At 43.2% G+C, this 72,089-nt stretch overlaps 1 protein-coding gene and 1 long non-coding RNA gene across 2 annotated transcripts; one reads left to right on the top strand and one right to left on the bottom strand.

Annotated features, from left to right (window-relative positions):
- Positions 1-15,676: 15,676 nt before the first annotated feature.
- On the bottom strand, positions 15,677-21,289 carry LOC115156898 (Krueppel-like factor 6). Its single transcript, XM_029704695.1, has 4 exons — positions 20,953-21,289; positions 18,864-19,437; positions 17,733-17,856; positions 15,677-17,515 (listed from the first exon to the last, which is right to left on the bottom strand). Exons 1-4 carry the CDS (start codon positions 21,052-21,054, stop codon positions 17,464-17,466), a joined length of 852 nt encoding a protein of 283 aa, XP_029560555.1. The 5' UTR covers positions 21,055-21,289; the 3' UTR covers positions 15,677-17,463.
- Positions 21,290-21,329: 40 nt separating this feature from the next.
- LOC115156899 (uncharacterized) lies at positions 21,330-57,498 on the top strand. The gene is made up of 2 exons (XR_003868344.1): positions 21,330-21,436; positions 56,997-57,498. It is a non-coding gene; the product is annotated as an uncharacterized LOC115156899 (long non-coding RNA).
- Positions 57,499-72,089: the final 14,591 nt, after the last annotated feature.

Below are 72,089 nucleotides of genomic sequence, written 5' to 3'. Positions count from 1 at the left end.
GTATACAGAATGGTGTCGTCTGCGTAGAAGTGGATCAGAGAATCACCAGCAGGAAGAGTGACATCATTGATATATACAGAGAAAAGAGTCGGCCCGAGAATTGAACCCTGTGGCACCCCCATAGAGACTGCCAGAGGTCTGGACAACAGGCCCTCCAATTTAACACACTGAACTCTATCTGAGAAGTAGTTGGTGAACCAGGCGAGGCAGTCATTTGAGAAGCCAAGGCTATTGAGTCTGCCGATAAGAATGCGGTGATTGACAGAGTCGAATGTCTTGGCCAGGTCGATGAAGACGGCTGCACAGTACTGTCTTTTATCAATGGAGGTTATGATATATTTTAGGACCTTGAGCGTGGCTGAGGTGCACCCATGACCAGCTCGGAAACCAGATTGCATAGTGGAGAAGGTACGTGGGATTCGAAATGGTCGGTGATCTGTTTATTAACTTGGCTTTCAAAGATTTTAGAAAGGCAGGGCAGGATGGATATAGGTCGCTTTTGAAGAGCAACCAGGCATCCTCTACTGACGGAATGAGGTAAATATCCTTCCAGGATACCCGGGCCAGGTCGATTAGAAAGGCCTGCTTGCTGAAGTGTTTTAGGGACTGTTTGACAGTGATCAGGGGTGGTTGTTTGACCGCGGACCCAGTACGCATGCAGGCAATGAGGCAGTGATCACTGAGATCCTGGTTGAAGACAGCAGAGGTGTATTTAGAGGGCAGGTTGGTCAGGATGATATCTAAGAGGGTGCCCAAGGTTACGGATTTAGGGTTGTACCTGATAGGTTCCTTAATGATTTGTGGAGATTGAGGGCATCTAGCTTAGATTGTAGGAGGGCCGGGGTGTTAAGCATGTCCCAGTTCAGGTCACCTAACAGTACGAACTCTAAAGATAGATGGGGGGCGATCAGTTCACATATGGTGTCCAAGGCACAACTGGGGGCCGAGGGGGGTCTATAACAAGCGGCAACGGTGAGCGACTTGTTTTTGGAAAGGTGGATTTTTAAAAGCTCGAATTGTTTGGGCACCGAACTGGATAGTATGACAGAACTCTGCAGGCTATCTCTGCAGTAGATTGCAACTCCGCCCCCTTTGGCAGTTCTATCTTGTTGGAAAATGTTATAGTTAGGTATGTAAATTTCAGGATTTTTGGTTGCCTTCCTAAGCCAGGATTCAGACACGACTAGGACATCCGGGTTGGCGTGGTTAGAGAAGTCAACAAATGAGAGCGCCTGGGGAATGGGAGTGATGCTGGGGGCTGCAGGGCCTGGGTTAACCTCTACATCACCAGAGGATCAAAGGAGGAGTAGGACAAGAGTACGGGAACATGCTAAAAGAACTGCAGGTGGTTGATTTGTGGAACTAGATTGATCCACACATACACACATTAGCATGAGGATTATACAATCATCCAAGTTTTGAATGTAGGCGATATGTAACTTTTCAGGGAAGTCAGGAACCAATATACTCAGTCAGTTAGGAAAGCTTAGGCTAGCTTTTTCAAACAGAAATTTGCTTCCTGTAGCACTAATCCCAAAAGGTTTTGGGACACTGTCAGGTCAATGGAGAATAAGAGTACCTCCTCCCAGCTGCACTGAGGATAGGGAAAACAATCATGTCGTAGTGCTAAAAATAATAACAGGAAAGGGTTATGCTAATGCAGAAGAGGAGCAAGAAATGGTCAAATATGGCCAGGCCACTTATAAACTACAATCCCAACGCAGGGCAATGTTCCGATAGGAAATGAAGGTGTTTATAAAGATCATTGGAATCTATTAATACTCAGTATGCTACATAAGTCACCTATTGAAATTAAATGAAAGAATAAAACATTGATGTATGGGTTGTTTAAACATTTATAAACACATTGACTCATTGAATAAAGAAATTAAACAGTGTGTGTGTGTGTGTGTGTGTGTGTGTGTGTGTGTGTGTGTGTGTGTGTGTGTGTGTGTGTGTGTGTGTGTGTGTGTGTGTGTGTGTGTGTGTGTGTGTGTGTGTGTGTGTGTAGACAGAACTATTCTGAGCTTGCCTGGCATACAGCACTGCATGCTGCCCTTTCTGTGGGTGGTGTCAGTTCCTAAAAGGGTTTTCAGAACCACCACAAAGGAAATGCACTATTAGATCTACCACAAGATTTGTTCACTCCATTTCCCTTCCATTACACAAATGGAGGAACTGTGTGTTCGTTTTCAACTTTCACAAACTGTTCTCTATCTTAACAAGATATAGAAAAACATATATATTTTTTGTTAATGTGAGGGGAACGGCGTCAAAAGGCCATGCGAGTGAACCTCTTTAGGTTGTTAGTCAGCTATGGAGCAATGTAGCGATATTAGAAAAACACATTTCTAAATGTGATGAAACTAGCCTGAAAGTCTACATTCAAAACTTGGATGATTGTATAATCCTCATGCTAATGTGTGTTTGTGTGGATCAACCTAGTACAACAAATCAACCACCTACAGTACATATCAACTAATCCTTCAAAGCCTTGGATCCATTGTCAGGTATAGCCATCAACAAGATATCATTGTCTAGCTCTGTTTTGCCTTGGCCACCAGGCTGAAGCTGAGGCCTCCACATTGCAGTATGGTAAACACTAGCTAAGCTGGGCCATTGTTGACATTGAATAAACCAGTTTGTAGCCACGTGACCTCTAGAGCCCTGAGAAAAGTTCAATGGCTTTGTAAAAACAATCTAGTAAAAACAATCCATTTAATCAGGATCACATTTTAGAAAGAGGAAACATGTTTTCTATGTATCGGCAGGACAGAACATCAGCATTGGGTAAGCTCAAGGGGGGAGGAGTGTGTCTCTTTGTTAACAACAGCTGGTGCGTGATCTCTAATATTAAGGAAGTCTCAAGGTTCTGCTCGCCTCAGTTAGAATACCTCATGATAAGCAGTAGACCATACTATTTACCAAGAGAGTTTTCATTTATCTTTTTTCGGAGCTGTCTATTTACCACCACGAACCGATGCTGGCACAAAGACCGCACTCGACGAGCTGTACAGGGCCATAAGCAAACAAGAAAATGCTCACCCAGAGGTGGCGCTCCAAGTGGCTGGTGATTTTAATGCAGGAAAACTGTAATCCGTTTTACCTCATTTCTACCAGCATGTCACCTGTACAACTAGAGGTGAAAAAAGCTTTACTCCACGCATAGAAACTAATACAAAACTCTACCTCACCCTGCATTTGGCAAATCTGACCATAAATCTGTCCTCAAGATTCCTGCTTACAAGCAAAAACTCAAACAGGAAGTACCAGGGACTCGCTCAATACGGAAGTGGTCTGATAAAGCTACAGCAGATATAGCTACAGGACTGTTTTGCTAGCACAGACTGGAATATGTTCCAGGATTCATCTGATGTCATTGAGAAGTATGTAATACCTACATGTTTCAAGCAGACCACTATAGTCCATGTGCCCAAGAATGCCAAGGTAACTTGTCTAAATGACTATCGCCCCGTAGCACTCATATCTGCAGCCATGAAATGCTTTGAAAGGCTGGTCATGGCTCACATCACCATCATCACAGACACCCTGGACCCACTCCAATTTGCATACTGTTCCAACAGATCCACAGGTGATGCAATCTTTATTGCACTCCACACTATCCTTTCCCACCTGGACAAAAGGAACACATGTGAGAATGCTGTTTGTTGACTAGTGCCCTCCAAGCTCATCACTCAGCTAAGGACCCTGGGATTGAACACCTCTCTCTGCAACTGGATCCTGGACTTCCTGACGGGCTGCCCCCCAGGTGGTGAGGGTAGGCGACCCTCAACATGGGAGCCCCTCAGGGGTGTGTACTTAGTCCCCTCCTGTGCTCCCTGTTCACCCACGACTGAGTGGCCATGCACAACTCCAACACCATCATTAAGTTTGCTGAAGACATGATGATGGTAGGCCTGATCATCGATGACGATGAGACAGCCTATAGGGATGAGGTCAGAGACCCTCAACATCAGCAAGACAAAGGAGCTGATCGTGGACTACAGGAAGCACGCTCCCATTCACATCATTGGGGCCATAGCTGAGCGGGTCAAGAGCTTCAAGAGGCTGAAAAGATCTGGCATGGGCTCTCAGATCCTGAAAAAGTTCTACATCTGCACCAGTGAGAGCATCTTGACTGGCTGTATCACCGCTTGGTAAGGCAACTACCTTGGCATCTGACCGCAAGGCACTACAGAGGATAATTCATATGGCCTAGCTCATCACTGGGGCCAAGCTCCCTGCCATCCAGGACCTTTATACCAGGTGTCAGAGGAATGCCCTAAAAATTGTCCAGCCACTGAAGTCATAGACAGTTTTCTCTGCTACCGCATGGCAAGTTGTACTGATGCACCAAGTAAGGAACCAACAGGACCCTGAACAGCTTCTACCCACAAATAGTTAATTAAATAGTTAACCAAATAGCTACTCAGACTATCTGCATTGACCATTCTTGCACTAACCTTTTTGACTCATCACATACACTGCTGCATCTGTTTATTACCTGTCCTGTTGACTATTCACTTTATTCCTAGGTATATGTCGACTCGGCTACACATCAATTCGGTACTGGTACCCTGTGTGTATAGCCAAGTTATCATTACTCATTGTGAATTTATTATTACGTGTTATTACTTTTCTATTTTTTCTCTATTTTCTTTCTCTCAGCGTTGTTGGGAAGGGCCAGTAAGTAAGCATTTCACTGTTAGTCTACATCTGTACATCCTCTCTAGGTTTCTTCCTAGGTTTTTGGCCTTTCTAGGGAGTTTTTCCTAGGGAGTTTTTCCTAGCCACCGTGCATGCATTGCTTGCTGTTTGGGGTTTTAGGCTGGGTTTCTGTACAGCACTTTGAGATATCAGCTGATGTACGAAGGGCTATATAAATACATTTGATTTGATTTGTTTACAAAGCATGTGACAAATAACATTTGATTTTAACAGATTTGATGTGAATATCTAATCAACTGAATAAAAATAATAATAACAATACGTTTTTCATTGAAAAACTATTGCAATGTGCTACAGTGAGTGCATGAGATAAAAATGAGGGACATAGACAACAAGGAACACAACCTTACAAGGGCTGACACATCTTTGCTAGGTAAAGCTCCACCTTATCTCAGCTCACTGGTCACGATAACAACACCCACCCGTAGCACGCGCTCCAGCAGGTATATCTCACTGGTCATCCCCAAAGCCAACACCTCCTTTGGCTGCCTTTCCTTCCAGTTCTCTGCTGCCAATGACTGGAACGAATTGCAAAAATCGCTGAAGCTGGAGACTTATATTTCCCTCACTAACTTTAAACATCAGCTATCCAAGCAGCTAACCGATTGCTGCAGCTGTACATAGCCCATCTGTAAATAGCCCATCCTACCTACCTCATCCCCATATTGTTTTTATTGTCACGTCCTGACCAGCAGAGGGAGCAATTGTATTAGTTTTGGTCAGGACGTGGCAGGTTTTTGTGTGTTAAGTATTGTGTTGGTGATTAGGACTCCCAATTGAAGGCAGGTGTTTTGAGTTGCCTTTGATTGGGAGTCCTATATAGTAGTGTGTGTTTTTCTTTGGGCTTGTGGGTAGTTGTTTTTGCATTGCGTTTTGTGTGCCTGCAAGACTGTTCCTGTTGTCGTGTTTATTGTTTTTCCGGTGGATGCTTTACTCTTTTGAATTAAAATATGAGTATCCACATACCCGCTGCCCGGAGCTGCCAGAGTGGCCCAACTGCCCGGAGCTGCCAGAGTGGCCCGACTGCCCGGAGCTGCCAGAGTGGCCCGACTGCCCGGAGCTGCCAGAGTGGCCCGACTGCCCGGAGCTGCCAGAGTGGCCCGACTGCCCGGAGCTGCCAGAGTGGCCCAACTGCCCGGAGCTGCCAGAGTGGCTCGACTGCCCGGATCAGTTAGAGTGGCCCGTCTGCCTGGAGCTGCCAGAGTGGCCCGCCTGCCCGGATCTGCCAGGGTGTCCCGCCTGTCCTCCAGTCCAGTCCGAGTGGCCCGCCTGCCCGGATCTGCCAGAGTGGCCCACCTGCCCGGATCTGCCAGGGTGCCCGGCCTGTCCTCCGGCCTAGCCCGAGTGGCCCTCCTGTCCTCCGGCCCAGCCCGAGTGGCCCGCCTGTCCTCCGGCCCAGCCCGAGTGGCCCGCCTGTCCTCCGGCCCAGCCCGAGTGGCCCGCCTGTCCTCCGGCCCAGCCCGAGTGGCCCGCCTGTCCTCCGGTCCAGCCAGAGTGGTCCGTCTGCCAGGGTCAGCCCGAGTGGCCCGTCTGTCCGGCGCAGCTATCGGCGCCACCGAAGTGGGCGACGCCGAAGGTGGAGCGAGGTCCACGTCCCGCACCTGAGCCACCTCCAGGATAGGTGGGTTGGGGAGGGAGGGTGTAGCACAGTGTTGTCGTTGACGGCAGCCACCCTCCCTTCCCTCCCTTATTGTTTAGGGGTTATTGTTTATGGGTTTTGTTGGGGTATTGGGGATTTTTTTTGTGTTTTTTTTGTAAGGTGCATTCCGGGGTCTGCACCTTGGGGGGGGGGGGGGTACTGTCACGTCCTGACCAGCAGAGGGAGCAATTGTATTAGTTTTGGTCAGGACGTGGCAGGTTTTTGTGTGTTAAGTGTTGTGTTGGTGATTAGGACTTCCAATTGAAGGCAGGTGTGTTGAGTTGCCTTTGATTGGGAGTCCTATATAGTAGTGTGTGTTTTTCTTTGGGGTTGTGGGTAGTTGTTCTTGCATTGCGTTTTGTGTGCCTGGAAGACTGTTCCTGTTGTCGTGTTTATTGTTTTTCCGGTGGATGCTTTACTCTTTTGAATTAAAATATGAGTATCCACATACCCGCTGCGCCTTGGTCCATTCTTGAAGACAGCTGTTACATTTATTTACTTCTCTGCTCTTTTGCACACCAGTATTTCTACTTGCACATCATCATCTGCACATCTATCACTCCAGTGTTAATTTGCTAAATTGTAATTACTTGCTAATATGGCCTATTTATTGCCTTACAGTGAGGGAAAAAAGTATTTGATCCCCTGTTGATTTTGTACGTTTGCCCACTGACAAAGAAATTATCAGGCTATAATTTTAATGGTAAGTTTATTTCAACAGTGAGAGACAGAATAACAATAAAAAAAACGCATGTCAAAAATGTTATAAATTGATTTGCATTTTAATGAGGGAAATAAGTATTTGGCCCCTCTGCAAAACATGACTTAGTACTTGGTGGCAAAACCCTTGTTGGCAATCACAGAGGTCAGACGTTTCTTGTAGTTTTCCACCAGGTTTGCACACATCTCAGGAGGGATTTTGTCCCAGTCCTCTTTGCAGATCTTCTCCAAGTCATTAAGGTTTTGAGGCTGACGTTTGGCAACTCGAACCTTCAGCTCCCTCCACAGATTTTCTATGGGATTAAGGTCTGGAGACTGGCTAGGCCACTCCAGGACCTTAATGTGCTTCTTCTTGAGCCACTCCCTTTGTTGCCTTGGCCGTGTGTTTTGGGTCATTGTCATGCTGGAATACCCATCCACGTCCCATTTTCAATGCCCTGGCTGAGGGAAGGAGGTTCTCACCCAAGATTTGATGGTACATGGCCCCGTCTATTGTCCCTTTGATGCGGTGAAGTTGTCCTGTCCCCTTAGCAGAAAAACACCCCCAAAGCATAATGTTTCCACCTCCATGTTTGACGGTGGGGATGGTGTTCTTGGGGTCATATGCAGCATTCCTCCTCCTCCAAACACGGTGAGTTGAGTTGATGCCAAAGAGCTTCATTTTGGTCTCATCTGACCACAACACTTCCACCCAGTTGTCCTCTGAATCATTCAGATGTTCATTGGCAAACTTCAGACGGGCATGTATATGTGCTGTCTTGAGCAGGGGGACCTTGCGGGCGCTGCAGGATTTCAGTCCTTCATGGCGTAGTGTGTTACCAATTGTTTTCTTGGTGACTATGGTCCCAGCTGCCTTGAGATCATTGACAAGATCCTCCCGTGTAGTTCTTCGCTGATTCCTCCTCACGCCATTGGCACACACTGTATATAGACTTTCTTTTTTTTCTATTGTGTTATTGACTGTATCCTTGTTTATTCCATGTGTAACTATGTGTTGCTGTTTGTGTCGCACTGCTTTGCTTTATCTTGGCCAGGTCGCAGTTGTAAATGAGAACTTGTTCTCAACTAGCCTACCTGGTTAAATAAAGGTGAAATAAAACGTTTTTTGTTTTTGTTTTTTTTAAACAGCAAGAACAGATATCTCTGATAATGTACTGAATAATCCTGCTGCGATTATTTTAATTCCTGGTGGCACTTAGTGCATTCTGAGCTGCATTATAGTACTTTATATTTTGGTATCTAATACCACCTTCCATACATATGTATATACTATATATGGATATGTCTATGTGATTGCTAACCAATAGTGTTAATTTTCAATTAAACATTTTTGAATCACTGGCACTGCAATCAGACTTTATATAATGTGACTTTTTGGTCCAGCCAGTTTGGACAGCTTGGTAGAGGTGAAGAGAGTAGCCACAGCAGACCAGAGCCCAGAGACATGCAAATGTCTGCATGAATAATGAATCTCTTTCATGTGTCATCTCTGACCTGGAGCTTTCTGGAAAAACCAGTCCCTAACCTCTAACTTATCACCAGACCATAGACAGTCGAGTAGAGCTGCAGGCATCTGGGGTGACATCACATGCCCAATAACATTGGCCGCTTTTGAACTACTTGGTGGCATTTTGGGCCAACTGACAAACTGACATATCCTGGCTCTGTGTTACCAAGTCAAGTGTTACCACTTAAGACCTTTTTGCCCTTTAAAAGGAGCAAGGGAAGTGGTACTAGGCTACTTCCTAGTCCTCTCCCTTTTTGTTTAGAGGTAGAGTTAAAAAAGATCTCAGCTCATCCTTCCAGATAATTGGATTTTGAGCCTTTTACTCAGGCTTTGTGTGTGTTTGTGTGTGTGTGTGTGTGTGTGTGTGTGTGCGTGCGTGTGCGTGTGTGTGTGTGTGTGTGTGTGTGTGTGTGTGTGTGTGTGTGTGTGTGTGTGTGTGTGTGTGTGTGTGTGTGTGTGTGTGTGTGTGTGTGTGTGTGTGTAAGAGAAACAGAGGGGGGGGATGTGGACATTTTGAGCTTGTATATTTATCAACATTTTCTGGACATATAAAATGAGAATGGATGGGATTCTAATTACTGAACGGAGAAATTCACATACTGTGAAATTAGAAAAAGCTGTGTGAAACCTCCCACAGGCATGACAAGTCAAAAGCAAGTAGTTGTCATGGTGACAGATGCATTCAAATTGAGTCAAATAGAGTTTGCTAGCCTACCAGAAAAAAGGTGGCGATGGATTTTCTATTATAAATAGAAAATTACTTTACAGCCGTTCGATAATCTATGCCCCCACAAGTTAAGTTAAAACTGCCTTTTTATGTAACACAGTGAAGTTCTTAACTTGGCACAAGTTGTCAAATAATGGAGAAATTTCATTCAATCTCATTATGACAGAATCCATCTTATTCTCTCTCTTTCCATCACTGTACGTATCAAACCCATATGTTCAACAAACATAATGCAGTGGCACCTCAACACATCTGCTATTCCTTTACATCTATACTGAACAAAAATATAAACATGCAAAGTGTTGCTCCCATGTTTCATGAGCTGAAATAAAACATCCCAGAAATGTTCCATAGGCACAAAAATCTTAATTCTCTCACAGTTTTGTCAAACAACACTATGCCACAGATGTCTCAAGTTTTGAGGGAGCGTACATTTTGGCATGCTGACTGCAGGCATGTCCACCAGAGCTGTTACCAGAGAATTGAATGTTCATTTCTCTACTAAAAGCCGCCTCCAAAGTCATTTTAGAGAATTTGGCCATACCAGCCTCACAATCGCAGATCACGTGTAACCACTCCAGCCCAGGACCTTCACATCCGGCTTCTTCATCTGTGGGATCGTCTGAGACCAGCCACCCGGACAGCTCATGAAACTGGGGGTTTGCACAACCAAAGACTTTCTGCACAAACTGTCAGAAACCGTCTCAGGGAAACTCATCTGCATGCTTGTCGACCTCACTAGGGTCCTGACATGACTGCAGTTTGGCGTCGTAACTTTCTTCAGTGGGCAAATTCTCACCTTCGATGGCCACTGGCACACTGGAGAAGTGTGCTCTTCATGGAAAAATCCTGTTTTCAACTGTACCGGGCAGATGGCAGACAGCGTATATGGCATCGTGTGGGCTAGCGGTTTGCTGATGTCACCGTTGTGAACAGAGTGCCCCGTGGTGGCGGTGGGGTTATGGTATGGGCAGGCATAAGCTACGGACGACGAACACAAAGAGATACCGTGACGGGATAATCAAATCAAAATCAAATAAATTATTTTGGTCACATACACATATTTAGCTGAAAGATTTTGGCTTAATGCATTCATTTCAATTGACTGATTTCCTTATATATACTGTAAATTGTTGCATGTTGCGTTTATATTTTTGTACAGTGTCTCTGTATAATAAGTCCGTAATGGCTGTTGAAATATTTTCATGTGGATGTTTAATCCACAAAAACTCTGCAGTGATCTGTTTTCATCCAACATCGCAGCCTACACTATAAATCACCAGGCTTGCTGACTACACCACCATTTATTCTTCCCTGCATCCCTAACATTCAACCACACTAATCAAACCTGTGTGGCATCATTGAGCGATCCAGTGCAGTCTATCACACTGTGCAAAACTGGTAGAGACAAATACTGCCTGCTTGTTCTCCGATGCTGCTGCTATGGGTTCAGTTATGTAAGACAGTAGGTTGCATCTCAAATGGCACCCTATTCCCTATTTAGTTCATTACTTTTGACCAGTGCCCATAATGCTCTGTTCAAAAGTAGTGCACTATACAGAGATGTAGGGAGATTCCTCTGGAGTTCAAAGTGCGATGTGTGTGTGAATGGATAATGGGCCCTTTTATCAGGCCGTTGTAATGAGCTGCTGTACATCAGAGGAGAGGAGGACAGGGGGAACCAGAGGGCCCAGCCACAGCTGAGAAATGTCCATACATCAGACCAATCACAGGCCCTGAACCAGACCTGGGTTCAAATACTGTATTTGTGCTTGGTTGATTGTGCAATGGAATCAATAGAAAATTGTCAAAAGTGTAAACACCGCCTACCTGGCACTCCAGGAAGACAAGAGCAAACTTTCCAAAGCATTTGAAAGATTTCAAATTGTATTTGAACCCGGGTCTGGCCTGAACCCAACCTCAACCCCCATTGGCCCACTGCCTGTAGCCTGTACACAGAGTGGTGAATTAACCCATGACGTTCAGCCCTCAGGGAAAGAGCGAAGAGCCACAAGACTGTGTTGTGAAGTGCAGAGAGGTACCAATTTAATGGATGACTTTAATGATGTTTGCAATAAATGTGATGTAAACATGTAATTTGCTCCATGTGCTTTCTAAACATGTAACGTCTCAGTCCAAACAAACAATTCAAGGTAAATATACAGTTGAAGTCGGAAGTTTACATTCACTTAGGTTGGAGTCATTAAAACTCGTTTTTCAACCACTCCACAAATTTCTTGTTAACAAATTATAGTTTTGGCAAGTCGGTTAGGATATCTACTTTGTGCATGACACAAGTAATTTTTCCAACAATTGTTTACAGACAGATTATTTCACTTACACTTCACTGTATCACAATTCCAGTGGGTCAGAAGTTTACATATACTAAGTTGACAGTGCCTTTTTAAGCAGCTTGGAGAATTCCAGAAAATGATGTCATGACTTTAGAAGCTTCTGTTAGGCTAATTGACATAATTTGAGTCAATTGGAGGTCTACCTGTGGATGTATTTCAAGGCCTACCTTCAGACTCAGTGCCTCTTCGCTTGACATCATCGGAAAATCAAAAGAAATCAGCCAAGACCTCAGAAAGAAAATTGTAGACCTCCACAAGTCTGGTTCATCCTTGTGAGCAATTTCCAAATGTCTGAAGGTGTAATGCGATGTGTACTGGCAGCAGAGAAGTCAGGCGCAGGACAGCGAAAACTGATTTACAACGGTTGTGTTTAATAAACATAAACCACCGTCAACAGAACAATACAATAAATGGGTCAAACAAAACCCGGTAAATACCAGCATACCGTGCACAAGCACTACAACAAACAATTACGGACAAGGACATGGGGGGGAACAGAGGGTTAAATACACAACATGTAATTGATGGAATTGGAACCAGGTGTGATGGAAGACAAGACAAAACCAATGGAAAATGAAAAGTGTTTCGGCGATGGCTAGAAGGTCGGTGACATCGACCGCCGAACGCTGCCCGAACAAGGAGAGGGACCAACTTCGGCGGAAGTCGTGACAGAAGGTACCACGTTCATCTGTACGAACAATAGTAAGCAAGTATAAACACCATGGGACCACGCAGCTGTCATACCGCTCAGGAAGGAGACGCATTCTGTCTCCTAGAGATGAACGTACTTTGGTGCGAAAAGTGCAAATCAATCCCAGAACAACAGCAAAAGACCTTGTGAAGATGCTGGTGGAAACAGGTACAAAAGTATCTATATCCACAGTAAAACGAGTCCTATTTCGACATAACCTGAAAGGACACTCAGCAAGGAAGAAGCCACTGCTCCAAAACCGCCATAAAAAAGCCAGACTACAGTTTGCAACTGAAATGTCCTCTGGTCTGATGAAACAAAAATAGAACTGTTTGGCCATAATAACCATTGTTATGTTTGGAGGAAAAAGGGGGATGCTTGCAAGACGATGAACACCATCCCAACCGTTAAGCACGGGGGTGGCAGCATCATGTTGTGGGGGTGCTTTGTTGCAGGAGGGACTGGTGCACTTCACAAAATAGATGTCATCATTACATTTTACATTTTACATTTTAGTCATTTAGCAGACGCTCTTATCCAGAGCGACTTACAGTAGTGAATGCATACATTTCATACATTTTTTTTCTGTGCTGGAAGGAGGAAAATTATGTGGATATATTGTAGCAACATTTCAAGACATCAGTCAGGAAGTTAAAGCTTGGTTGCAAATGGGTCTACCAAATGTACAACGACCCCAAGCATACTTCCAAAGTTGTGACATAATGGCTCAAGGACAACAAAGTCAAGGTATTGGAGTGGCCACCACAAAGCCCTGACCTCAATCCTATAGAACATTTCTGGGCAGAACTGAAAAAACGTGTGCGAGCAAGGAGGCCTACAAACGTGACTCAGTTACACCAGCTCTGTGAGGAGGAATGGGCAAAATTCACCCATCTTATTGTGGGAAGCTTGTGGAAGGCTACCCGAAACATTTGACCCAAGTTAAACAATTTAAAGGCAATGCTACCAAATACTAATTGAGTGTATATAAACTTTTGACCCACTGGGAATTTGATGAAAGAAATAAAAGCTGAAATAAGTAATTCTCTCTACTATTATTCTGACTTTTCACATTCTTAAAATAAAGTGGTGATCTTAACTGACCTATGACAGGGAAGGTGTATGTAAACTGCCGTTTTCAACTGTAGGGTGCGTCCTAAATGGCACCCTATCCCCTATATAGTACTTTTGACCCGAGCCCATAGGTCAAAAGTAGTGCACTTTGTTGGGAAAAGGGTGTCATTTGAGACGCAGGCAACCATTTGGAGGTAAATGTAGATTTCCATATAATCAGCTGGAGCAGCAGGTCTCGATGCCCATTCCCCCTGTTCCCCCCATTCCGCTTTGTCTGTGTGTTTGAATGGGAACCTTCTGGAGGTCTCTACGATACCACTGAGTTGATGGTCTGCCATCCCCATGCTGGGTCAATGACCTTTCAGTTTACTCTGGTTTTAAAAGGCGCCCTCTAACCCCCTGGTCATATGAGATGAGCTGTGATGTGGTGGGTGGGGGAGGGGTATCTGTATGTCTGTTGAAACCAGGCAGGGGCCTGTGGTGGATGTTCTCGTTCTACTAGTAGACCTTGACTGGGAAGATCTAGTTTGATGTGCATAAGAATGTGCTGTTTTGCTAGTGTTAGAGCACAATGACGTGTTGAAATGCTATGACATAGAAATATAATGAGTAGAAAGGGCTTGGAACCTCTGACCATTCTAATTCCATGTGCTAGAAACGGCATGATAATGAAATGAGAACATACTGAACCATCGCTATCCACAATGCTGTATGGCATACTGGTGTTTCGTATAACCTGCTACTGTATGTGTTCACATGAAGAGGATAACATTGATCATATTTATGATGGGCTGCAGGTGGCCTAGCGGTTAAGAGGTTGGGCCAGTAACCGAGCTGACAAGGTGAAAAATCTGTCAACGTGCCCTTGAGCAAGGCACTTAACACTAATTGCTCCTGTAAATCACTCTGGATAAGAGCATCTGCTGAATGACAAAAATATCAAATGTAAATGTTACTGTATACAGCTGAGTCTCATCTAAGGCCTGAATTCAATCCGAATGCTCCTTTTCAGCTATGCACCTCTTAAAGGCAATGTTCCCATGTTTCCGGAGACGTCTATGTTAATACGGCTATAATTAGGCTAGCTAACGAACAATTGTAACAATGTATTTGAGGGACAACAAGTGCTTATTGCGCAAATTTGTTTATGTTTCAATTGACATTTAAACAACCCACCCGTCTGTCAAGTGAGGTGGATCCGATGAAAACGACAGGAATCTGAAGGAGTATGATCATGTCTCTGTCCTATGTTAGATCCCAGTATGAGGATGCAAGAAGCAAAAACACTAAAAGGTTTGATCACATTTTTTTAATCATTATTCCAATAAAAATACATTCATACAGAGATAAATATTTTACAAACCAGTAAAAAAAAAATATAACATTGTTATGCCATAAATCAAAACTGCTGTTTTGATTTTGATTACAAAAAGCTGTTCAGTGTGTAATCCATTCAACAATCAGAGTTTTTCATTTCTCTCTGCCGAATCATTCCCAATTCAAGCAAAAAAAATGCAATCCTTCTCAGACACTGTAGAAGTGAACAATATGTCATTTGTTTTCAGTTTATTGGGCCATTAATACTCACCCAAGTTAAATCGGTAGTCTTGTCTTTATTGTTTTTCTTAGAAATGTACACTGGGGTCCTGTACCCTGAAAAATATAAGCTTCTTTGCAAAAACTCTATTTTTAAACAACACATATATCTTTTGCATGGTTTCGATATCCACAATGTATATTTTAAAAGGGGACCTTTCGACAGCACTGTTGACCAGATCACCGGTCCTGTACAATGGTATAGGGTTAAAACAAGGCAGTCCATACAGGTCAGTAAGAAATAAGCATCCACATCCACTGTTAGTTTGAGAGCACTCATGTCAGGTAAGCATTTAACAGTTCCACAAACATGCCATGGCCTGACAAGAATGGGTTATTTGTAATAACTCTTAATTTATCAAGGCCTTGGTGGCCAAGCAGATCACATGTCACGAGAACTCAACCCCATAACCAACCAAGAGAATCTGTACTTTCGAAAGTAATTCACCGTCACACATTCCATTTCACGTGCATAACGTACCACATTATACTACTACACAGTAGTAAACCTTTTAAAATTGAATTGTTTGAAGTGCTTCTACAATTCTGTCTCAGATCGAGGATCATTTTCAAAACAGGATTTTTGTCTGAATAGATAGATACAGTATGTATGTTGACAAATGAAACACAGAAATGTCAATAAGTATAAAGCTTAACTTTTATTCAAGAGTCTTCAGACCAACCATCATTTCTAGACAAAGGGTAAAAGGTGCAACCATATGAATCGGAGCCTTAATAAAGCTATTCAATCACACACTACCGCATTTAACCCCCCCGTGAGTGATCTATTTATCTGGACAAGGCCACTTACATAAGGCATCATTAAGGTCACAGTGTATTTACAGATATAGAAAAAGAGAAGAGCAAGAGGACCAAAATAAAGAAATGCGTTATTAAACTGAATATAAATAAAACTATCCCATGATCAACACAGTTGCCAAGCAATAGTGGTATCTCCAAACATAGAAAAGAAAAGAAGGAAACAAATACATCACTGCTTTATGTTTCTGTACAATACTGTGGTATCTACGGAGTAAAATGGATGCATAGCTGCTCATTATTGGGATTTGCCTGGTGTTATAAGTAGGCCTAATCGAGTGACAAACAAACCCAAGATCATGCAACTTCTGGTATAATGATATATCAATGTTGTGTACAGCCTTTAGATACTGAGCTTACACAATGGACAACAAATTAGCTTTGTAGCATGTACTTTGAGACAAGCTACTTAATACATTGCACATTTAATAGCTGCACCAAACATCAACCCCCCTCCCCTCCCCAAACCTCGTTTAGGAGCATGTACCACCTCAGTTCGGATGGTGGTGCTCTCTCTCAAACCTCAATAGTGACGGCTGGGACGCACACACACTGCCAAACCCAGCCTAGACTCAACCAACGCTCCACACAAGAGCACAACAACTCCTTTGCTTGCATTCATTCATGACAACGAGACAATAAAACCTCAGTCAAAAACTCATCATCCCCTCAATGCCATTCAGGTCACAACACAAGCCATCCACTCAGGAGTCGTACATCCACAGGCAGGCACCCAGTCACAGGCATTCTTAGACAGGCACCCAGTCACAGGCATTCTGAGACAGGCACCCAGTCACAGGCATTCTGAGAGGCACCCAGTCACAGGCATTCTGAGAGGCACCCAGTCACAGGCATTCTGAGACAGGCACCCAGTCACAGGCATTCTTAGACAGGCACCCAGTCACAGGCATTCTGAGACAGTCACCCAGTCACAGGCATTCTTGGACAGGCACCCAGTCACAGGCATTCTTAGACAGGCACCCAGTCACAGGCATTCTGAGACAGGCACCCAGTCACAGGCATTCTGAGACAGGCACCCAGTCACAGGCATTCTGAGACAGGCACCCAGTCACAGGCATTCTGAGACAGGCACCCAGTCACAGGCATTCTTAGACAGGCACCCAGTCACAGGCATTCTGAGACAGGCACCCAGTCACAGGCAGTCTGACAGCAGGCTCACAGTCAGTCAGTCCACATGCTCACAGAAAACAACACACGTTTATTGGAGTAGTACCACTGCATATTTTCAAACCAGGAACTAACTCCGCAAAGCATCAGACACCATACAGAGAAAAAAACGTTCTTTCTTGTCCTCTCAGACATTTTCTTTCTTCTCTCTCTAGTGAATTTCTTAATTCTCCTTCATCCATGGTGGTTTTCGTGATATTTTTCAGAATGTGTCGACCTTTCAGAGCTCTTTCCTCTGAGAGGTCTTGGAGGCACTAAGTATGGTGCAAAAATGGCCTGCATGCTTTTCACTAGAGCACGCTCCCCTCGCTCGCCTTCCTCCCCTCTCAGGGCACTGCAGCCTCCCCACAGACAGGTTAGGAGACAGTCAGGACCATCGCTCAACACCGCTCTGCTCTCCTCTGCCCTGGGGCCCACCGCTTAGATGTGTCTCTTCATGTGAAGCGCCAAATGGTCCGAACGAGAGAAACACCTGCGAGGAGAAAGAGAGCATATCAGGCACAGCGTTTTAAGAATAGATAAAAGACTAATATAACAGCATTGATTTGTCCCCTACGTCAGTATTTCAGGTGCATGGATTTACCTTTAGTTGCCCAAACATTCAAAAGTGTTCATGACCTTTACAATCTTCCTCAATAAAATAATGAAAACAAACAATAGATACATCCATCCCTAAACACTTCTCTTACCTGTCACAGTGACTGCATTTAAATGGCTTTGCCCCAGTGTGCTTCCTGAAGTGTCTGGTTAGCTCATCACTCCGTGCAAAACGCCACTCACAGCCTTCCCATGAGCACCTGTAAGGCTTCTCACCTGCAAACAGAAAACAAATGATTTTATTGCTGTGCTCCATTGTTTCCAAATTAGAAATAGACATGACATACTATAAGTGCTACATAATAGAAAATAGAGTACTATAACTTGTAAATATGAGCTGTGGTGTACTGCTTAAAAGTAGTTGAATAAGCAGACATAGTGCTTATGAAGTGGCTGGGTGAGAAGGGATAAATGTAGGGGATTTCTAATGGTGAAAATTCCATTAGCTCTGGTAACAGTTTGCCTGGAATGTGGAGCCTTGCTAATGTGCAAGACAGCTGTAAACAGCTTGGCAAGCCGAGGTCAGAGGTGACGAGGGAAACTGCTCACATAACTCAGTAACGAATAACAGTAAATGTAAAATTCCCACCGCATTTTTAATGTAAATGATTCAGTCGTTTTCTTTTCCCATTGTGAAATGTGATCTGTTTTCAAGATCCAGTCCACATCCTCTGTGGCTGGCTTGGCCATGCCCACCAAAGGTTGTTATGTCGCCCCTCCCCCATTCAACATGAAGTCACTGCTGCTACTGTGTGAATTAGGTCACAGTTTAGACACTACTTACTAGCGAACTATCCCAAGAATGCAGAGAGAAATTTCATGAAAATAACAAAAAAAAACTAAGACTCTCTTGTAAACATATTAAAATGTAATTTTTTGATGAGGTTTAAATTTAGTCCCTCCCGAAACGGAATCATCTTCTGAACGTTCTTTGTAAAGTAAATGCCTGCAGATTCAGAACACTGATGACATCATAACCAGCTGGTCTGGATGTCTTTCCCAAGGCCTCTCTGCTGTGACAGCAGCATTAGTGTGTGGGTAACAACACCCACCTCCACTCTTTGGACTAGCTTGCTTTACCTGTATGATATTACTACTAAGACTCAGGTCTGGTCGGATAGCTCAGAGCTTCTGCTTTTTTTCTATACATATACAGTATACACTTGTTTGGGAGGAGGTGCTGTGGGGTTATGCAGTTTACCTGTACACAATCAACTATTTACCTGTATGTGTACGCTGGTGTGCTTTCAAGTGGGAACTTTTTGTGTAAACCTTTCGGCATCCGTTAAAATGACACCTGTGGACCCGCCTCCTCCCGTCTGGAGAAGCCTCCCCATTGGCTAAGCCTCCCCTCTCCACCGTTCGTCCACCAATGCTCCCTGTCCGTATTTTCCCAGGCGAGTGCATCACTGTCTGTATACCGCTCCACACCTGGGAGGATATGGAGGGGGCCTCCTTGTTCACCTCAGGAGAAGATGGCGGAGTGCTGATAACCATGGAACTCAGGTCCTCTCCCTCTCCCATAATGTCACTCAGTGGGTTGGAGGTGAAGTCGAGGGGCGGGGAGAGCTCCTCGGAGCTGTCGGACGCCTCACTGCTGGCGTCGGAGTTAAAGCTGTTGGCCTCTTGATTGTCCTCCTCCTTAATGTGAGTGTGGATCTTTGGGTCGGACTCGGCCTTGTCCCCACAGGCCAGGATCAGTTTGCTCCAGAGATCCTCTTGACTCGTCTCAAACTTGATGTCTGTGGCCGAGACGTAGGGCTCGCTCTGGAGGTACCGCTCCAACTCCAGACATGTCTGATGAAGGGGAAAATAATGAGTACAGCATGTAGGAGCTAGGAATAAAAACTACCCACAGTATACGGAACATATACACAATGTACTATTCTGAGGGCAGTGGAGTGGATCTAATGGGTGTCCTCCGAGACTCTAAGGCTGCTTCCAAAATGGCACCCTATTCTCTTTATAGTGCACTACTTTTGACAAGGGCCCATAGCCCATAGGGCCCTGGTCAAAAGTAGTGCACTATATAGGGAATAGGTTACCTTTTGAGAAGTAGATTAGATCAAGGAAGGTTACATGTAAACACACTTCCTCAGTTGGTGGCGTGCTCTTTCCACGACATAGCCGTCATCATGCGCAGTGATTACATTTACATATGCTACAGAGCCCCCCTGGTGGTTAGGGAAGTGCTTGTAGATATTTTAAATGTTTCAATTATTCAGCATAAATTGGATTTAATAATGCATCCAGTGGCATAGCTAGAAATAACATAGCACACAAGGGAATGGAGGAGGTAGGTCTGGTTCAAGCAGGTCCACAAAAAGCTTTATGTATGAATACTGCAAGAGTTTCATACTGCAAGAGTTATTTTAGGCTTCTAAAAAGGAAGTAAAGGACACTTCCTGAAAGCTTGACTATCAGAGAGTGGACGCTAACTACAGTATATTAAAAACTATGACATGCATCTAGCATTCCAAGTAATTCATTCCGAACTATAATGGGTATAGAATGCAAATTAAACCCAATATTCATTACAGGGTAAGTTGTTTTGTAATATATTTCTGCCTAAAAACGTTATTAGTAAGGCAATACTTTGTATTCATTGCAAAGATTTATTTTCAATAGGGCAGAATGCATCTCTGGCGAGCTTTGAATGCCTCAGGGCATGGAGAGGGAACTTGGCCCCAAGCCCGCATATCCAAGGGGAACTATGTGTAGAGAAGCCTATTTATTTCAATCACCATCAAAAAAGCAAAGCTAGTTTATCGACTATTATGTAATTCTTATAAAATGACTGCGAGTTAGTGGGAATTTTGAACAAAATCTGTTGAAAAAGACGCACATAGGCTACTCCTCTCCGGTAATTCCGAATAGATCGTCTCTCTTGCTCTCTAACACACGCACGTACACACATACACACAACAACTCTCTTCACTAGAATGAACTGCATAATCCGTCTACAGAACGGAATATAAACAATGTTGAGTCTTGGTTCATTCATGCGATTAGGCTATTACATTGTAACTAATGTATATAATTGCAACATGCATGCACGTTCAATAACAGTCTTACGTCAATTAAACTGTGTCAAAAATGTGCTACAAGTTCAATCCAATAGCTCAACTTTTTTGTTGTTCTGCATCACTTAGTCACGTTCTGCATTCCTGACAGCTTGCAGGTCCACTGACAGCAACCTGGGTTTGCGGACAAGTTTATGTCGATGTATATACATAAGCATTATTTTCCATTCATTTTAGAGTGTTTTCTATATCAAAATAGGACTATTCATAAATGATCATATATACATACCTGCTGCCAGTACTCCTCAAGAGATGGTAAAGCTGAAAAGTATCCGGTGTCATGCACTATCTGGAGCTCCTGAAAGATGCTGCACATAGGAATAACATCCATCTCACTCCTATAGATGCCGCTGCAATTACAACCAAAAATCAAGGTAGTTCAATTGTCTTGTTTTCTTTTTCAAGAAAACTTGCGACTTCGATGTATTTGCATGTATAATATGCTGTAGAAAAGCAGTTGGGAATAGTAGATATGTTTATCGCTTTACAGCAGTGATAGCGCACGTGTTCTTCCTAGAGCAATCTTCCTTGCTTGCTCTAATAGCAAACAGTGAACTCGCTGAAAGTCCGTCGACGCTCTGTAAACTTCACTATGCAATGTCTTACAGACGGCCTTCCCCCCACGTGATTGCATTACGCTCTCGTGATGCCGACCAATGGGTGCGCCAAATTATAACACCCGCCTACCTTGACCATCTTCTGTGATTTGGTTGGTGAGTTGACCTAAGTCTCCTTCATTTCCATTGGACCATGTGGGCTCTATTTTTAGAGGGCTATATAAAGTGTTCACCGCTTACTACAGCGAAGAACCACGTCTCTATCGGCCTAGTATGGGTTCAGTCTACCTTCTGAGCAGCAGTATTGCTTACAGTTTACTATTATTATGGCACGCAAGAGTTGGGAAATAGAATAATATCTTAACATTTATGCTTGGGTTTGAATTTATATTTTAACAATCCTTATGCATTCGTTTCCTAAATACAATGGGGGAGACATGGTTGGTTGTCTCAAGGGTTGGTTCCGGCCCGGCTCCACGAGGGGGCAAAAGGGGTCTTAGCCCCCTCAGTTGAAACTTGTACCACCTCAGTTTTAATTTGATGTCCCTATAAAATAATAACAAAAAGTTCAAGTGATTGAGTGACAGGTTGGCGCGAAATGTGTATCTCCGTTGCGCTGTATCAGCACCATGGACAGAGCGCGCCACATAATGTGTGTGTGTTCGTGTGTAAGGGGGCTATGGAAAGTCACTGGGCAGTTACGTATGACTCCTTTGCGTTTCCATAAAAAGCGGGAAAAACGCATCTCATCTGTGGTAGGCTGCGTGAATACGGAGCTATGCCTCTGCCTGTAATATTTGATTTTGATTTATAAGGAAGAGGCCAAGTTGACGGTTGAAGCTGTTGCACTTAACTCTGCCTCACGCCCCACCACTACATATTTTAGTTAGTTTCTTAGCTAGCGGTAAAAGTGTTATTAGCATATTTAGCTCTAACCAGCTAATCTGCCACTGCCACGATGGATATCAGAAATCAAACCACGAGGCCACCGCCAAGCCCAGCACGATGATGCTGTCGAGCTCCAGCTAGCATCGCGTGAAGAGCCCACCCACGTGTTTATGGTAAACCGGCATTGCTTAAATGATTACGTGGGTGGGTCGAATTTGATCCACAGAAGTATATTGTGCCCATGTTTGAAGCGGGCCTATAGGCGTATTTAGTTGGCAAGACAGCTGTGCAAGGCTGCCTCTCACTATTGTAGGCTATAGGCTATGTTTTGGTTATTTGCATTCGCCTTTTTATTTACTTCCTTTGTTCACTGTTAATGTAACTAGCCTAAATATAGACAAACATTCCTTTATTGATCTGATATCTTGTTTTGTTCGGTTTGCATTCATTCGTTCACATTCGCACTTGTGTCGGTATTCTAAGCTAAACTGCTATTCAGTATTTTTGTTATGCATGAATAACAAGGCTACTAGTTTCAGCATTTAGTTTGCATTATTTTTGTAAGACAGCTGAATGTATGGCGTCATTCACATAGGCTATTTGTAATAGGTGAATTACCTCATACATCTTCTAGCCTATATTCTTGCCAAATAGGCCTTGCTTTACTGTTTTAGGGCGCTGTCCATTGTGGTAATACAGCGCAACAGAGATGAGCTACAGATTTCGCAACAACCTGTCAGTTCAAAAGCTCTCAATGGTCTCAGAGTCTCGGCATTTTAACATTATTGTGGTATAGCATGATATAAGCAGCTTTCAATATAATTCCAATGCAAGAACCCCCCCAAAATTGTGCCGCATCACCAATTTTAACTTCCCCTTTAGTCACTTAATTCTGGCGCTTTAAATCAAATAAAATCCAATCAAAGCTTATTGGTTGCATACACAGATTTGCAGATGGTATCACAGGTACAGCAAAATGCTTGTGTTTCTAGCTCCAACGGTGCAGTAATACCTAGCAATACAAAACCACACATTCAATCTCCCCCCAAAAAAGAAAGAAATGAAGAAATATCAGAAAGAGCAATGCCAGAGTCTGGAATATATATATATATATATATATATATATATATATATATATATATATATATATATATAGTATATACACTACCTTTCAAAAGTTTGGGGTCACTTAGAAATGTCCTTGTTTTTGAAAGAAAAGCATTTTTTTGGTCCATTAAAATAACATCAAATTGATCAGAAATACAGTGTAGACATTGTTAATGTTGTAAATGACTATTGTAGCTGGAAAAGGCAGATTTTTTAATGGAATATAAACATAGACATACAGAGGCCCATTATCAGGACCATCACTCCTGTGTTACAATGGCACGTTGTGTTAATTAATCCAAGTTTATAATTTTAAAAGGCTAATTGATCATTAGAAAACCCTTTTGCAATTATGTTAGCACAGCTGAAAACTGTTGTTCTGATTAAAGAAGCAATAAAACTGGCCTTTTTTAGACTAGTTGAGTATCTGGAGCATCAGCATTTGTGGGTTCGATTACAGGCTCAAAAGGGCCAGAAACAAAGACTTTCTTTGGGATCTCGTTAGTCTGTTTTTGTTCTGAGAAATGGAGGCTATTCCATGCGAGAAATTGCCAAGAAACTGAAGATCTCGTACAATGCTGTGTACTACTACCTTCACAGAACAGCGCAAACTGGCTCTAACCAGAATAGAAAGAGGAGTGGGTGGCCCCGGTGCACAACTGAGCAAGAGGACAAGTACATTAGAGTGTCTAGTTTGAGAAACAGTTGCCTCACAAGTCCTCAACTGGCAGCTTCATTAAACAATACCCGCAAAACACCTGTCTCAACGTCAACAGTGAAGAGGCGACTCCGGGATGCTGGCTTTCTAGGCAGAGTTGCAAAGAAAAAGCCATATCTCAGACTGGCCAATAGAAATAAAAGATTAAGATGGGCAAAAGAACACAGACACTGGACAGTGGAACTATGCCTAGAAGGCCAGCATCCCGGAGTCGCCTCTTCACTTGAGACTGGTGTTTTGCGGGTACTATTTAATGAAGCTGCCACCCTTTGCCTTGATGATAGCTTTGCACACTTATAGTATTCTCTCAACCAGCTTCATGAGGAATGCTTTTCCAATAGTCTTGAAGGAGTTCCCACATATGCTGAGCGCTTGTTGGCTGCTTTTCCTTCACTCTGCGGTCCAACTAATCCCAAACCACCTCAATTGGGTTGAGGTCGAGTGATTGTGGAGGCCAGGTCATCTGATGCAGCACTCCATAACTCTCCTTCTTCGTCAAATAGCCCTTATACAGCCTGGAGGTGTGTTGGGTCATTGTTCTGTTCAAAAACAAATGATAGTCCCACTAAGTGCAAACCAGATGGGATGGCTTATTGCTGCAGAATGCTGTGGTAGCCATGATGGTTAAGTGTGCCTTGAATTTTTAATAAATCACTGACAGTGTCACCAGCAAAGCACCCCCACACCATCACACTTCCTCCTCCATACTTAACGGTGGGAAACACACATGAGGATATCCGTTCACCTACTCTGCGTCTCACAAAGACACAGCAGTTGGAAACAAAAATCTCAAATTTGGACTCATCAGACCAAAAGACAGATTTACACCATTCTAATGTCCATTGCTCATGTTTCTTGGCCCAAACAAGTCTCTTCTTCTTATTGGTGTCCTTTAGTAGTGGTTTCTGTGCATCAATTCGACCATGAAGGCCTGATTCACGCATTGTCCTCTGAACAGTTGATTGTTGAGATGTGTCTGTTACTTGAACTGTGAAGCATTTATTTGGGCTGCAATCTGAGGCTGCTAACTCTAATGAACTTATCCTCTGCAGCAGAGGTAACTCTGGGTCTTCCTTTCCTGTGGCGGTCCTCATAAGAGCTAGTTTCTACATAGCGCTTGATGGTTTTGCGACTGCACTTGAAGAAACTTTCAAAGTTCTTGACATTTTGCAGATTGACTCACTTTCATGTCTTAAAGTAATGATGAACTGTCATTTCTCTTTGCTTATTTGAGCTGTTCTTGCCATAGTATGGACATTGTTTTTTTTCCCAATTAGGGCTATATTCTGTATACCACCCTACCTTGTCACAACACAACTAATTGTGCAAAAGAGTGTGCAAAGCTGTTATCAAGTCAAATGATGGCTACTTTGAAGAATCTCAAATATAACATATATTTTGATTTGTTTAACACGTTTTTGGTTACTACATGATTCCATTTGTGTTATTTCATAGTTTTGAAGTCTTCACTCTTATTCTACAATTTAGAAATAGTAAAAATAAATACAACCCCTGGAATTAATAGGTGTGTCCAAACTTTTGACTGGTACTCTATATATACAGTGCCTTGGGAAAGTATTCAGACCCCTTCACTTTTCCACATTTTGTTAAGTGACAGCCGTATTGTAAAATATATTAAATAGATTTTTTTCCTCATCAATCTACACACACCCTATTTTGTACACTTAAGGATTAGCACCCTTTTTTCAATTTTCGCCTAAAATGACATACCCAAATCTAACTGCCTGTAGCTCAGGCCCTGAAGCAAGGATATACATATTCTTGGTACCATTTGAAAGGAATCACTTTGACGTTTATGGGAATGTGAAAGGAATGTAGTAGAATATAACACAATAGATCTGGTAAAAGATAATACAAAGATAAAAACCAACTGTTCTTTTTTACCTTTTTTGTACCATCATCTTTGAAATGCAAGAGAAAGGCCATAATGTATTATTCCAGCCCAGGTGCAATGTAGATTTTGGCCACTAGATGGCATCAGTCTATATGCAAAGTTTAGACTGATCCAATGAACCATTGCATTTCTATTAAGCATTTTCTATCAAGACTGCCCAAATGTGCCTAATTTGTTTATTAAAAACTTTTCATGTTCAAAATTGTGCACTCTCCTCAAACAATAGCATGGTATTATTTCGCTGTAATAGCTCTGTAGATTAACAAGAATTTAAGCTTTCTGCCGATATCAGATATGTCTATGTCCTGGGAAATGTTCTTGTTACTTACAACCTCATGCTAATCGCATTAGCCTACATTAGGAAGGGACACCAATCCCAAAGAAGTTAACTAGGCAAGTCAGTTAGGAACAAATTGTTATTTACAATGATTGCCTACCCCGGCCAAACCCGGATTACGCTGGGCCAATTGACAAATGACAAAGCAAAACAGGTTTTAGAAATATTACATTTACATAAGTATTCAGACCATTTACTCAGTACTTTGTTGAAGCACCTTTGGTAGCGATTACAGCCTTTAGTCTTCTTGGGTATGACTCTACAAGCTTGGCACACCTGTATTTGGGGAGTTTCTCCCATTCTTCTCTGCAGATCCTCTCAAGCTCTGTCAGGTTGGATGGGAGCGTTGCTGCACAGCTATTTTCAGGTCTCTCCAGAGATGTTCCTTTGGGTTCAAGTCCAGGCTCTGGCTGGGCCACTCAAGGACATTCAGAGACTTGTCCCGAAGCCACTCCCGTGTTTTCTTGGCTGTGTGCTTAGGGTCATTGTCCAGTTGGAAGGTGAACCTTCACCCCAGTCTGAGGTCTTGAGGGCTCTGGAGCAGGTTTTCATCAAGGATCTCTCTGTACTTTGCTCCGTTCATCTTTGCCTCGATCCTGACTTGTCTCCCAGTCCCTTCCCGCTGAAAAACATCCCCACAGCATGATGCTGCCACCACCATGCTTCACTGTAGGGATGGTGCCATGTTTCCTCCAGACCTGACGCTTGGTATTCAGGCCAAAGAGTTCAATTTTGGTTTCATCAGACCAGAGAATCTTGTTGATATCAGGTTGCTTCTTGTGTAAATATTTTCCATCTGGATTTTAATGATTTGTTTCACTGAACCAGTTCAGTTTCACTGAACCAGACTTGTGGAGGTCTACATTTTTTTTCTGGGGTCTTGGCTGATTTCTTTAGATTTTCCCATGATGTCAAGCAAAGAGGCATTGAGTTTGAAGGTAGGCCTTGAAATACATCCACAGGTAGACCTCCAATTGAATCAAATGATGTCAATTAGCCTACCAGAAGCTTCTAAAGCCATGACATCATTTTCTGGAATTTTCTGAGCTGTTTAAAGGCACAGTCAAATTACTGTATGTAAACTTCTGACCCGCTGGAATTGTGATACAGTGAATTTTAAGTGAAATAATCTGTCTGTAAACAGTTGTTGGAAAAATGACTTGTGTCATGCACAAAGTAGATGTCCTAACCGACTTGCCAAAACTATAGTTTGTTAACAAGAAATTTGTGGAGTGGTTGAAAAATGAGTTTTAATTACTCCAACCTAAGTGTATGTAAACTTCCGACTTCAACTGTACATACATATTTATATTCCGGACTCTGACTTTGCTTATTCTGATATTTCTTAATTTCTTTCTTTATATTTTTGGGATTTGTGTGTGTTGTTTTGTATGGTCGGTATTGTTGGAATTAGAAACATAAGTATGTGTACATGACTAATAAACTTTGATTTGAAGAGTCTTGTAAGACATACTGGTGCTGAAAAATACACACAAGACTAAAAAGAGAGACACCCAACGCCGGTCTCCCCTTTATACAGATTACAACTTCTCATTTTCGGGTTAATTGAAAATGAAACCTTGTTCAACGTATCACCCATTCTTAAACAAGCCATACAAAGCTGGTTACAATAAAAATGTGATCCTCCAGAAAAGACAGAACAAATATAACAACAAATATTATGGTTACACTCAAATATACAGATTTTTATTTAAAAAAAGCAGCTATCTAAAATATGTTTACTGAATCCAAAGTTACCAACCAACTGATTGCAACATTACCACAGAAATGGAGGAAGCAAGTGGAACAGTGAGAAGGTAGGGAACTTGTTTGTCTGCCATATATTAAAGACACAAATGAACTGAAAAAGGAAAATATATAAATAGAAAAATATACCAGTTTCATTTGAGGACAAAAATGCTGACAGCTGCACATACAGGTTGCAAAAAAGCTGGGAAAAGATGTTCAATGTACCGGTACTATGACACATGGGTTATGAACAGATACACAAAACAAAGCTTGATTCAACACTTCATGTTTTTCAATTTCAATTATTATACAAAATTCTTGCCGCCAACAGAATGTTATATACAGTATATGGGGCGTACAACAATCTAAGCAATGCAACTATTAAAAAATGTATTCTGGTATTGCCCCCGTGTAGCTTGTTTCTGGTCACAGGTTTAGGAATGGCTGAATAATCAGAACATTTATTCAAATTAACCCTACTAATAGCAGTGTTCTGTGATTTGAAAAACAATAGTCAATCAATCAAAATATAATACTCCCTGGAAAAATATGGATCTTTAACTTACACTCTGTGCATACTATGCCATTGGAAAGGTTGAAAAGTCATGTAAGACATCGCAGCACAGTTGGAACATATACGGCACATGAAAATCAAAATATGGTGATTTACGGAGATAGGTGGGATGGACTGAGAGTAGCTGAGGGGTGGGATTAAAAAGCTCAAGATCTGTGATAGTTATTACTGAAAACACTATATTTAATATACACCGGAGATGTCTGAGTACTATCTATCCGACATATAATGTGTATGTAAAATAAATCAATGTGTTTGTTATGTAATAACAGCGGTGTATAAAAGTACCATGCACAGTGCCTTCGGAAGGTATTCACACCCCTTGACTTTTTCCACATTTGTGTTGTGTTACAGCCTGAATTTAAAATGTATTCAATTTTTTGTCACTGTCCTACACACAATACCCCATAATGTGAACACTTTATTTATTTATTTATTTATTTATTATTATTATTATAAAAAATTGAATCGCTTTTGTTACGGCAAGCCTAAATAAGTTCAGGAATCAAAATTTGCTTAATAAGTCACATAATAAGTTGCATGGATTCACTCTGTGTACAATAATCGTGTTTAACATGATTTTTTAATGACTAACTTATCTCTATACTGCCCTACAAAGCAAAAGAGCAGTAACTGCACATTTGGTCAAAAATTGTGTACATGCTTTATCATGTGGACAAATATCCTGCCTCCATTGTGTTGTGTTTTGGAGAAAATGGGGGGTCATGTTTACAGTAACTGCAAAAAGTTACAGTGAATCCAAGGAAAAAAGCAGTAACTGCTTTTTACCTTGGTTTCACTGAGCTTTGGGCTGCAGTTACTATGGTTTACCTTGGTATTATTGATTGTTCTTTGCTGATACAAGTATCAAACTATATGACACTGTATGACACATACAGTAAACATTTATTGGCATGGAAACGTATTCCAGTGGGTGTACCAAGCAAGAAGGCAGTAACTGCTGTCTAGGGTCAAAGGTCATGTCAGGATCAATATGAGTAAAATATAACCTCATAGCAAGTCAACAGATTGAATATCCCTTTGAGCATGGTGAAGTTATTAATTACACTTTGGATGGTGTATCAATATACCCAGTCACTACAAAGATACAGGCGTCTTTCCTAACTCAGTTGCCGGAGAGGAAGGAAACCCCCCAGGGATTTCACTATGAGGCCAATTGTGACTTTAAAACAGATACAGAGTTTAATGGCTTTGATAGGAGAAAACTGAGGATAGATCAACAACATTGTAGTTACTCCTCACTACTAACCTATCTGACAGGGTGAAAAGAAGGAAGCTTTTATAGAATACAAATATTCTAAAGTACTAAGGTAATACTGCAAATAATTTGGCAAAGCAATTACATTTTGTTTGGGGCAAATCCAGTACAACATTACTGAGTACCACTCCATATTTTCAAGCATATTGGTGGCTGCATTATGTTATGCGTATGCCTGTAATCGTTAAGGACTGGGGAGTTTTTCAGGATAAAAATAAATAGAATATAGCTAAGCACAGGTAAAATAAAATCCTAGAGGAAAACCTTGTTCAGTCTACTTCCACCAGACACTGGGAGATGAATTCACCTTTCAGCAGAACAATAAGCTAAAACATTATTTTATCAAATTGAATATAGGTTGTGGAGAGAAATCGTAAATATAGTAGTCTAAATATCCTGAGTGGCGCTGAGGTATAAGGCATTGCATGTCAGTGCTAGAGGCGTCACTACAGACCCTGGTTGGATCCCGGGCTGTATCACAACCGGCCGCGATCGGGAGTCCTATAGGGCGGCGCACAGTTGGCCCAGCGTCGTCCGGGTTAGGGGAGGGTTTGGCCGGGGGAGGCCGTCATTGTAAAATAAGAATTTGTTTTTAACTGACTTGCCTAGTTAAATAAAGGTTAAATTAAAAAAAATCTAAATAAAGGTTAAAAAAATTATAATATTTATATATAGTCTATCTAGGCAGGCCACCCACTAAGCTTGATAAACTTTTCTAACAGATTTCTCTCACTGTTCTAGAATGACAAAGTCATACATAGCCTGTCATTTCTCCAAAAAGGATGTTTTGCGTTGCTCTCCTTTGCATATTGTATGAGCTTATTGCTGTGTCTACAGTGGGATGATTTCATAAACATGGTGGTAGCCTACATTAGCCTATGTCCCAACAAACATATAGAACAGTTATTTATATTTTTTAGTACAATTCTAATACAAATGTTTACAGATAAATAGTGCAACATTGTAGGGGTGAAAAATGCATCCACAGGATTGCATAAGATCTGGGATAGAGTTGAATTCCACGGAAACAAACAAGCACATTGATTAAAGAAAGCTGCGACAAACAACATTTTTGGAACAGAACCCCATTGTCTTATCCACCAGCCTAGTCAGTCTGCTGCCTGATACCCTCTGCCCTACTGAGTCTCTTTAGTCAGTCTCAGCTGTAGGCATTTGCAACACTTAGCATCAAAATTTGTCATAAGTCGGTGATTTAGGGATTTACTAAATATTGACTAGTCTTAATAGTGACTGAATATAGAAAAATAAAGTAATATAATTTCTAATACCAATGTAGTTTGGTACCGCAATACCGCATCATTTGTGCGGTGACGTCAGATTGATAATGTCCTCTTTATTGGTGTTATCAAATACAATAAGAGGAAATGGACCTCGCTACATCATCCTTTGATCTGGTACAAGAGTTGTCTCAGTCAAGACTCCGACCCATTCATACGTTCAGTATGTAGAGTCTGATTTTATGTTCCATATTTCAATCGGTTAAAGAATGAAATTCACCTGTCTTAAAAATCTCATGAAACTGACAGGATACATACATTTAAAGGAGTACAGTTTATTTGTGTCATGAGACCAGTATAATCTGCTTGGAATGGACCAAATTTCAGTGTCTGTTTTGGAGACAAACAAGTAAAAGAGCTTGAGTCTTGACAGCCTTTGCTTGCGACTAAATTCCCAATAAAAGTAGACGATCCAATGAATCTGCCACAATGAACAGCCCTTAATGAACTTTTCTGAAAATATTTTCATCAAACTGTAAACCCTGACTCTGCAGAAAGGACACAAGTTCAAAACATGTACATGGTGGGGTCAAGTTGGATAACAGACAGCAAATATGTTTATTTGATTTGATAGAACATGAGGTCTCTGCTGAGGAACTCTCCAGGGCTGCGTCCCCAATGGCACCCTATTCTCTACAGCTGGGCGCCAGATAGCTTAGCTGTTAGGAGCGTTGGGCCAGGAACCGAAAGATTTTTGTCTAGGTCAAAAATCTGCCAATGTGCACTTGAACAAGACACTTAACCCTAATCGCTCCTTTAAGTCGATCTGGATAATAGCATCTGCTAAGTGACTTAACTTTAAATGTGGGCTATGATGAAAAGCAGTGCACTATCTACAGAATAGAGTGCCATTTTGGACGCAGACCACATTGTTTCTGTGTGTATAGACTTTAATCTCAGAGCCATTTACTGAGTTGAATAGATGGCAGTGGCTTGTGTTCAGGAGGAGAGTATGACTCACAGTGTCTCATAACAGGCTCTCAGTGAAACAGATGCCTTCACTTTACCTTGACCAATAAACCATGAAATATGTCAATGTAAGACCTTTTCCTGGGTTTAGGGCATGAAAAACAACATGCAGCATGTTGGTATCCTATAGGAAATATTGGAGCTAAGATGGTGCATTGATATCTCTGATCTTACAGTTGCTGTGCATTTGAATATTTTATTTTGTTGTTTGATCAGTTGGTCCCTCTTTTTCACCTATTGGGGGTTAACTGGGTTCGTTAACTGAATCACATATAGAACTTGATTTCTAGGTTTTCTGTGTCGTCAACAACATTTTATTCTCAATTATTCATTTATATCCAAATGTGTCATCCTGAATGTTTCTGCATATCTGAGATATGCATAAATCCTGAACTCCCATAAAAATATTGAATTTCCTTACAGTATATCACAAACAGAGCTACCACTGTTTGCAGCAATCAAACCTACACTACTGTTATAACACCTTGAAACCTGAGTAATGAAATAAAAGTTGATCATGACTATAATCAACATGTTATAATTTAGGTAAAAAATATGACTTTTTTTTATTCACAAACATTCAGTAGTGTAGGATATAAATAATCTATAGCAGATTTGTATATATGTTTTCTCATCACTGACAAAAAAAACTGGTGATTTCCTAACATTTTCTATGTTGTCAGATACTGCTAGTACCCAGTGGTGGATGTGCCTAATTGCAGCATGTAAGTGCACCCAACCTAATACAGTTGAGTGCTTCTCCCTTGCTTCCTCAGACTATAGTCTTTAAAGACAAGCATAATTTTTGACAAGCATAATCATTTCAAATGTTGGCGCAGCACTTGGAAAAGGGCTCTATTTAACGAGTCGAATCATTAAAATCCTGACCTGACAAGACTTGATAAACATTTCAGAGCTGAGGTTTAAAAGTAACTGTGTGTAGGAAATGTGGGTTTGGGTTTTGGGTTTTAAAACAGCTACTAACTACTTACAGACATAAAATCATAGAGTTGTGGACCTTGCATGTAGGCCAGGGTAGCATGCATCCCGTGTTCTTAAGATCAGGAAGGAAGCCACTGTAGCCACAAATGGGAAAAAGGATAGATACTGTAGGCCTGTGGAAAACATCACCAGAGCAAGGTAAGTATATGACAGCAATGTACCGTATAACTTCAATTAATAGCCCAGGCGTTTATTTTCTTAGATCTCGAAAAAAAAAAAAAAAAGATTCCTTGACAGAATAATTATTCTCCTCATTGACTGTGCGTTTTCGGCAGTTCTTACTTTTGCTACTGGAGGGCGATCAGAAGATTTCTAGGGATCTGTACTCCCGAAGTTGTTGACAGTTTTTGTGCTTCCCAGTTAGCTAGCAGTTATTAGCTGTTTGCAGCTAATGGCTAGCAGTTTCTAACTGGCGATAAAAACGGAAGATTGACATAAATTCTTTCTAGTCATTGCTGAATTATTTAATGTAACAAATCAAACATTACATCTCATAAACAATTCATGGTAATTCATGGTAAAATTGTAAACAATTAATTTAGACCTGGCGTTTATTTGAAACAGCCGTTTATTTGCTGAAATGTGTGCCATTGCCTGGCTATTAAAAGGGACAGGTGGCTATTTGAGACTCAGCGTTTGAAGTTTTACGGATACGTTATATAGAAAATGTTCAGACTAAATTTCACAGAAATTGTCCTTGAATTTTCATAACTAACTTATTTTACTTGAGAGCAAAGGCATAGCTTTAAATTACTGTATACACATGATTATCTACACTCAGTGGTTAGTTTATTAGGTACACCACCTCAGTGAGTCACTTGGCCTTGGCTTTTTATGTAAAGCAGGCAGACAGGCATCGAGGCATTCAGTTACTGTTCGATTTAAATTTAGAATGTGCAAAACGAGTGACCTAAGCGACATTGAGTGTGGTATGATCATCGGTGCCAGGCGCGCCGGTTCCAGTATCTCAGAAACGACCGGCCTCCTGGGCTTTCCACGCACGACAGTCTCTAGAGTTTACAGAGAATGGAGCGACAAACAAAAAACTTCCAGTCATCAGCAGTCCTGTGGGCAAAAACAGGTACAGTAGAAAGAGAATAACAATAATCGTGCAAGCCCACAAACAGGCCCATAACAGAGCAGTACAACAGTGGTGTGCAGAACGGCATCTCGGAATGCACAACTTGTCGGTCCTTGTCACGGATGGGCAGTTGCAGCAAACGACCACACCGGATTCCACTCCCATCAGGTAAAAACCAGAAGAAGCGGCTCCAGTGGACATGCGATCACCAACACTGGACAATTGAGGAGTGGAAAAACATCACCTGGTCTGACGAATCCCATTTCCTGTTGCGTCATGCTCATGGGCAGAGTCAGGATTTGGCGTAAGCAGCATGAGTCCATGGCCCCATCCTGCCTGTTGTCAACAGTACAGGCTTGTGGCGTGGTGTAATGGTGTGGGGAATGTTTTCCTGGTACACGCGAGGTCCCTTGATACCAATTCAACAATGTTTGAACGCCACAGCATATCTGAACATTGTTGCTGACCAGGTTCATCCCTTCATGGCTACAGAGGGGTCCGACCCGGTACTAGATGGGTGTACCTCATAAACTGGCGTGTATAACTGGCGTGTATAAAAGTTCCCATGCATGTATTCCATTTCATTCATTCAGAATCTTTTTTTGGAGGGGGGGGGGGGTAGCGTGCGCACATGGGCATGTGTGTGTGTGTCATGAGCTCCCATTCCAAGGCCAGGCAGCGACAGAGAGCAGCTGAGAATGTGATGATAACAGGACTGATCCCAGAGGAACCCCACATCCATACATTAACTCCCGGAATGTGACCTCTTCCCACTGTATCCCAGACCTGGAATGCATCCCAAATGGAAACCTATTCCCTATATAGTGCACTACATTTGACTACATCCCTATGGGCCCTGGTCAAAAGTAATACACTATATAGGGAATAGGGTGCCACTGGGACGCAGCCCTGGAATTCTCATCGTCCGCAGAGGCAAGCCTCCTCCCTGGCTAAATTCCTCATTCATCCCAACTGACTCACTCATGAGAACCACCCGTATAACTAAAACACCAGAGCTAATTCAAACCTCAGATTTACCTCATTTGAAAACCACATGTGACCGTGTCTGACAACATGTTTACAGTGTGAGGCTCATCTTTTATTATGTGCTGCTTTGATGAATCACCAGACCACAAACAGTGAATTAGTGTGCTCCGAAATAAAATAAATGTATGGCTCAAGCTGTGTATTTTAATGTCACAGTATTCTTAGGCACCTACAGTGTCTACAGAAAGTATTCATACCCTTCATTTATTCCACATTTTGTTGTGCTACAGCCTGAATTCAAAATTGGTTAAAAAAAAAATGCTGCTATTTACACACAATACGCCATAATGACAAAGTGTAACATGTTTTTAGAACATTTTGCTAATTTATTGAAAATTAAATACAGAAATATCTAATTTACATACACTACCGTTCAAAAGTTTGGGGTCACTTAGAAATGTCCTTGTTTTTGAAATTTTTTTGCCATTAAAATAACATCAGATTGATCAGAAATACAGTGTAGACATTGTTAATGTTGTCAATTACTTTTGTTTCTGGAAACGGAATATCTACATAGGCGTACAGAGGCCCATTATCAGCAACCATCACTTCTGTGTTCCAATGGCACTTTGTGTTAGCTAATCCAAGTTTATCATTTTTAAAGGCTAATTGATCATTAGAAAACCCTTTTGCAATTATGTTAGCACAGTTGAAGACTGTTCTGATTAAAGAAGCAATAAAACTGGCCTTCATTAGACTAGTTGATTATCTGGAGCGTCAGCATTTGTTGGTTCGATTACAGGCTCAAAATGGCCAGACACAAAGGCTTTCTTCTGAAACTCGTCAGTCTATTCTTGATCTGAGAAATGAAGGCTATTCCATGCTAGAAATTTCCAAGAAACTGAAGGTCTCGTACAACGCTGTGTACTACTCCCTTCACAGAACAGCGCAAACTGGCGCTAACCAGAATAGAAAGAGGAGTGGGAGGCCCCGGTGCACAATTGAGCAAGAGAACAAGTACATTAGAGTGTCTAGTTTGAGAAACAGACGCCTCATAAGCCCTCAACTGGCAGCTTCATTAAACAGTACCCGCAAAACACCAATTTCAACATCAACAGTGAAGAGGCGACTCCGGGATGCTGGCCTTCTAGGCAGAGTTGCAATCTTCATCTCTGTAACCCACACATGCAATTATCTATAAGGTCCCTCAGTCGAGCAGTGAATTTCAAACAGATTCAACCACGAAGACCAGGAAGGTTTTCCAAAGCCTCACAAAGAAGGGCACCTCTTGATAGATGGGTGAAAAAAAGCACACATTGAATATCCCTTTGAGCTCGGTAAAGTTGTTAATTACACTTTGGATGGTGTATCAATACACACTGTCACTGCAAATACACAGGTGTCCTTCCTAACTCAGTTAACAGAGAGGAAGGAAACCACTCAGGGATTTCACCATGAGGCCAATTGTGACTTTAAATCAGTTACAGAGATTAATGGCTGTGATAGGAGAAAACTGAGGATGGATCAACAACGTTGTAGTTACTTCACAATACTAACCTAATTGACAGAGTGAAAAGAAGGAAGCTTGTACAGAACAAAATTATTACAAAACATGCATCCTGTTTGCAACAAAGCACTAAAGTAATACTGCAAAGCAATTAACATTTTGTCCTGAGTACAAAGTGTTATGTTTGAGGCAAATCCAATACAACACATACTGAGTACCACTCTCCATATTTTCAAGCATAATGGTGGCTGCATCATGTTATGGGTATGCTTGTAATCATTAAGGACTGGGGAGTTTTTCAGGATAAAAAAGAAACGGAATGGAGCTGAGCACAGGAAAAAACCTAGAGGAAAACCTTGTTCAGACACTGGGAGATAAATTGACCTTTCAGCAGGTGTGTTCCTTTCTTAATCATGTCCAAACAATTGACTTAGCCACAGATGGACTCCAATCAAGTTGTAGTCACATCTCAAGAATGATCAAAGGAAATTGGATGCACCTGAGCACAATTTGGAGTGCCATTGCAAAGGGGTGTGAATACTTATGTAAATGCGATATTTCTGTATTTCATTTTCATAAAGGGGGTTAATGCAAATAGTCTGGGTAGCCATTTGATTAACTGTTCAGCAGTCTTATGGCTTAGGGGTAGAAGCTATTCAGGAGCCTTTTGGTCCCAGACTCTAGTACCAAACAATCAATCAATCAAATGTATTTATAAAGCCCTTCTTACATCAGCTGATGTCACAAAGTGCTATAGAGAAACCCAGCCTAAAACCCCAAACAGCAAGCAATGCTGGTGTAGAAGCATGGTGGCTAGGAAAAACTCGCTAGATAGGCCAGAAACTAGGAAGAAACCTAGAGAGGAACCAGGCTATGAGAGGTGGCCAGTCCTCTTCTAGCTGTGCCGGATGGAGATTATAACAGAACATGGCCAAGATGTTCAAATGTTCATAGATGACCAGCAGGGTCAAATAATAATAATCACAGTGGTTGTAGAGGGTGCAACAGGTCAGCACCTCAGGAGTAAATGTCAGTTGGCTTTTCATAGCTGATCATTCAGAGTATTTCTACCACTCATGCTGTCTCTAGAGAGTTGAAAACAGCAGGTCTGAGACAGGTAGCACGTCCGGTGAACAGGTCAGGGTTCCATAGCCGCAGGCAGAACAGTTGAAACATGAGCAGCAGCACAACCAGGTGAACTGGGGACAGAAAGGAGTCATCAGGCCAGGTAGTCCTGAGGCATGGTCCGAGGGCTCAGGTCCTCCGAGAGAGAGAGAGAAAGAAAGAAAGAAAGAAAGAAAGAAAGAAAGACAGAGAGAGAGAAAAGAGAGTTGGAATTAGAGAGAGCATACTTAAATTCACACAGGACACCAGATAAGACAGGAGAAATACTCCAGATATAACAGACTGACCCTAGCCCCCTGACACATAAACTATTGCAGCATAAATACTGGAGGCTGAGACAGGAGGGGTCGGGAGACACTGTGGCCCCGTCCAACGATACGCCCGGACACGGCCAAACAGGCAGGATATAACCCCACTCACTTTGCCAAGGCACAGCTCCCACACCACTAGAGGGATATCTTCAACCACCAACTTACCATCCTGAGACAAGGCCGAGTATAGCCCACGAAGATCTCCCCCACGGCACAATCCCGGACAGGAAAATCACGTCAGTGACTCAACACACTCAAGTGACGCACCCCTCCTAGGGACGGCATGGATGAGCACCAGTAAGCCAGTGACTCAGCCCCTGTAATAGGGTTAGAGGCAGAGAATCCCAGTGGAGGGAGGGGAACCGGCCAGGCAGAGACATCAAGGGTGGTTCGTTGCTCCAGTGCCTTTCCGTTCACCTTCACACTCCTGGGCCACACTACACTCAATAATAGGACCTACTGAAGAGATGAGTCTTCAATAAAGACTTAAAGGTCGAGACCGAGTCTGCGTCTCTCACATGGATAGGCAGACCATTCCATAAAAATTGAGCTCTATAGGAGAATTTTCTTAGAAATTCTAGGGACAGTAAGGAGGCCTGCTTCTTAGCGCACGTGTAGGTATGTACGACAGGACCAAATCGGAAAGATAGGTAGGAGCATGCCCATGTCATGCTTTGTAGGTTAGCAGTAAAACCTTGAAATCAGCCCTTGCCTTAACAGGAAGCCAGCGTAGAGAGGGTAGCACTGGAGTAATATGATCACATTTTTTGGTTCTAGTCAAGATTCTAGCAGCCGTGTTTAGCACTAACTGAAGTTTATTTCGTGCTTTATCCGGGTAGCCGGAAAGTAGTAGAGCATGGATACATTTTTCTGCATCATTTTTGGACAGGAAGTTTCTGATTTCTGCAATGTTACGTAGATGGAAAAAGCTGTCCTTGAAACAGTCTTGATATGTTCTTCAAAAGACAGATCAGGGTCCAGAGTAACGCCGAGGTCCTTCACAGTTTTATTTGAGACGACTGTACAACCATCAAGATTAATTGTCAGATTCAACAGAAGATCTCTTTGTTTCTTGGGACGTAGAACTAGCATCTCTGTTTTGTCCGAGTTTAAAAGTAAAACATTTGCCGCCATCCACTTCCTTATGTCTGAAACACAGGCTTCCAGGTAGGGCAATTTTGGGGCATCACCATGTTTCATCAAAATGTACAGCTGTGTGTCGTCCGCATAGCAGTGAAAGTTAACATTATGTTTCCAAATGACATCACCAAGAGGTAAAATATATAGTGAAAACAATAGTGGTCCTAAAACGGAGCCTTGAGGAACACCAAAATTTACAGTTGATTTGTCAGAGGACAAACCATCCACAGAGACAAACTGATATCTTTCCGACAGATAAGATCTAAACCAGGCCAGAACTTGTCTGTGTAGACCAATTTGGGTTTCCAATCTCTCCAAAAGAATGTGGTGATCGATGGTATCAAAAGCAGCACTAAGGTCTAGGAGCGCGAGGACAGATGCAGAGCCTCGGTCTGACGCCATTAAAAGGTCATTTACAAACAGGAGGACTGGGGACTTTTTCAGAATAAAAAGAAACGGAATGGAACTGAGCACAGGAAAAAACTTAGAGGAAAACCTTGTTCTGTCTTGTTCAGACACTGGGAGATACATTTACCTTTCAGCAGGGCAATAACTTAAAACACAAGTCCAAATCTACACTGGAGTTGCTTACCAAGAAGACAGTGAATGTTCCTGAGTGGCCGAGTTACAGTATTGACTTAAATCTGCTTGAAAATCGAAACCTGAAAATGCTTGTCTAGCAATGATCAACAACACATTTGACAGAGCTTAAAGAATTTTGAAAAGAATAATGGGCAAATGTTGCACAATAAGGGTGTAGAGACTTACCCAGAAAGACTGACAGCTGTATTCGCTGCCAAAGGTGACTCTATATTGACTCACAGTGTTGAATACTTATCTAATCAAGATATATTAGTGTTTTTATTTTTCATACATTTTATACAGATGTTAGAAGTTTTCTTCCGCTTTGACATTACATAGAGTATTTTGTGTAGATCACTGAAAAAAAATACAATTAAATCAATTTTAATCCCACATCGTGATGCAACAAAATGTGGAAAAGGTCAAATGGTGTGAATAATTTCTGAAGGCACTGTAGGTGTTCCTTTTGTCCAGGTGGGAAAGGGCAGTGTGGAGTGCAATAGAGCTTGTGTCATCTGTGGATCTGTTGGGGCGGTATGTGAATTGGAGTGGATCCAGGGTGTCTGGGATGATGGTGTTGATGTGAGTCATGACCAGCCTTTCAAAGCATTTCATGACTACAGATAGTCATTTAGACAGGTTACCTTGGTGTTCTTGGGCACAGGGACTATGGTGGTCTGCTTGAAACATGTCGGTATTACAAACTGGGTCAAGGAGAGGTTGAAAATGTTAGTGAAGACACTTGCCAGCTGGTCAGCGCATGCTCTGACTACACGTCCTGGTAATCCGTCTGGCTCTGCGGCCTTGTGAATGTTAACTGGTTTAAAGGTCTTACTCACATCGGCTACGGAAAGCGTGATCACACAGTCATCTGGAGCCAGCTCGTGCTCTTATGCATGGTTCAGTATTGCTTTAGTCAATGCGAGTATAGAAGGTATTTAGCTTGTCTGGTAGGCTGCGTCACTGGACAGCTCGCGGCTTGGTTTTCCATACTTTGCAAGCCCTGCCTCATCTGACAAGCGACTGAGATGGTGTAGTAGGATTAGATTTTGGTTATGTATTGAAACTTTTGACGGTTTGATGGTTCGTCGGAGCGAATAGTGGGATTTCTATTAAGCGTCCTGATCAGTATCCCTCTCCGATCGTTTTGCTCAGTGCGGATGTTGTCTGTCGGTCACTGTGGGGACGATGTCGTCAATGCACTTATTAATGAAGCCAGTAACTGATGTGGTTAAATCCTCAAAGCCATTGGATGAATCCTAGATCATATTCCAGTCTGTGCTAGCGCCACAGTCCTGTACTTCGCATCCGCTTCATCAAACCACTCATGGTTGGTACTTCCTGAGCGAGGTTTTGCTTGTAAGCAGGAGTCAGGAGGATAGAGTTATGTTCAGATTTTCCAAATGGAGGTCGAGGTAGAGCTTTGTATGCTTCTCTGTGTGTGGAGTAAAGATGATACAAAAAATGTGCCTCTAGTTCAGGGGTGGGCAATTCCTCGAGGGCCTGATTGGTGTCCCACTTTCTCCTTCCCTTACAAACACAGCTGATTAATCAAATTGCATTCTAAACCAAAAGACATGATTAGGTGATTATTGCGGTCAGGTGTGTTAGTTGGGGCAAAACTGTGACACCAATCAGGCCCTTGAGGACTGGAATTGTCCACCCCTGCTCTAGTTGCACAGGTGACATGCTGGTAGAAATTAGGTGAAACGGCTTTCAGTTTTCCTACATTCAAATCACAGGCCAGTAGGAGCGCCGCCTCTGGGTGAGCATTTTCTTGTTTGCTTATGGCCCTGTACAGCTCGTTGAGTGCGGACTTTGTGCCAGCATCGGTTTGTGGTGGTAAATAGACAGCTACGAAAAATATAGATAAAATCTCTCTTGGTAAATAGTATGGGCCACTGCATCTCAGTGCTTGAGGCGTCACTACAGACACCCTGGTTCGAATCCAGGATGTATCACAACTGGCCGTGATTAGGAGTCCCATAGGGCGGCGCACAGTTGGCCCAGCGTCGTCCGGGTTTGGCCGGAGGAGGCCGTCAATGTAAGTAAGAATATGTTCTTAACTGGCTTGCCTAGTTAAAATAAAATAAATAGTATGGTCTACAGCTTATTGTGAGGTATTCTAACTCAGGTGAGCAGAACCTTGAGACTTCCTTAATAGTAGAGATCACGCACCAGCTGTTGTTAACAAAGAGACATACCACCCCCTCCCCTGAGATTCCCCAATGCTGCCAGTCTGTCCTGCCGACGTATAGAAAAACCAGCTAGGTTTATATTTTCCATGTCCTCGTTCAGCCATGACTCGGAGAAACATAGGATATTACAGTACTTCAGATCACGTTGATAGGATAGTCTACAACGGAGCTCATTCAGTTTATTCCCCAGTTATTGCATAGAACAGAGGGCAGAGGTGGTTTATCCACTTATCGTAAGGTATCCCGCATGCCGGCCTCTATACGCCGCCTCCTCCTTCTCAGAGTGTCGGAGATTTGGGATAATCAATATGTCTTCCGCCTCCGACTCATTGAATGAGAAGTACTCATTCAAATCAAATTTTGTGATAGCTGTTCTGATGACCAGAAGCTCTTTTTGCTCATAGGAAACAATAGCAGAAACTTTATGTACCAAAAAAGTTACCATCAGCGCAAAACAAGACAAAATAACAAAATTGACCAGGAGCCCTTAAAACGCCTGCTATTCCCTGCAGCGCCATTCTGAAATTTGTGTAGATGGGTGAGAAAAAATGTATTTAATCCATTTTGAATTCAGGCTGTAACACAACAAAATGTGGAATAAATCAAGTGGTACGAATACTTTCTGAAGGCACTGTATGAGTCATTTGTCAAACATGCAGCTGCTGCAGCCACATCGGTTACCATGTAATCATGTCCAACTGTTCATTTCTTGTCTGAGTCACTCACAGCAGGCCAGTCATACCAATCTTTAAGCAACAAAGTCTATTCAGATCCCGTGTTTAGATAGGGGCATTATTGCATGCCACAGAAATGGGCTCCATATTGGGCACAGTAATTGGTGTATGTGCGTGTATGTCTAGTCACGTGCATGTGTGAGCCTTTGATCTGTAACATGAGAGTGGTTTCCGTGTCTGCTTGTTTGTGACACCCTGCCTGGTGCAGCAAAATGCAGTCTACGATCATGGGCCTCTCTGTATTGAGGTTACAGTACACGGTGAGGCCTGTTTGTTATCGTAGCCAGTGGGCAAGCAGTACAGTGGGACTCTCTTCAGAAGCACATTGTCAGACACACACACACATACACACACACCCCATGGCAGACAGATGGGCTCTGTTAGCTGCTGTGCTGGTAAGATGGTGGTGTCAGGACCCTGCTTGATCCAGGACCAACACGGAAATGATACTGTATGTAATTGTCTGAGGATGCGATTGTAGTCCAAGGGGTTTGTATGGACCAAAAAAATTCTGTTTTCACAAGATTGAGCTAATGTAGATAAACAGTCTGCCTATTGATTACATTCATCAATATACACATAATTCAGACCAAATTGTACTCAAAGTTCAGTTTATGCAGGCAGGCGGGTAGGCAAGTTGGCAGGAAGACAGGAAGACAGGCAGGCAGGCAGAGAGGAATGCAGCAAGGCAGATAAGCAGACAGATAGACAGAGACATACGTAGGCGGAATGACGGATGGACAGAAGGATGGGCAGGAGGGCAGATAGACAGGTGGGCAGCCCAATAGACAGGCACTGAGATAGTTGGTCCTTTAGTAGCAGAGCCAGGCTGTAACACTGGTGACTGGCCCAATGCCACTCACGGCCTGATCATAATGACACTGTTATCACACCTACCATACATATTCTCCCTCCTCTCAGTTGACATTATTAACATTGAGAAAAATAACTGTTTCTCATCAGAAGGAAAACGCAGTTATCCTTGAGAGTCTGATTAGATGCCTCCTCGTTGGTGTTCCTGTAATAAGCACAGTTTTTATTGTATCATGTCTCGAAATATAATGTCCTAATAACAGCTAGTTAAAGTACTGTAAGACACATTTCAGTTGTCATATTACATCGCATTACATTTGCCAGTATTGACCACACGGTGTTTGTGGGAGGGGAGTGGGCGAGTGGACTCCATGGTTGTGTCCCAAATAGCACTCTATTCCCCATGTAGTGCACTACTAATCACCAGAGCACTTTGGGATGCAGGATATGCATCTGTCATCCTCACCGTGAGCCCCGTTTAATTTGTTCCATGAGAAAATCACTGCCGTAGTAGGCTGGCTCCAGGGGAAGCCAAACAGAGTTTTGGCAGCTCTCACTGCTGTTGAGGACCAGCTTTGTGTAACAACCTCACTGTGAATAGAATTGATTAGGATCTTGGAGAAACACACACTGGCTGCATCTAAAACGGCACCCTATTCACTATTATAGTGCACTTTACCGTTTACCAGGGCCAATAGAAATAGGCTTCATGGTCCCTGGGCAAAAATAGTGCACTATATAGGGAATAGTGTGCCATTTCAGATGCAGCCACATACTGGCACCATAACATGGACATTCCTTCAGAGCCCATTTTACTACTGTACTGCCCCAAATGTGGTTACTCAATGGTTTTGCAGAATACAACACGGTATTACATAACAGAAGGCCACTCAATCAGTCTTACATGTAGCAACCTGTACATGTTTTATGTGCTTATGTTTTGATGATCTGTTACTGTATTGCAGCTTGTTTTGAGAACTGCAACTGCCAACGGCTAGCAATCTCTATCCTACACAATCAAGGAGCTTGTCAAAAAGTATTAGAGTCTAAATAGCATTCTAAACACTCTGTGGGCATGTGGTATTTACAGTAAGAGAAGTGTGGTAAATATGATGCAAGTTAGTGGTGTAGTCTGTCAGAAATGCCCTGCTTTCTGCTCCTTCATGTCGTCAAGCTAATCAACAAGGCAATACATCTCCAGGCCAAGGGCCATACACTGTCACTGCCTGTATCCCTCATATTGAAAAAGATGAATCCTGAAATGTAGCAAAAAAAACAACGGAATATGAAATATGACAGCAAGTCATCCAAGCAACCTCAAATATGCTTTCGTGACCAGATTAAATATAAACGCAACATGTAACAATTTCTAAGATTTTTGAGAGTTACAGTTCATGTAAGGAAATCAGTCATTTGAAATTAATTAATTAGGCCCTAATCTATGGATTTCACATAAATGGGCAGGGGCACAGCCATGGGTGGGCCTGGGAGGGCGTGGGCGCACCCACTGGGGAGTCAGGCCCAGCAAGTCAGAATGAGTTTTTCACCACAAAAGGGCTTTAATACAGACAGAAATACTCCTCAGTTTCATCAGCTGTCCGGGTGGCTGGTTTCAGACGATCCTGCAGTTGAAGAAGTCGGATGTGGAGGTCCTGGGCTGGCGTGGTGACATGAGGTCTGCGGTTGTGAGGCTGGTTGGACATACTGCCAAATTTTCTAAAACTATGTTGCAGGCAGCTTTTAGTAGAGAAATGAACATTCAATTCTCTGGCAACAGCTCTGGTGGACATTCCTGCAGGCAGCATGCCAATTGCACGCTCCCTAAAAAATAGAGACATCTGTGGCATTGTGTTGTGTGACAAAACTGCACATTTTAGAGTGGCCCTTTATTGTTCCCAGCACAAGGTGCACCTGTGTAAAGATCATGCTGTTTAATCAGCTTCTTGATATGCCACACCTGTCAGGTGGATGGATTATCTTGCCAAAGGAGAAATGCTCACTAACAGAGATGTAAATGTTTTAGAGAAATAAGCTTTTTTTGCGTATGGAACATTTTTGTTCAGTATATTTCCAGTCTATAAACATTACGGTGAACATAAGGCCTATGTTCTTCCATGCTAAATACTCACAATACTCATTGCATCAAGGCATGTGTTTGTCGCTCAATGTCCTGTGACGGCCATGTGCTAAGCACTTTATGAGGCTAATTATGATGAGGGTTTTAAAGCCGTCGAAACGCAGGCTGAGAATTGCCATTTTCGACACTAATTCGCTATAAAAAAAAATTGTAATCAGAAGACAATCTCGTTGCTCGATGCATTTGCGCCGTCCGTTGGTTGTGGTGGTGAGGAGAAGCATCGGACCATTCGGCCATTCGGTCAGTCACATGAGTTCTCTCAAGCTGTGTGCTCCATCTGCGTGGCTGATAGTGTCTGCATCCCAAATGGCACCGTATTCCATATATACTGTAATGCACTACTTTTGACCAGAGCCCTATGGACCCAGGTCAAAAGTAGTGCACTAAATAGGGAATAGGGTGCCTTTTGGGACTCAGACACTGTGTGTGCGAGCATGCGTGCATTTGTGGTGCTGTTGGCCTGTAAAAGAGATGGATCTCTTACAGATGCCTTCACCAGCCTGGATCAGTTAGGGTGCAGAGGCAGACACACACTGGAGGCGTGTGGGAAGACACCAGGCAGGCAGGCAGGCAGGCAGGCAGGCAGGCAGGCAGGCAGGCAGGCAGGCAGGCAGGCAGGCAGGCAGGCAGGCAGGCAGCACTGGCGATGGTGTGACCATGCAATACCCAGCTATTTATAACTGCAAGCAGCATTTCCTCTTCTCAGCATAACAAGCCTCTTCTGGAAAGCAGCCTGTATGGCAGCATATACTCTACGGAAGCATTATTACATCTCTCAGTTTGCTTGAAAGGGTAATTTGGTATTCAAATTGTGGCTATATATCATTCATTTAAAAGTAAAAAATGTATGTATCAATCCCAGATTGCCCCTTTAATATAGTTAAAGAAAACAGATCAATCTCAGTTTCTGTCTGAATACAGGATTAGTGTCTGTTTATCGTTAGTCACTGGGTTCAAAGTCAGGCTAGCAGAAAGGTATGGGAAAGATAATATATCTTGAGTCGGTTTATTGATGTCATTTTGACAGCGTGCATACTGTAGCTCAGAAAGCACTGAGAACCATGGGTTCACGACAAAGCTATGGGTGTGGTTAGTGTTTAATCTACAGGTATGCACGCAGGTACATATCTCACACTAGATTAAAAAAACGTAGAAAAGTAATCAGATTTGTATTACTACTTCTGTATTCCTATTACTTACTACTCTATCAAAATGCATTTCTACAAAGCATTTTATGATATGCTGTGTGAAATGCATCTCACCCCTGCATTAATGGTAATAAAACAGCACCAAGCCTTGCCAAGTAACACGTTTCTATGACTCTTAGTTCCCCTGGGGCGCTGGAGGAGGGCTGGTCTAAAGTAGGCCACTAAATAGGGAATAGGGTGCCATTTGGAATGCACTTTTGGCTGTTTTTGTAACATTTGTTTTTCCCATGGCTCAGCTTCAGCTTCCCTCATTAACGTGTTGAAATCTCTGCCTGTGCCCGCTTCTGTCACCCTGTGAAACTAAATATGAGGTGTTGTTCAGAGAAAGGACCCGTGCAGGACCTGACATGCCATTGGGACCGCATCCTATTACCTACATAGTGCACTACTTTTGACCAGAGCCCTATGGTCCCTGGTCAAAAGTAAAGCACTATATGTGGAATAGGGTGCCATTTGGGATGCAGGTTGGTTTGTCACTTGCATGACTACATGACTCTTTCATCGCTACAGTAATGCCTAACCATTGTTTGTTGAATGTTCCATATACTGTAGCTAGGTGGGCTGCTTTTCATACAATGTGCTATGATGGATTAGTTATCCTAGAAAAAGCACTATTTAAATCACATTTGATTGATGTTAACAGCAACACCTCACCTTTGATGATTTAATCTTATCATAGAATACATTAAAACAGTTGGCACATGAATTGATTTGGATCTTGATTAAAAAGTTGTTCATCAAAGTAGCAATTTGCAACTTACAAAAGTATATAAACACTGTACGTGTATCCCATGTGAATGAATGAATGAATCATTCAAACGTTTCTAGAGCAATGTATTTTCCAGCACATCAGTAGTAGATCTGTATATGAGCTGCCGTGTCGTTTGTGGGGCAGTGGGAAACCAGATAAGGACATTTTTCAAAAACGAATCAAGCTGTCACCTCGGGGATGCACCCAACCCCAAGACACAGAACCAGTTATTCTGTGTAGACTTGTGAGGCAAGCAATGTCATGTTGCTCTGCTCTACTGAACGCTTGCCAGAGGCTATGCTGTCACCCTTTCTCACCATCCCGCCACCCGTCACCTACTTCCTTGAATTACTTTCCACACACTACACACACACAGGTATGGAAGCATGCAAGCATGCACACATACACATACACACACACCATAATTTTATTTATTTATTTATTTTACCGTTATTTTACCAGGTAAGTTGACTGAGAACACATTCTCATTTACAGCAACGACCTGGGGAATAGTTTCAGGGGAGAGGAGGGGGATGAATGAGCCAATTGTAAGCTGGGGATGATTAGACAGCCGTGATGGTATGAGTGCCAGATTGGGAATTTAGCCAGGACATAAATTGACTCCCTTTCAAAATCCTATTTTCCCTAACCCCAAACCTTAAACCTAACCCTTAACCTAACCCTAACTCCTAACCTTGATTCTAACCCTAACCCTAATTGTAACCCTAACCCTAAACCTAACCCCTAAGCCTAAAATATACATTTTCCTTGTGGGGACCAACCACATTTCCCCACTTGTCTGAATTTCTGGTACCCACAAGTCAGTGGAGGCTGCTGAGGGGAGGACGGCTCATAATAATGGCTGGAACGGAGCAACTCGAGCCCGTTCTCTCCAATTAAAGTGCCACCAACCTCCTGTGCCACAAATATAGTTAAACACACACACACACACACACACACACACACACACACACACACACACACACACACACACACACACAGCAGTAGATGGATCGCTCTCAGAGATCTATTGATCCCATGTGGCTCATGGGGAAACAAAGACATTGAGCGACCTGTAACAGACCAGCGATCATCCTCAGTGCAATGTGTTTAGTGTTACTAACATTATAAGCTGCTTAATGGTTCCTTGTTGTGGATATCTGCATCCTGAATGGCATCCTATCTGCTATATAGTGCATAGGGGTCTGGTCAAAAGAAGGGAATAGGGTGTAGGGAACCAGTGACATTTGGGACTAAACCAGAAGCTTTCCCTTCGTAAACGTATTGTAAAAACAGAGTAGGCCACATAACACAAATGTTAGTGCTGCTTATTAACTTTCCTACATCATAAGATATTGACTCATATTGCGCTATTGACAGTTTCACTAGAGATGTTGTCAAATGTACAGTTTATTTCTTCGCTCCAGGGAATAGAATTCTTTACCTTGTATGTTAGGACAGTGTAGTATAATTTAATAAAGTATTAAGGTGACTCTCCCACGTCACAGTGATCACAAGATATTGACAGTTTCACTCAAATCCGCAGAGTGCTTTGATGGACAGACGGGGTACTGTTGTCTCATGATTGAATGAAGAGTACATATTTGCCCTACTGTTTGTTTATAAATCAGGACTTGAGGGACCTGGGATCTGCCTTCATACATAGGCTACTGTACGTCCCAAATGGCACTTTATTCCTTGTATAGTGTGCTAGTTTTGACCAGTAGTGCACTATATAGGGTATAGGGTGCCATTTGGGATGCAGGCTATGTGTCATTGGTAATTACTAATCGCAGCTTCATGGGAAAATGTTCCTTAAGTTGTTTTTGACTCTCAAAGCAGCAGGGACAATGGATTTTCCGTTATGGATGCAGAGTGATATGTTGTGACTTGTTGACTTGGCACAGACCTTGTTGGTAATTTCCACTTTTAATGTTCTGAGCCACGATAAAGATTTTACTGTAGAAAAGAGACAAAGATCTGAAGATCTCTTGATTTCCAGTGAATATCTCAATCTAAAGATTGAGCAATTGACCACAACAACAACAAAAGTTATTTGGAAGTCATATGTTGTTAACCCGCTAAGAACACCTAAGTCTGTGTCACGCCCTGACCATAGAGAGCCTTTCTATTTCTCTATTTGGTCAGGTCAGGGTGTGATTTGGGTGGGCAATGGTTGGTTGTTTTTGCACTGCGTTTATAGCCTGCAGAACTGTAGCTGTTGTCACCTTTATTGTATTGTTAAGTGGATGCTTTACTCCTTATTTGTAATTAAATATGAGTATTCACATACCTGCTGCGCCTTGGTCCATTTCTGAAGACAGCCGTTACAGAACCACCCACCACCAAAGGACCAAGCAGCAGAAGAGGAGGAAGCCACAGGAGAAAAAAATTGAGGAATGGACATGGGAGGACGTCCTGGACGGCAAGGGAGCCTACACCTGGGAAGAGATCCTGGCCGGAAGGGATCGCCTCCCATGGGAACAGGTGGAGGCACTCAGGAGAGTGGAGGCAGCTGGACAGAGGAACCAACGGGAACATTATGCTGGAACACGGTTGGGTAGGAAACCTGAGAGGCACCCCCAATACATTTTTTAGGGGGGGCACACGGGTAGCTTGGCCAGGCCAGGGAAGAGCCGTAAGCCAGCTACCCGTGACTACAGGGAGGTGCGTATGAGGTGGAGGGCGCCATGTTACGCTGAGGTACGCACCATCTCGCCTATAAGGACGCACAGCCCAGTCCGCCCGGTACCAGCGCCCCGCAGGTGCCAGGGCAAGGTGAGCATCGAGCCGGAAGGGGTGAAGCCAACCCTGCACTCAAGACCGCCAGTGCGCCCTTTCGGTCCGGTGTTTCCCGCTAGACGCACTAGCATGGAGATGCGTGTCTCCAGGCTGGCACATCCAGTACCAGCCCCACGCATCAGGAGTCTAGTGTGTCAGCCCAGCCTCGCCAGTCAACAGTCACCAGAGCTGCCCGCCAGTCAACAGTCACCAGAGCTGCCCGCCAGTCAACAGTCACCACAGCCGCCCGCCAGTCAACGGTCACCAGAGCCGCCCGCCAGTCAGGAGTCACCAGAGCCGCCCGCTCGTCAGGAGCCGCCAGAGCCGCCCGCTAGTCAGAAGCTGCCAGAGTGGCCCGACTGCCCGGTTCTGCCAGAGTGGCCCGACTGCCCGGTTCTGCCAGAGTGGCCCGACTGCCCGGTTCTGCCAGAGTGGCCCGACTGCCCGGTTCTGCCAGAGTGGCCCGACTGCCCGGTTCTGCCAGAGTGGCCCGCCTGCCCAGTTCTGCCAGAGTGGCCCGACTGCCCGGTTCTGCCAGAGTGGCCCGACTGCCCGGAACTGCCAGAGTGGCCCGCCTGTTCGGGGCTGCCAGAGTGCCCTGCCTGTCAGGAGCTGCCAGAGTGGTCCGTCAGTCAGGATCAGCCCGAGTGGCCCTCCTGTCCTCCGGTCCAGCCCGAGTGGTCCTCCTGTCCTCCGGCCCAGCCCGAGTGGCCCTCCTGTCCTCCGGCCCAGCCCGAGTGGCCCTCCTGTCCTCCGGCCCAGCCCGAGTGGCCCTCCGGTCCTCCGGCCCAGCCCGAGTGGCCCTCCTGTCCTCCGGTCCAGCCCGAGTGGCCCTCCTGTCCTCCGGTCCAGCCCGAGTGGCCCTCCTGCCCTCCGGCCCAGCCCGAGTGGCCCTCCGGTCCTCCGGTCCTCCGGCCCAGCCCGAGTGGCCCTCCTGTCCTCCGGTCCAGGCCGAGTGGCCCTCCTGCCCTCCGGCCCAGCCCGAGTGGTCCTCCTGCCCTCCGGTCCAGCCCGAGTGGCCCTCCTGTCCTCCGGCCCAGCCCGAGTGGCCTTCCTGTCCTCCGGCCCAGCCCGAGTGGTCCGTCTGCCAGGGTCAGCCCGAGTGGCCCATCTGCCCGGCGCAGCTAGCAGCGCCACCGAAGTGGGCTACGCCGAAGGTGGAGCAAGTTCCACGTCCTGCACCTGAGCCACCTCCAGGATAGGTGGGGAGGGAGGGTGTAGCACAGTGCAGTCGGTGACGGCAGCCACCCTCCCTTCCCTCCCTTATTGTTTAAGTGTTATTGTTTAGGGGTTTTTTGTTGGTGTTTTCTGTTGGTAGGTGCATTCCGGGGTCTGCACCTTGAGGGGGGGTACTGATGTGGCAGTTTTGTGTATGTGAATGTTTGGGTTGTTGATTGGGACTTCCAATTGAAGGCAGGTGTGTTGAGTTGCCTTTGATTGGAAGTCCTATATAGGTGTGTGTGTTTTTCTTTGGGGTTGTGGGTGGTTGTTTTTGCACTGCGTTTATAGCCTGCAGAACTGTAGCTGTTGTCACCTTTATTGTATTGTTAAGTGGATGCTTTACTCCTTATTTGTAATTAAATATGAGTATTCACATACCTGCTGCGCCTTGGTCCATTTCTGAAGACAGCCGTTACAGTTCACATAAAAACGCAATACAAATTAAAATATATCGTGCGGTATATTGTGTGGTAAATAATATAATACAATTGTATAGTGTGTAATAAAATATATTGTGCTGAGGTCTCATATCTACAGTCTCATATAGTCAGTCATGTACAGTGAAATATCCTGATGTGAGGAGGGCATGATGTTTTGCAGTGTGTTTGTGGTGTGAGACAGGCTCACATGCCCTGTGGTTGTAGCTGTCAGTCTCTGTCTCTGACATGTTATCTTATACGCCGTATCACTGTCATTCGTTCCTGTGGGGATTTCAACTCGCTTCCGCTGGTACTCAGAGAATACCCCGGGGACAGACTCTGTTATACAGTAGGAGACTGGGGCTAATGACTTGTCTTGTGCCTATTCTTAAAAACCATGGTCCTTTGCTTTCTCAATAAAAAAAACGGTCAAATGTAGATAGCTGTGCATCTAATGTATGTAATGCATGTTGTAAAAACAATATCTCCGTTGGAAAATGTGGTAAAAATTTGATGGAACTGCAGAATAGCTGAATAGTCTGCCAGAATCGGCCTTATCTATTCTCCTACAAACAAGTAGCAATCTATCCTTTATTTGACATGTCCGCTTCTGCATCCATTTCACAGCACAAAGAAATACATCCACTCTATTCAGACAAAATGAGATGGTTGTTTCTTTATGTAGCACTAACTAAAATGGGCCAATTTTTTCAATGGCTTTTTGAAATTCACACTCTCACACATATGCTTAATGGCACTATTCATCAAATGTGTTCTTTCTGTCTGTCTCTGTGTGTCTGTCTCTTTCTCTCTCTACCTCTCTCTCTCTCTCTCTCTCTGTCGCTGGCCCTCCCCTCTTCTCTGACTCTCTCTCTCTCTCTCATTCCCTGTCTGTCCCCCCTCTCTCTTTCTCTTTATCTGGATCAATATTCATGATTTACCGAGGTATGCAATGGGCATACAAAGCTCTGAGATTGGGGATGGTATCAAGCTCTGTATCGCTTGAAAGGGGAAATCACATTCAGATTCAGAGCCATAAGGATTCTCAAAGAGACCATTTCAATGGAGGTAGTGAGACGAAGGCTGTGGGCAGTACGACAATGAGTCTCAGCAAAGCAGCTTTTTGTCTGTATAATTAAACTGGGGAAGAATGTCATCTGATAAAGTTCTAACAGCAAAACATCCCTAAATGTCACTCCGTTAGGACTGTCAGTCATGATACAAAAATTTGCTTTATGACCTGCGTCCCAAATGGCACCCTATTCCCTATAAAGGGCACTGCTTTTGAACAGCGCCTAATTTAAAAATAGTGCTCTATATGACTAGGCTACCCATTAAGTCTTGTATTATTAAAAAGAAAGAACAGCATGACCTTGGTGTGTGAACCCCTTACTGTTCCCTAAAGAATACATCCCTTATGTGAATGTAGGTAAAGCCCCACACACATGTTATACCATGCATCAGTGTGTATAGGCCTACACATTTGCGTCCCGAATGGCACCCTCTTCCCTATATAGTGCACTATCTTTAACTAGGGCTCTGGTCAAAAGCAGTGCACCATATGGAGGATAAGGGTGCCATTTGGGATGCATCCATACTGTAGATGCCTGCAATGGAGGTGCTGATACAGTATGTTTTATTGAATTGTACTGTATATCTTTTCTCCCCGTTTACTGTTGAGTTTGTCACTGGGAGATCAATAGTTAATGCTTTGAAGACTAACAAGGAGGGAAGGCTGTTGTTGTGTGTGTGTTTGGGGAGTGGAGGGGCTCCACCACACTCCACTCTAGCATGTCTCCAGATTGTATTTTTACGTGCTTTGTTTTAACATCCATTCAATATGAATGAAAATCTATTTTAATTTGGACCAAATTGTTTTTTTGTGTTAGTGACTTAAGGCTATCTGCGTTTCGGGTCTTGTGGTGGCTGGGGTGGCTGGGCTGCTGGGGTGGCTGGGGTGCCGGTGCGGCCGGGGTGGCTGGGGTGGCTGGGTGGTTGGGGTGGCTGGGCTGCTGGGGTGGCTGGGGTGGCGGGGTGGCTGGGGTGGCCGGGGTTCCGGTGCGGCCGGGGTGGCTGGGGTGGTTGGGGTGGCTGGGCTGCTGGGGTGGCTGGGGTGGCGGGGTGGCTGGGGTGCCGGGGTGGCTGGGCGGTTGGGGTGGCTGGGCTGCTGGGGTGGCTGGGGTGGCGGGGTGGCTGGGGTGGCCGGGGTGGCTGGGCGGTTGGGGTGGCTGGGCTGCTGGGGTGGCGGGGTGGCCGGGGTTCCGGTGCGGCCGGGGTGGCTGGGGTGCCGGGGTGGCTGGGGTGCCGGGGTGGCTGGGGTGGCTGGGCTGCCGGGGTGGCTGGGGTGCCGGGGTGGCTGGGCGGTTGGGGCGGATGGGCGACTTAACAGGCCCCACCTGGCGGGCCCACCCACTATCAGCTGTATTTCACACCCAATTACATGTGTTTGTCTGGGGCAACACTGTAGAAAGAACAGGCCTTTGGGGAGGCTCCTCATCGTCCTCGATGAGCTAGGAAGACTAAGGCTACGTCCCACATGGCACACTATTCTCTACATACTGCACTACTTTTCAGATGGACCTAATTATCTTTTTGTGTTGGTGACTCAAGACTCAAAAGTAATGCACTATATCGGGAATAGGGTGCCATTTAGGAAACAGCCTCATTTACAGTGTTTAATCTATGTTTATGGGAACCCTACATCATCTCAAAGTAGCCTGCCTCGCCCAATGACTCAGTTATTACTGCAGGCTCTGGGTCTTCTCCAATAGATTCTGTGTACAGGCGGTAATCACTGGACTATGTGGTCAGTTACAACAGTGCAGCTGTAATGTCAGTAGAGTCATCTTAAGCTGAGTTTTGGAATGAAACAGACAATGCTGCCATAGTTACACTAAATCCAGTCATTCATTTTAATATTGTTGTGCAGTATGACGAAATCATGATGATACTTCTGTGGAATCATGTCTCTATTGTAGCCAGGTCCTTCACAGCCTTTGTACTGTACATCTTCACTGTGAAACTCTGCCTGTGTCCCAAATGGCACCCTATTCCCTGCAACGCCTCTCCCCTATTTGACCTAGATAATTTGTGTTATGCATTGATATGTCGGCTACGTGTGCCTTTAAAGAAAATGGATGTAGTTCTGTCCTTGAGCTGTTCTTGTCTTATGATGTTCTGTATTATGTCATTCTGTATTATCCTTCACGTTTTGTGTGGACCCCAGGCAGAGTAGCTGCTGATTTTAATAAAATACCAAATACCAAAAGATAGTGCACCACTTTTGACCAGGACCCATAGGGCTCTGGTCAAAAGTAGAGAAAAGGGTGCAGTTTGGGTCACAACCATAATCATAGTACATGTTGACTGTAAAACACTGTTTCTTTGAGTGGATGAGATCAGCAGTCTCTTCTGGGCTTTAGGGATTTTTCCCAAACACTCCTGTTGTCTAGATGACTAGGCCTTAGGAACTGGATGCTGACTCACAGCAGGTATTTACTGTATACAGTAAGAAGTGGAGGCCCACGTTTAGTGTTTTGTACTGTGAACAAGGACTCCTGTTTAGAGTGGTGTGGTAGATCTGCCGGCTGCTTAAATGAAACTGCTTACAGACCTTAGACAGTAGACACTATGGCTCATGCTACGCCTATGGTAATGAGCTGCCAACAAAAGAGATTCAATGATGAATGTATCCCGTGTAACTTAACCCAAACAGGCACATTGAAGTACGCACGTAATATCTACTAAATTGTACACGCAGTGTTAATTTCAGTGCCATGTATTGTTGAGTGTGCGCCTGATATTGTGACCCAGAGGTAACGTTCCACCTACTTCACTATGACATAATCACTAAGTGCTTTTGAAGGGTACTCTCATAACGCAGCCTACCTACCGTCCTGGTCCTGTCATAATCATTTCCACAGTGGATTTAAGGCCACTGGAAATGAAGTGTGGAGGGTGACATCATACATTCAGAGAGTTTTTTGTTGTTGCTCGCTTCTACGTTTGCCATGAATGGGAGTCCTATGTTTTTATAGAGCCTATGCTCTCTGCATGTGTAAATTGACCAGTACTTTATGACATCATGACAGATGAGCTCATCATATTAAAGTTTCATACGATGAGTCACCTGGTTGGTTGATGCAGTGTACCAGAGTATGTGCTGTATGTATGCTCTGGTCCCATTGCCACAATGCTGGGAGTCAAGCTGGCCACAGAGTTTCAGGCATTCATCAATTATCTGAAATGGGGAGGAGATTGTGCGTCACTGATATTCCTTAAGTAGTATATCATAAAATAACACAGCTTCATTTATTTGATCACATCCACAGTGCATTTGGGAAGTGTTCAGACCCCTTGACGTTTTCATTTTTTTTTTTTACTTAAAAAAAATAAACATCAATCTACACACAATACCCCATAATGACAAAGCAAAAACTGTTTTTTTTGGAAGATTTGAAAAAAATCAGGGCGTCTGAATACTTTCCGAATGCACTGTATTTCCCATTTCATTCAATGTAATCTCTTAAATGAACATTCATAGAGGAAGGCTTACCAGATAACTTTAGTATCCATGAACCATAAGACCATATACAGTAATTGTATGGTTTGATTGAACTATTATTTCCAGGAAGAGAAAAGGACAGAGAAAACCAACATGTCCATTTGTCTGTTTGTGCAGTTTAACCAAGCAGAATATAGGTCAGAGGTGAAGTATCTGATGCTACTCGAGCTACTCATGCTTCTGGAGCTGATGCAATGCCTTCTCTTGGATATTGACAAAATGTAATATGACCATCACAAATTGTACATGCTTTACGTCTGTGAAATCTCATTAACGACTCATGTTTCCCCCTCCCCCCCTTCTCCCCCCTCTCTCCCCCAGGAACATAAAGGGGAAAGGGCAATGCCAATAAGTATGAGCTAAATTGGAAGAGGGGAAAGAAAAAATCGGATCCCTCCATTAACCCTGTGAGATGTTTGCCTTTCTCCACTGTGGGCACGTTTCCAATCCAAGATCATCATTACCCATATGCTGCTGGAGCTAATTCTCCCAGCGCCGCGCCGCGCCGCGGGCGGATGCTATCAGCCCCATTGCCCTTTAAAAGATCAAAAAGAGATGACCTTGTATATGTCAGACAGTACCACTGTACAGTATGTTGTATTTTCCACCGACTTCGGTTTGGGATGTTGAATATGTCCTCTCTCTCCACACGAAAAGGAATGGCATGATAGGTTTATATATTTGCATATAAACTGCTATAAATCGTAGCATTTCAACTTGAAACAAACTACTGCTTTGCTTATTGAACTAATTTAAAATGACTCAGTACCAGGAATGTGACATTCAAACAATACTTCCAACAAGAACATTTTAAAGTCAAAAATTGTAACACACGGTAGAAAGGTAAAGAATGGTAAGTGCACACTGCAAAGTAGTTTAGGGATAGGGACAGACTACTATAATATATATTGTTGCTGGACACCTAGCTTCAGTATTCCTCCATCCACGTCCCTTGAAAATGGGCCACAGTGAACATACAGACCACATCAAATATCCTCTTTATATTACAGAGATCAAAGTCATTATGTTTAGAGGAAATCAATAGCAGACTGGTGACTGGTCAGGACAACAAGATGAAGAAGCCCTGCATGTTTTGGGGTCAGCTTACAGGGAGCATTGGCCCAAATTATGTAATTTTTCTCTCGTTAACCACTCTGGATCAATACGGATGGTTAAAACAAAGTATAATATTATAATCTGATGGCGATTTGTTTTAGAATATTCTTACATTTTATTGATTGAACATGTGGCCTTCTAAAGAGTTGGATAATACATGAAGCAGTTTTAAAAAACACATTGAGGACCACTCATCTTATATAAGACGATGATAAAGTTGTGGAATGGAATTACCAGAAAATACTTGTGATGGTTATATAAAAAGCTCAGAGGGCTCATAAGATGTGGCAAGGTTTGTTTAAACATCTTATTAAAAAAAGTCCAGCACAGTTTCAAGCTCTGTTTGTCCGGTTTTATAGTGTTTTTCCCCAATGGGATTCAAATCACCAATCATCCACCCCTGAAATCCCACACCAGATGATATCGTTGGTTAAAACCACTGCAAAAGTCCATCAAATAAAATGAATGGATTTATAGCTTGGCTACAGTATATAGAAAATAGTAAATGTCTCACTTAATCAACAAAAGAAAGTGAATGTGTCTCTTATACCCCTTGAAGCTGGGCATAAACACATGAACGCACACACACGCGCGCGCGCGCACACACACACACACACACACACACACACACACACACACACACACACACACACACACACTAATCTGTTTCCTGGGATGGAGCCACAGACTCCCTGTTGTTGATCCATCTCTGCCAGTCGTACAGAGCTCAGAGATCCTAGATGGGCTGTCTGTTGTCAGTGAGGCTCGCATCCGGCCCTGGGTTTGACACAATGCATCTATTGCTTCAACGAAAGTGTTCAAAGAGGAGAGGGACAAAAACAGGCTGTGAGTGACTTGGCGCAACGACATGGGTGACATGCACTCCTTGTCCCTGTCTCCCAATGCGTTACTGCTTTCAATGACCCTAGCCATGGCTGTTCTAAAGATGGACCTCAAACAGAGATGGTGGGGCAAGACACAGGTGACACATTTCATCAAATTGCATGATTTCGCCTCATGTGGGAAACTATGCTGCCCTGTTACCCATTCATTGTAAATGAATACAAATCCGCCCACCCAGAAACTATTTGAATGGTCTCCGTCCCAGACAGAGATGGGCTTGTGTCTGTACGTGTCAACCAGTTCATAGGCCACATTCTTGGGGAGTGAAGTGGAGTGAGTGGAGTTGGAATCCGTCCCAAATGGGACCCTATTCACTTTACCCTATGCACTACTTTTGACCAGAGCCCATAGGGTGCCATTTGGGATGCATTATCACTGTTAATTGTTCATGGCCATTTCTGTACTTCAGTGATTGTGTGAATAGCCCATCCTAAACACCTAGGGCTGTGTTATCAAATCGTCCAGCCAGGACGTTGAGGAGCCAGGCGTCCTGTGTGGAAGGATCTCTGAAATGGTCTTGCTTTTTGATGTTGCTTTAATGTTTCTTAACCTTCTGTATACAATAGTAGCGATGCAGTTTTCGGATTCTCATTCTTCAGTTGCATGAGATCAGTTTGAAGTTCAGTAGGCAACCTCTGCTCTTGGTCATAGCTAGAGGACATGACTCGACCTTTTCTGTCCTATAGAGTTGAATTTTTTTCCTTTATATAATTGGCCAAGTTAAAGCTTCATTGCATGTTGCAGTCTCCTCTTGCAGGAGAAACAAAAAGCTTGGACACTATTGTATTCCTGTGCGTCTGCACAATTTTAAGCTGTGCTTGCAATAAATACCCCCACCACCATCACCATCCTAAATAGTCCCTTCTTTCATTCTCCTCCTGTCTGGGGTCCAGATACTCGCCCACCCCTAGCAGGCAATGAGAAAGAGGAGGGGCTCACTCCTATTTACAATGCCAGAGACACCACCCTCTTCAATCTCTGAGCTATGTTCCGACTCAATAACAATCGCCACATTCACTAACATGGGTGCGAGCCATTTCCCTCTGCTAAGATCGCCTATGAGCCAGACAGGGAGAGCCTGCGTCCCAAATGGCACCCTGTTCTCGTGGGTCCTGGTCAAAAGTAGTGCACTATGTAGGTAAACGAGTGCCATTTGGGACCCTTACGAAGGCAACGCTGCATACCGAGCCAAGATTCCCAAGTGGTGAGAAATCACACAGCTACAGTATGTCCCCAGTGAATGTGTGTGTGTGTGTGTGTGAACATGTGTGTGTGTGAACGTGTGTGTGTGTGAATGTGTGTGTGTGTGAACATGTGTGTGTGTGAATGTGTATGGGAATGTGTGTGTGATCCCAGAACAAGGCAGCATAGCCAGAAAGTGGCTGGCATGCAGCCAGAATGAAACGTTCACAGATCTGCACTCAATAGGAAGACAGCCAGAACAGACATGTAAAGACTGTGTCCAAAAACCCAGAAACCTCTAGTAGGCCTACACGCAATAGCCTAGAACAAATTCCGATTGTCACAATCTCAAAGTCATAGAGAGTTTATGTACTATAACTGGTGAAGAAAACTCTGTGTTGTTCTGCAAGACCTTGCGAGACCGTATCAAAAGAATGGATCCCCCCAAAAAGGCTATTGATAGTAAGTGTTACTAGTGGTACATGCGTAGTTCTACTGGTTGGAACGATTAACCATGAGTCATCTAATTGTGACCTCCCTGCCTGGGATCAAAGTGGAGTGGCATAGTCATAATCATGCAGTGGTTAGATTTGGGAAAATGAAAACAGTTGGTTATTTTACAATGTACATTTCCCTGTGTGCATACTGTCTGGAGAAATAGGCCACTACTGCCATAGGAAATAACATACCGGACGAAAATATATATGTGATTCATCAAAATAACAGCGGAGAAAAGGGGTGTGTATATGCGTCGGTGCTTGTGTGCGTGTGTGTGTGTGTGTGTATGTGCGTGTGTCGAATTCAGGTCAGGAGTCTGGCAGTAAGTGGATTAATCACTGTCAGCTGGGCACTTTGGTGCAACAATTTAGATGCTAAGTACAGTATTTACTCTTTACCCGTATACTGTATTGTCAGTGAAGACAGAGGGGAAGCAGAGAGAGACCACACAATGGAGAGAGAAGAGAGGAAAGTTATGACAAATAGAAAGCTCATATATTACCTGTAATTTTATGCAGCGCCAGCCAGAAGGTTATAAGGACCTGCAATGTTTTTTTGTTTTTTTACCTTTGTCTGTGACAAATTGTTCATAGTTAAAGAGGAGGTTGGGTGTTTATAGTGGAACAGCACAAAATGTATTTTTATTTTCCATGGGATGAATGAAGAAGAAATGTTAACAACATAACACGTTTCCAAGATTCACATAATCCCCCTCTTTCATTCAGCGGGAGAAAGGTGACAAGTGGAAAGCCAGTAAAATTTAAGATATGAGGGAAACTGTTTCATGGTGTGTAATTCTCACAAAAACACATTTTGCTGCGTCACACAAGTCTCTAGGGGCTTACTGTGAAATTAAGCTTGTGGTGGAAGCTTTTCTTGTCTCCAAAACATTTTTTAACTGTTGGTGAGGTGGCTTACTTCAATCTTGGTGGTATCAAGCACACAAATCATTTCTAGCACTAGCTCTCTCTGGAAATATTTCAAACTCTCACAACAACATGGTGAGGTGTCAAAATGCTGCTCATAACATGCCGATCTGATTCTATCACATGAAACCAAACTGAACATCTAGTAGGATCGTTCATAATCACCACAAGAGACCCAGAAAAGTGACATTTGTCCATAACAAGGACACCAGATGCATGGGAGGGCCTAGTACTAGGTCATCTTCAGACAGACAGAGCTGACCCCTTGAAGTGAAGCCCAAATTAAAAACATGTGTTGAAATGAAAAATAAGCACATCTTAATCCAGCTGCAGCCCCTCTCAGCTCTCAGTTTCTGTCCCAAATGGCTGCCTTTTGCCTATATAGTGCTCTAAGTTTGACCAGAGCCCTATGGGGACCAGTCGAAAGTGGTACAGTATGTGTTGAATAGGGTGCCATTTAGGATGCAGACTCAGTCAGTGACCTGGGCCACTCTGGCTGAGTTACTGGCACTTGACTAAGCTGCAGGTTGACCTCAGTGTCCAACTCTCTGTGCTACAGAGGAATCACCAACCAGGCCTTTATCTCTATGGGGAGTCTGGCCATCATGCTTTGGTTGCGTACCAAACTGCACCCTATACCCCATACTACTTTTGATCAAAATATCCCTATGATCCCAATGGGCCCTGGTCAAACGTAGTGCACTATAAAGGGACGAAGCCTTTGACTTTACCTTCCAGTGAGAGAGACCTGCAAACACAGGGGCATTGAGGTGAGCCAGCAGTGCAAACATGCATCATCTGAATGGTGGACACTTCTCTAGTGGATCTCTTCCCCATCTCAAAGCCAGGTCAGGTCAAGTGTATTACAGTGCTGAAGTGCACAACAGTATCATTCCCAAGCAGAAGTAGCTTGTTTCAACTGAAGATAGTGAGACAGGGTCACACACTGTGAGGTAGGCCTATCTCTCTGGCTCTACTATCTACAGTATTTACTGTTTGCTGAACAGTCACAGGAGACTGCATTACTTAGCATGCATTCTGCCTTCAGTTTCTCCCTGCTATCTGCAAAGGGAACTCAACGTATATCAGCTATGCATAGCTATAGATGTCGATATTGCTTGAGCATTCAGCACGTAGAGAATATTGCATCAGACCATTTTCTGTGCCTTTCCATATATAGGCCTCAAGTCAAGTCATTGCAGCCAAACAACTGATGTCATCATTCGATCCTCCCTTTGAAGAACCAACCACAGAGACAGATACATATAACAATAGCTCACTTTGTCGATGTGTGTGTGTGTGTGGCTGGGTGTGGCACTAGCCTGTTTTCTGGCATTCCTACCTTCCCTACTCCCCACCTCTGTCTTCCTATCCAGTCACTACATGCCTGCAACTCAGTGTTCCCGACAACAATGTAAAACATCTGACGGACAGTTGAATTCTTCAAATATGGTGGATCAAGTAGATAACATTTCTCAGGATATTGTATTCCTGTTTGTATATTGCATGCTTTGTTACGTAATAATAATAATAATGACGATTGAAAAGGAAAACACAACGTGATCAGCGTGATGGTTCTACTTTTGGTAGAGGAATCTCAACGCAGTAGGTTAAAGCTCAACAGACTGAGACTGCGTCTTGTCAATAGCAGTGCACTATAAAGGGAATAGGGTTTAATTTGGGACGTAGACGTGGAGTAAGACTGCAGCTGCACAAAACATCCAGAAGTGGGCCACAGCTGAGGTATACACGAACTGTGCTATTAACAAGCACTGTAAACATATGTACTGACTAGCCTACGTTTAACCAACATAGTCAGCAGAATGGGGACAGACTCTCTGTCTTCTCACAACGATTGCGAAATGTGTTTGGGTATTCATTCAAACCATTTCATTCAAACATTCAACCTTGATAAGGGCAGAGTTAATGTCTTCACTGGAATGAGAAACCTTTAAACAGAAAACATATTCAGACGACGCCCTCTCTAAAAACATGACAGAACTTTACATTGTTGAGTCAGTCGAACCTACAAAACGACTGGAATAACCACAGCCTTTGACAAGCTGCTGCTTCTAAGTCCCTTGTTTTGTGTGCTGAGGTGTAACTTATGAGCTGCAGGGCTCCCTGTCATTGAAACACACACACACACACACACACACACACACACACACACACACACACACACACACACACACACACACACACACACACACACACACACACACACATAATCCTACAAACATGCAGTGGTGTGGCATAGTGGGGTCTTCAAACAGATGTTACCCAGCCCAGACGCCACTGGGGTCAGTCTCTGACAGAGGTGTCAGAAGAGGAACGTGAACGCTGCTGAGCCAGACTGCACGGTTCAAACCGCACTTCATCAACACGGTGATAAACTCAATACTGCTTGTTGGGTCTGTTAATTTCATTTTGCTCCGACAAACATTTTATTTCAAACAGATGATCTCTATAATATAATATATTTTGAGGTGAGGGGACGTGGTGGTTACTCAAGTTTTTCCTATATTTCTATGCTAAACAACAGAAATGAGGAAGCAGTTAGGACTATTTTCTCTCCACAGGAAAGAGTTGGTTTCCCTTTCTTCTTCCCACTGGCTCAGCTTGTCAGTGTTTGAGTGAGATCAAGGGGAGACGTTCTTCTCCCCTGGGTTCCAATGCCTTTTATTGCAGTGGGAGAATAGGTATGCGTCCCAAATGGCACCCTATTCCCTATATAGTGCACTACTTTCTGCAGAGAGCTATGCGCCCTGGTCAAAAATAATGCATTATGTGGGGAATAGGGTGCCATTTTAAGCATAATCTGGGTGAAATGTTCTTATCTATCTCCTCAGTCTACGATACCTCATGCAATGCAGTATTATTATTCACACCTTTTGCAATCTATACAACCTTTCTTAGGGAGTGAAGAATTGTTGAGGCACACAAAGGAAAATCTAATTTTCAATCTCATGTTTTGTCCATAAATTTGTCATGTATCAAGTAGACAAGTCAACTCATTTCTCCCTGCTGGCGACTCATTTCTGGCCTTGGCATCTCTGTCATGACTCACAACATCTCAATAGAAAATGAAAAGCATTCCCCTATACTGCTGTCAGTGCTGGAACTCATTTCCTCTGTGCAGAGTGCTGTGTATCTGAGGAAACAACACAAGGGCCACGTCCCAAATAGCACCCTATTCCTTATATAGTGAACTACTTTTGAAAAGGACCCATATGGCTTTGGTCAAAAGTAGTGCACTATATAGAGAATAGGGTTCCATTTGGGACGCGGGCCAAATATTGGACCCGTTAGCTAGCTGTAATGATTCAGAAGGGCTGGTCCCTGCATCCGCCCCCACCCCCTCACCCCTCCCTCAGACAAATAGTGTACATTTCTGAAGGAATTCCCTCGGTGTGGGAGTGGACCTTGTGCAGATGTTGGAAGTTGGAATGCAGCCCTTTTCCTCTACAGAATATTCCCCTCTTTTTCTCTCTCTCTTTTTCACTATCCAACTCCTGCCTTGTGCACGCAGACACAACCTCTGTACTTTGAGTGGCAGGTAGCCTAACGGTTAGAGCGTTGTGCCAGTAACTGAAAGGTCACTGACTTGAATTCCAGAGCCGAGGTGAAAAAGGTGAAAAATCTGTCGATGTGCCCTTGAGCAAAGCACTTAACCCTAATTTGCAGAGGTGTAAAGTACTTAAGTAAAAATACTTTAAAGTACTACTTATGTCATTTTTTGGGGATATCTGTACTTTACTATTTATATTTTTGACAACATTTACATTTACTCCACTACATTCCTAAACAAAATAATGTACTTTTTACTCCATGCAATTTCCCTGACACCCAAATGTACTTGTTACATTTTGAATGCTTAGCAGGACAGGAAAATGGTCCAATTCACGCACTTAAAGAGAAAATCCCTTGTCATCCCTACTGCATCTGATCTGGCGGACTCGCTAAACACAAATGCTTTGTTTGTAAGTTATGTCTGAGTGTGTGCCCCTGGCTATCTGTAAATTTGCTTAATATAAGGAATTTGAAATGATTTATAGTTTTACTTTTCATTTACTTTTGATATTATATTTAAAACCAAATACTTTTTTTACTTTTACTCAAGTGGGATTTTACTGGGTGACTTTCACTTTTACTTGAGTCATTTTCTATTAAGGTATCTTTACTTTTACTTAAGTATGACAATTGGGTACTTTTTCCACCACTGCTAATTTGCTCCAGGGACGCCATACTACTATGGCTGACCCTGTAAAACAACATATTTCACTGCACCTCTCTGATGTATGTGACAATACATATTTTTGTTAGATTTTTTTTTTATATTTAGTTTTACTTGCTTGTTCATTCACTCAGCGAAGTCCACACCCGTTTAACACCCTCTTTTTCTCTTTCTTTCTTCATCAGACACAAATCCACTCTTGTTCTCTTACTTACTCACATAAACACACACAACAGTTCCATATCCAAACTCCTGGTCCTAAGTTTTTCCATTACCAATTGTGGAAGCTAATTTGTTTGCTGTTAAAAGTGGAGCACTCGGAGCATTCTGAGAGTTGATGCTCGTCCTTGTAAAAGGGCATCTCCATTGTAGCTGCAGCACTCATACATCTCTGAATTGATAGCGGGTGGATTGGAGTCAAGGACCTATGGGTGGGATCAGGGGTTATACAACACCAAGAGATGTCTTTTCCTACCTTGAATGCTAGGATGGGAACACTGCACAACCCCACACCAAACAAGTCCAACCAATATCAGGTCAAACATGAAAAAGGGAGAGAGGGAGAATGCATTGATTGATGTTTTATGACATAACAGAGGTTGACATTTTGATTGGCTCGTTTCATTGGAACTTCTCCATAGCCATGCTTTATGGCAGAGGGGTGGAGGCAGCGGTCCAAGAGCAGACTGTGTCTGTTTCTCTAATCCGCTCTCTCTCTCAGCTGGTGGGGGGCTACTGGGGAGTCCTGCTGCACCATCCTACCCACATTTCCATCTACACATGTAGTAGTGGAAGGGATTTATCTCAATACCTCAACCCAGTGCTATACCAAGCTCTTTTCAACAGTACTGTTTCTTTCTTTTTTATTGGATACCTATTAGTGGACGACAGCTAGACTTCCTGGGGTCCATACGCACAACAAAAAAGACAATGAAATGAAATACACATGTGCTCCCCCCCAATGAACTCATTTACAATTCCAGAAGTGATTTACCGTAGTTAGTATGACAAATACTCTATTGTAGCGCATTCCTTTGAGGCAACCGGTGATAATGTGTAATATAAGACATTTAGAACTATTTAAACAGTTATTTTATTCCAAATGTGTTCATCATTCCATCACATATAAAGTCTATTTCCATGTGGTGGTTTCATGGCATCTACCTCTGTCTTTCCAGACACTGTGTATCCATGGTGATTTCATTTAATGACTAAGCGTGCCACATTGCAATCAGGAGCTGGCTCATTAGGACATATTTATAAACCAGAGCAGTGGCAGCTAGCCTAGCGCTAGCTATATCCGAGTCCCAAATGGCACCATGTTCTCTGTTTAATGCACTATTTTTGACCAGTATAGGGTGCCATTTGGGATGCAACCTACAGTATGAAACCTAGCCTAGAACTCCATTCCTATGGCTGAAATGAAGTGTGTGGGTGTGTGTGCGTGTGCGTGTGCGTGTGCGTATGCGTGTGTGTGCAGTTACAGCCAGGGGAATCAAAACCACTGTCTCATAATGAACACCAGATTGCCATAGCAACAAGGTCAATGCAATTACTACTTCATTGGACAAACAGCGGTAAGCCATGGCTTTCAAAGGGATGGATCTAGGCTTTCAAAGGGATGGATCTACACACATACACACACATGAAAGAAGATGTAATCCATCACAGAAGAAGCAGTTTGATGCAGTTTGATGTTTCCAAATGGAAACAATGCAGTGACTGTGTTGAGTACGGTAGACTTCTAGCATACTTCACACCAATCAAATTAAGAAGCCTTGCAGGCGGCCTAAAAAAGAAACCCAGTCCAAAATGGTTGTTTCTGACGCCCCTTCATTTTGGAACGCCATGATAATGGAACATTGTCAGAGGTTTGAAGAGAGGCAATTTCGTGTGTTGTACAGACCCCCAAACAATCAGCTGGCTAATGAAAATGATAATGATAATCTTTATGTCCCACCATGCCAGTAAAGTCATAGCGTCCTGCAGACAGTGTTTCTGTGTGTGTGTGTGTGTGTGTCACAGCGTCCTGCAGACAGGCAGGGAGATCTGATTTAATTAACTTGTTTTCCTCTCCTGCCTTTCTGTCTTTCATCAAGTCAGCCTATAAACTATTAATGGTCCTCTAAGGCAATTTAGCTTGATCACTCAGACTGCTTGGTTCGGTTCAGCCTCGTCTCAACTCAAAATGTTTGAAGAGATAAAAATAATAAATAAACCACCAGCGGGATTATTAATCTTGATCAAACGCACTCAGCATTCTATCATCATCTGACCACACAGAGCATGGAAACGGTGAAGGTTATTTTCTAGGCCGTACAGGACTGCGGAGTATACGTTAGATGCGTAGGGTGTTTTCTTAGCCATGGTTCACTAAAGGGTTAGTATGTCATTGTGTAAAATGAATGACCCATTTTTTTGCTATACAACTATTGAGTAGTTAGATTGATTCATTTCACTGGAGTCAAAGGATTTGAATCTTTGTCAGTGCGTGACCAAAACCGCATCACAATCACACTATTCTAGAATGTCCACGAGGATGAATCATTTATTACATTACCATTGAGTAGCATGCATGCGTTTTGAAATATGACTAAGGGCCATAATTGATCTCCATGGAGACAAAGGAGTTGTCGAGTTTTTCCTGTGTAGCTTAAGTGGCAGAGCCTGACCAAAACTGACTCAGAGTCACAACATTCTAAATGTACATTAGTATGACTCATAGAGCGATATTAACCCTATAATTATCTCTAGCGTATATCCTACAGCGCCAATATTCACAAATGGAATGGTCAAAAGTCTGGTCAAAAGTAGTGCACTATATAGGGAATAGGGTGCCATTTGGGACACACACATATACTATAACCCGCAATCCCTCCCATCCAGCCCTGTGTAGGGCAGGGATATCCCACGTGGATTACTGGATGTCTGAGTCATACATTAACAATCACAAGGGACGGACTGTTTCTTTCTGACCTACGCCAATCGGCGGTTGAAGGTGAGCTTAGGACGCAAAAGGTGCGTCATGGGTAAAGGGGTGGTCAGTTCTTTCTGGTATGGGGAAGGTTTTAGCGGGTGGGATAAGGGAGGACCATTGGAGGTCTACACAGTCAGTTGCAGCAACAGTATGCTTAGCAGTGCATATACAGTTGAAGTCAGAAGTTTACATACACTTAGGTTGGAGTCATTAAAACTCGTTTTTTCAACCACTCCACAAATTTCTTGTTAACAAACTATAGTTTTGGCAAGTCAGTTAGGACATCTACTATGTGCATGACACGTAATTTTCCAACAATTGTTTACAGACAGATTATTTAACTTATAATACACTGTATCACAATTCCAGTGGGTCAGATGTTTACATACACTAAGTTGACTGTGCCTTTAAACAGCTTGAAAAATTCCAGAAAATGATGTCATGGCTTTAGAAGCTTCTGATAGGCTAATTGACATCATTTGAGTCAATTGGAGGTGTACCTGTGGATGTATTTCAAGGTCTACCTTCAAACTCAGTGCCTCTATGCTTGACATCATGGGAAAATCTAAAGAAATCAGCCAAGACCTCAGAAAACAAATTGTAGACCTCCACAAGTCTGGTTCATCCTTGGGAGCAATTTCCAAATGCCTGAAGGTACCACGTTCATCTGTACAAACAATAGTACGCAAGTATAAACACCATGGGACAAGGCAGCCGTCATACAGCTCAGGAAGGAGACGCGTTCTGTCTCCTAGAGATGAACGTACTTTGGTGCGAAAAGTGAAAATCAATCCCAGAACAACAGCAAAGGACCTTGTGAAGATGCTGGAGGAAACAGTAACAAAAGTACGTGTATCCACAGTAACCGAGTTCTATATCGACATAACCTGAAAGGCCGCTCAGCAAGGAAGAAGCCACTGCTCCAAAACCGCCATAAAAAGCCAGACTACGGTTTGCAACTGCACATGGGGACAAAGATCATACTTTTTGCAGAAAAATATAACTGTTTGGCCATAATGACCATTGTTATGTTTGGATGAAAAAAGGGGAGGCTCACAAGCCGAAGAACACCATCCCAACCGTGAAGCACGGGGGGGGGGGGGGGGGCAGCATCATGTTGTGGGGTTGCTTTGCTGCAGGAGGGACCGGTGCACTTCACAAGATAGATGGCATCATGAGGATGGAAAATTATGTGGATATATTGAAGCAACATCTCAAGACATCAGTCAGGAAGTTAAAGCTTGGTTGCAAATGGGTCTTCCAAATGGACAATGACCCCAAGCATACTTCCAAAGTTGTGGCAAAATGGCTTAAGGACAACAAAGTCAAGGTATTGGAGTGGCCATCACAAAGCCCTGACCTCAGTCCTCAGTCCCGGGGCGGCAGCGTTGCCTAGTGGTTAGTGTGTTGGACTAGTAACCGAAAGGTTGCGAGATTGAATCCCCCAGCTGACAAGGTACAAATCTGTTGTTCTGCCCCTGAACAAGGCAGTTATCCCACTGTTCCTAGGCTGTCATTGAAAATAAGAATTTGTTCTTAACTGACTTGCCTAGTAAAATAAAAAGCGTGTGTGAGCAAGGAGGCATACAAATCTGATTCAGTTACACCAGCTCTGTCAGGAGGAATGGGCCAAAATTCACCCAACTTACTGTGGGAAGCTTGTGGAAGGCTACCTGAAACATTTGACCCAAGTTAAACTATTTAAAGGCAATGCTACCAAATACTAATTGAGTGTATGTAAACTTCTGACCCACTGGGAATGTGATGAAAGAAATAAAAGCTGAAATAAATCATTCTCTCTACTATTATTCTGACATTTCACATTCTTAAAATAAAGTGGTGATCCTAACTGACCTAAGACAGGGAATATTTACTAGGATTAAATGTCAGGAATTGTGAAAAACTGAGTTTAAATGTATTTGGCAAAGCTGTATGTAAACTTCCGACTTCAACTGTATCATGGTACAACTATATGGATACTTGATCATTGTGATGCTAGTAGGTTTAGTAACACATATTATGGTAAGTATAACTGAAACTTGTATCTCATTATGGTAGTGGTGAAATAAGTATAGTTAATTATAATTGTAATGGCTTAGCACAGGTTTTCCCAAACTGGGGTACGCGCAATGCCGTCGGGGGTACGCCAAATAAAAATGTGATTCACATTTAAAATATATATATAAATAAATAAAAGTACAACTCTTCTCATTTTCTAACAGTCCATTTATATTTTCCAACGGGGCTATACAGTTTTCTTCCCTCGCCTGAATATCCTCGTTTCACTGCTAAAAATAAAATTAAACCATCTAGTGTTCAGTGAAATAACAACACAATGTCAAATACAGGTAGCCTAGACAAATATTTAACATCCAATCACATTAACCGTTACTCTCTCGTGGTAATTCCACTAACGGTCCGTATGTAACCAAATGTAGCTGCTGCTCGTGTTGGTATCTTTACTGATGGCGCAAAAGCCATGACAGGGAGACATAGTGGAGTGGTAACGCGCGTGCAAGCAGTCGCTCCCGACTGCCTGACAGCTTGAAAGACATTTGACACTACAGTGAAAATGGTTAACTTTGTTAAAGCAAGGCCCCTGAACTCTCGTGTATTTTCTGCACTATGCAATGATATGGGCAGCGACCATACAGAAGTGCGCTGATTATCATGGGGCACAGTATTGACACGTTTTTTTTAATTGAGAGGCGAGCTTAAAGTTTTCTTTACTGACCATCATTTTCACTTGTCTGACCACTTGCATGATGATGAGTTTCTCACACAACTGGCCTATCTTGGTGATGTTTTTTCTAGCCTGAATGATCTGAATCTAGGATTACAGGGACTCTCTGCAACTATATTCAATGTGTGGGACAAAATTGTCCATAAGCTTGAGTTCATTTGCACACAAAAAATCATACAATGATGGAAAGACCTGTGTGTTGTCCTTGTTAATGCAGACAGAGAAGAGCTCCAACTTCTTAATCATAGCCTCAATGTCAAATGTGATATAGCGAAGCACCTGAGTGAGTTGGGTGCGCAATTACGCAGGTACTTTCCCGAAATGGATGACACAAACAACTGGATTCGTTATCACTTTCATGCCCTGCCTCCAGTCCGCTTACTGATATCTGAACAAGAGAGCCTCATCGAAATTGCAACAAGCAGTTCTGTGAAAATGTTATTTAATCAGAAGCCACTGCCAGATTTCTGGATTGGGCTGTGCTCAAAGTATCCTCCCTTGGCAAATCACGCTGTTAAGACACTGATGCCCTTTGCAACCACGTACCTATGTGAGAGTGGATTCTCGGCTCTCACTAGCATGAATACTAAATACAGGCACAGACTGTGTGTGGAAAATGATTTAAGACTGAGACTCTCTCCAATACAACCCAACATTGCAGAGTTATGTGCATCCTTTCAAGCACACCCTTCTCATTAACCTGTTGCGAGTTATTCACAATTTTCTATGAACAAATAAGGTTTTATATGGAAGATGGTCAAATAAAGAGCAAAATTATTGATTATCATTATATTATTATTTTGTGCCCTGGTCCTATAAGAGCTCTTTGTTA

Source organism: Salmo trutta, chromosome 21, assembly GCF_901001165.1.
Source record: "Salmo trutta chromosome 21, fSalTru1.1, whole genome shotgun sequence".
NCBI classification, from domain to species: domain Eukaryota; kingdom Metazoa; phylum Chordata; class Actinopteri; order Salmoniformes; family Salmonidae; genus Salmo; species Salmo trutta.
This window is presented reverse-complemented; position numbering and strand designations above follow the sequence as displayed.

Excerpts from the sequence above, each read along its gene's own strand:
- LOC115156898 (XM_029704695.1), bottom strand. The coding sequence starts at position 21,054 with ATGGATGTTATTCCTATGTGCAGCATCTTTCAGGAGCTCCAGATAGTG. Across the intron at positions 19,438-20,952 it reads TTGAGGAGTACTGGCAGCAG|ACATGTCTGGAGTTGGAGCG; the intron begins GTATGTATATAT and ends CCCCTTCATCAG. Across the intron at positions 17,857-18,863 it reads ACACCAGCGTACACATACAG|GTGAGAAGCCTTACAGGTGC; the intron begins GTAAATAGTTGA and ends TTCTGTTTGCAG.